The following is a 72,089-nucleotide window of genomic DNA, read 5'->3' as shown; positions in this document are numbered from 1 at the left end:
TGAGTATGTATTCGATTGTCCCACGCATAATAATAAACCAAAGGGTATAATTGTCAATTGCCGTGCTAATGGAATGCTCAACGCTGGTGTTACCGATGTTTACTCATTTTATTTTATCGTTATTTTTTTGTTTCTGCTTTCGTTATTACCGCTGCGGTTATGATGATGTTATCCAATCCATATCCCCAACGGAATATCTCATTTACATACCAAGTAACCTAACTGTTGTTTTGGCTTTAAAATGTGCCCACACTGGAATTGCCTTCCTAACGGTCTTCGCCGCCTTTTCACAAAGTTTCTTCACTCTTCACAAAGGCTAAGCAACGAAACAAAACACCAGCGTCGCATAGTTGAAGTCCATTGTAAGAGAGTGTAGGAATTTGCTTTAAAAATATTATACATTTATACAGGCGTAAGCAAGTGGTAAACTACGCGCTTAAAGAAATGCGCCGAAGATACTGCCACAACGCTAAGAAGGCCAAACAAAAAGCCAGGCTAAAAGCCTAAACCAAAGATTCCAGTTTGCGATTGTGTTGAACGCGTAGCCGCGAAAGGGTTTTGTTTCCTCAGAAATCATAAAAATAAAAGTCTGACGTATGTACATACATAGTTAAGATAAAAAAAAGAAGAGTGACAACAACAAAGCATTAACCAAATCAACGAAGGCTGGTAACCTGATTGTGCGCGCACAATTGCGCGCCTGAGCACCTTTTGAGTATCAAAGCTTAGTCGGCTCTGGGTCGCTCATAAAAGCTTCGGCGATCAGGTGTCAGGCGCTGCCTGTCATCGATCGTTTGTCGCACTTCTCGTACGTATGTAGTATTCATACTGGCTGATTGCGCTGGGAACGTGGTTTTGTTTATGCTTATTTTTAGCTTTCAATTTTTTGGCTCGCCCAGCCATTATCAGCAACAACAAATTGTCAGCGATTGTTATTGTCATAAATTGTGTGGTAAGCAAAGGCTTGCGCGCATAAGCTTCGAGCCGGTGGCTTCTTTTGTTGAAGTTCTGTGCTTTTGTAAGTAAGAAGGTGTCGCATCTTGAAATTTTATACCTCTAATGGAATTTAGCATTGAGTTAGGTTTACCTGGTATTTTTTGTTAAGAGTTACATGAAAACAGCAAAAAATGTTTCAAGACATTTAAAGTACAGCTAGATTAGGCTGGACGCAGGCATACAAAGACCTCCGTGATCCTATTTCGATAAAAGTCGTTATAGAGATTCTTTACATTGGAGCAGATACTAGCATGAGCTGGACTCAGTTACTCAAGAAAGTAGTGACAAAGCGAATGTCGGCAAGCCTTCGGTCCTCTTTCGGGTTTGCACTCATACTTCTTCTTCCTTATTAGCGCTGTAACCGCCTTCTACACCTGGTGTTTTCAGGGTAGGGAGGCGTTGCTCCTGTTACCAGCATCGCGACCCGCTGGTTGCTAAATGAACGAAGTCGCCTACTTGTTCCAACTTATAATTGTCCCCAGTGACAAGGGTGCCAAGACGCTTATGCTCTGACTGTTTGCGTGATGACAGGAGATACTTCGTTTTATCCTCGTTCACCACCGGACCCTTTCGCTTTGGTTCCCTATCTAATTCCGCGAAGGCAGAACAGACGTAGCCCTTGCTTTTGCCGATAACGTCGATGTAATCGGCTCACGCCAGCAATTGTGCGGCTCTTTTGATCTTCTCCAACATCAGATTCAAGTAATCACCCTGTCTGATACCTCGTCTGGTATCAAACGCCTCGGGAAGATTCATCCCAATTATGACGGAGCTGGTGGTATTGCTCAACGTTATTTTACACAGCCGTATTAGTTTCGGGGGGATACCAATTTCAGACATGGCGGCAACTTCTTTTCTTGATGTCGACAAATAGATGGTGAGTGTCGATCCTCTTTTCGAGAGTCTTTTCCAAGATTTGACTTATAGTGAATACATGGTATATGGTGGATTTACCAGTTCTAAAGCCACACTGTTAAGACAAACAGCTCGTTGACGGTGGGTCTCAGTCTTTCACACAACATGCTTGATACGACCTTGTAACTTATGCTTAGCAGGCTGATCCTGCGGTAGATGGCGCGAATGGCGAGACCGCCTTTCTTGGAGATTGGGCAGAGCACACTTAAATCCCAGTCGTCGGGCATGCGAGCGCTCATACAACATGTATGTATTACCCCTTTTCCGGCTCATTCAGACTATGACGGCCGGGCGTGACTTTAATATTAAATATTGTTCGCAGGTTCTCTGATCACTGTGCGGTTCCTAAATTCATACGCAATGCTCTGCTCAGCAACTGAACGGACCAATTCAGAAATCGATTTGCTTTGCTATGGCTGAATAGATTTGCTTTCTATATCTGCCTTGGACTTCTTCCACCGTAATGCAAACCTTGTCTCGTCGAGCAGCTCAGACTTTTGCTGCTGTAAAATGAACGCCAAGCAAAAAATGTCGAAGAAAGCTTTGTACTTAGATTAAAATACTCAATTAATTTGTCTGGGTTTATAAAGAGCCTCAGGCAAAGTAGATATGTATATATGTACCTCAATTTGGGTCAAACTAGTGTAAGTACAAAGGAGCTTTTATACAGAGGACTCCAAACTTTGCGGGTGAGTCGTAGAAGTAATTTTAGCACTTTAACTGATACTAGACGCATCTATTCGATTTCCCGATCACTGCCGTGTTTATCAAGCGCAGCACAGAGGCTCGCTTAAAGACCTTCCGAGAGAAAGAAGTCTTAGTATCCTCCGACAGTCACGCAGCGCTAAAATCTATAGACTCACACATGGACAATGCAAAGTCTCTCAATGAATTCCATAGATCTTTGAAGTGCTTTGAGACTAGCGGTGGATAAACCGGAGCATTGGTGAAGTGTAAACAAGCCGGGAAAGAAGAGACAATTTGTAACACCTTGTATGTCAGAAAGAGATTTTTAGCATCGAAAGGGAGCGATAACTACTAATTGTACCTCAAAGTATTATATATTTTTCATGTATATTTTTTTAATCGAATCCTCAGTTTTGCTAGGGCTCTAATGAGTAAGATGGTACTGTACTCTCTTTCGAAACAACAGGTGTTTTATTGTTGATGAAAACGGGCTCACATACATAGTATGTATGAATATCATTTGTATGCCTTCAATATGGAACCCTCTTTCAGCCAACAACCTTTTCACGTCATACACATATTCCACAGGTTTTGCCTCCTTCCTATCGCATTGTAGTGTTGTTTCTTTACTGATTGCTTTGTGGGTTTCCCCTTTCCAAATGCAAAACCAATCAGATCCAGCGACTTTGTAATGGCTTGTTTTACAGCCAGGCCAGACAATCTAGACACACAAAAAGCGTGCAAATGAATATGTACAATTGTAGATATGTACATACATATATGTATGTATAGTCATCGAACCATTAAGTCAATCCTGTTGCTCATTGCATCCTGTTGTTAAGTCTAGCGTGAAACAGGATGCCAATGAGCGTATAATAGCTACTTACATTTATGTACTTACTATTGTACATATCTACATATGTATGTATGTATGTCTACAAAGGTGTGTATATACCTGTATATACCACAATAATTGCATTGACCATTTCCAGGAGTAGCGATCGGCAGGCAATACATAGGTACTTGCAGCAATATTTTCCACTTGGCTCACGAAGGGGGTGAATACCAACAAAACAGAGAAATAGTTGTGTGCCTTATTACCTAGCGTAAGTAAATTGCGATCAAAAAATATGAAATATAAAAATCCAATTTCCTCTATACTTACTACATACATACATATGTACATAGTGTATTTACTTGATTGTTTACGATTTTTAATATCCGTTTGGGCAATTTGTGCCCCTGAATTCTTAAAATCACATAGAGCAGTAGGATTTTTAATTAGAAAACAATTTACACCTGGCAATGCAATTTTTTAAGAGGCTAGTAAGGTGTGGAAATGTTGGAAAATGTGTAGCTGTCAAATATGTAATTCTAAATAGGGTTACAACCTGGTTGTCTTCATCAAACTACCGAAGTAAGGTGGGTATTTATTTATGTTTATGGTAGAGATGCCGCTTTTAAATCAATTAAATCGAAGATCGATTAATTGAGCCCTTCCGATTCGATTTTCGATTTTTTTTTAGTTCCGATTCGATCCGTGAATCGAATTAAAAAATTCGAAAATCGACATTTGATTTTTCCTCAATTGATGCATATTGAGCTGCGATTTGTCCCAGAAAATCTATAAAATTGTAAAGAAATTTGAATTTGAGGCTGGTACAAAAAAAAATAACTTGAGAGAGCAAAGACCAAAGAATTTAATGACCTGCCTATCCCTCTCCTCCGACTACAGGGCTTCTCAGGGAAATCTGTTGAAAATAACTACATATAAAATTAAAAAATTCAAGTTCCAAACTTTATGTAAATTTTCATAAAAAAAATTCAATCCTTAATTACTCTTTTTAGAAAAAATTTGAGTGCGTATGCAGTTTTCCATCAAATTTTTAAATGAAAAATTTTTGAAATCGGTACAGTGGGTCCCGCGAGCCTCGATATCCCGGGCCCACCTCTAGTCATATCGCTGTTTTGTTTTGTTTCTTAATAAAAATTAAGTAAGAGACGTTATATAACAAAATATCTGGATGGATTTATTTTTTTACCATTCCTTGCTGCATCGATTATTATTTCGATTCGAATTGACTCAAAAATCTATTTTTTTATTTCAATCTGGCATCTCTAGTCCATAATATAACTATATAGCATCGATACCCCGACTAAATAGAACGCCTTTGGCAGATCCTTGGCTAGATGCACAAAAACTATACTTTATAATTTCTTAAAAGCAAAGTCCTCGTAGGCTATGCATTTTATTCGTATGAACCATCTATCTATTTCGACTTCTTATCGCCTTCTTCTTCTTCGCCAAAGCGATTTTGGCAGCGTTTAAATAAAATACTTATTGTTAGGGCCAAGTGAAGCCAAAGCCTTTTCCACTTTGTATTTCCATCGCAGAAGAGACCTCATTTTTCCTCTGCTACCACTAGCGGTTATCGCAATCGCCTCGAATACTTTTTGGGCTAGAACCGTTCTTGCCTTTCGTACGACGTGATCAGGTCAACGGAGCCGCTGTAGTTTAATTAAAATCTTCCTAACCAATACTCCGAAGACCGTCTCTGCGAATGTTACCTCCATCCTTCTACGCCGTGCACTGGGACGGGTACAATAGAAGGCCTATGGAGTTTGTTATTTCAGGTACGACGAAAAAGAACTTTACGTATCAATTAAGAACAGGCATTCCCTGTTGAATTTTAAGCTTAAAGTTTACTTGATGACAGGAGATCGTTCGTCTTGTACTCGCTCAGCTCCAAGCCTACTCCCTTTGCCTGCGTAGCCAGCTTTGGAAAGGCAAATCAGACAAATACTCTTTTCCCGCATCGGATTAAAGAAACCTCGTTTAGTATCGAACACCTCAGATTAAGTTGAACACAATACGCAGGAAATGTTCAGAATGCTGTGTGTGGGCACAATACACCTAAATTCCACAGAAATAAGAAGAAGAACTTCTCAACATTTATTACTGCAGAAGAGGTTATTGATTCCGTAAATGGCGTTAAAGACTGAAAATTTGAAAACCGAATGCTCAAACATACCACGATGGCGAAGCTGTGTTTCCTGATATATGGAAATAGTGGCGATTAGTCTTTCTACCAAAGCTTTGCAAAGGCAGGAAAACCAAAAGAAAGATCCTTTACTCGAACTTTGGTTTCCATAAGGGCTTATTAGCAGTTTAAGCGGTTATACTAGTTAAACAGCTGACAAAGGAGGCGATCAGTGGGAAGGGATGGAAAGATGGTAATTTAGACCCGCAAGCTCATATTCGAAGGGTTTGTCTTTCTGATCTGTCTAAAATGGGCAACGCGCTACACAGAGGTGCTAAGGACTAATCATCAACTTTAATAAAACCAAAGTTCTGAATATCGTAGCGCAGGCTTGTGGTGTCATGACAGTCCCCGAACTGAGGATAGCACCGACGAAGTCTTACATGGTGTTTACATTAGGCGATTTTGCAGGCAGCTTTTAGTTGCAAGCAACAATTGCCGACAATTCAACGACGTTGGGCATGCAGCCAACATTTTTTTTTAAATTACTTGTCTATAAAACTGCCTGTAAAATCGCTTCATGTCATAATACTCCAAATATTTTGGCCTAATTTTGGAGTTGCTTAGAAAAGCTAACTTGGAGTCCCGTGAACATCTGGATCCGGAAACAGAAATGGTAGTGGATAGGGCACACCCTGCGGAATGAAAACGGCAGTATTGCAAAGAAGGCCATGCAATGGAACCCTTTAATCGCCAGAGGCTGCCCCCCTGGTAAACTACGCAACTCGGGTTAAGCTTGGAGGACATCACAGCGCCAGAAACCGAGCCAGATAGCAAGCAAGCATAGTGGTTGGGCTATGTCCATCTTAGGATTAAAGGCGTAGAAGAAGAAGCAGCTTGAGGCCTATGGCTTATTAGAAGAAATGTTGGTGGTTCGAGGCGAATACTTGAACTCGGACTCTGGCCTACGGACCACGGAGTGGTAATACACACCTCTAAACACTCAGGCGCAGCGGCTGCCGATCAATAGCTTCACCATAAAAACAACAATATCGCAGTCCTTTTGGTAAGCTTGAACAACTTCTTGTAATCTCACCTTTTTTCGTGGTTGTTACGATCTCCGGGAGAACGCCCTTCTAGGCGTGTCTGCCGACCTCCTCATTGCCAGTGACGCCAGTGTAACCCGGAACTCATTGCAAGTGTATCGGTGTATTGTTCTTTAACGCAGCCTGGTTGTCAATATATATAGTACTTGGATAGTCCATTTATCCAAGTACTTCTCTATAGCTCCACCGTTAAAACTTGCGTCTTATACGATTTGTTAGTTTAAAGTTCCGTTTCCATCTTTGTAAACATGCTCCAAATCAGCTATCCGCATACCTCCCGCACGGCTTCGGCCTCAATAGTGACCCTGACATTCATCTGGAAGTAAAAATTCTGGATCTAGTAGACTATCCGCCCGGAAGGAATTTGTTACGGAATAGAACCAGTCACAAAAATTTGTTTTTGGAAATCGAATAGCCTACTTTTTATCCTGCTAATCTGATAACGCTGCGATCATAAAAATTTCGTGGAACCCCATTCTTTCTATTGTCAAGTTTTTTTTTTTTAGGATTTATATGTGCACATCGAAAGTACTCTCTGCGACCGTTACAAACCAGCCAAAAGCAAAACCACTACGCTTCGTTGCACGAAAGGAAATTCGTCCTCGGTTAGTTTCGCAAAAGACGTTACAAGAAAGCACGGAGTCCTGCAGGAATACCAAGATGGTTTAGACGCTAAATGTTTCTAATTAGGGGACCAAGATAATGAGCACGGCTTTGCGACAAGTGCCACACCCACATAAGAGCTAAGACAGTCGTTGTACACGCACAGAAGATCGGCAAAGGAATACATTACTGTTGCAGCGGAAGCAACCCTCTTTAACGGCTTCCTGTTTAAGATGCGTCCACCCTGGAAAAGATGTGTGTCGTACAAGAAAATGCAGACCTACTAACGGTCAATTTGTAGTTTCGTTGGACGGTTTATATGTAAATAAAAATCACCCTACAACACAATTAAATATTCAAATATATTTCATGCGCTCAAATTCCTTTCAAATTACCACCAGTCTGTGTACATATGTATGTAAATTCCGCTGATCATCACCGCGACGTCACGTGGCTGTGATTCCACCCTGTTGCTTCTTTTCATGCTTTTCATTCGTTGCTTCACGCTTGCCTGCTTCGGCCACCCCATTCCCTAGGCTCCTTGACGTTTCGTCGTCGCTGGTGACGCGGCCGTTTTTGACACCTGTGTGTTGCGTCTTCTTGGCTTCGCGTTTGCTTTCATCCCTGTTTGCCGTGACTTCTGACCTTTAGCTGGTATTCATAGCACTTTGTCGGGGTTGTTGACTTTATGTAATTGCCGTTTAGATGTTACTTTTCTTCCGTTCATCTTTTCTTTGCACCACCAACTCCGTGCATATGTATGTATGTGCTAGAATAAACGCTTGAGTCGGTATTGTTCTCTTGAAGCCTGTTGTGCGCACAGGTGGCGCACCTGTTATTTCAACGCACCCTGTTCATCTTCGCAATTCGTCCTTTGAAAAATATGGCTGCAAGTATAATTTTAATGAAATTATGCATTCATATCGCGCATTTGATCTTTCAGCTGGAGGTTTTGTAGTCATCAGAGTTTTTCTTTAAAGTTGATGTATTTCAATATAATTGGAAGTGGTTTGGATTAGGCGATGGAAATATTTTAGGCAGAAGCTTTTCTAAAGTTGTATGGTTATAAAGGATAGTATTCGAATAAAATTATCTTTTCAAGTAAGCCTTTTTTATGCTCTGATAGAACTAACTGAATTGACTCAAAGTGGTAAGTCAGTAAGTTTTTGAAATTCCCGCAGGGTATGTATGTGTGCAACTTTAAAGCAGGAACAAGCAAAATGTCTAACCAAAAGCACCACTTTTTAAAACTTTCTGAAAGTTTTATATGATCGCTCATATGATGAAAGCACCCGCTGATCGTCGCTACATTCAATGCAACACTGCTTCTGTTGTCAGTAAATAGAGTGTAGTCAAAATTTTGAATGCATTTTTCCATTTAAACCCCATTGAAGGCAGACAACCTCGACTAAAATACTTAAAATCTTAGTTAAACAATAGCTCAAAAAAAGATCTACCGCGATTTTTGTTTTTACGATTTTTTAACCTCCAAATACTCTGAATTGAGCACCATTTTTATATATAAAAACCATTTTTATATATAAAACTGCTTGAAGCTCAATGTGCGCCCTCTTCCACCATTCATTATCGAAGATGAGGAAAGAGATTGGTTGTCGTTAAGAATTTTTAATCAAGCCCACTGTTGAATTGAGCGCTACACCTTCTATGGTATGTTAAAATTTCATAGTTGTACCGATTACCAGTAGCTGACTAGAACAAAATATGTATTAATATTTCTTAATTCCAAACCTTAAATCAAATTTTCCTCGAATTTTAGGTTTTTTGAGTTATGACAGTATTGAAGTAAATTAGCATTATGTTATTTTCGCGATATCTAAAATAATATTTTAACATTGGCCACAATGTTTATTGGGTAATTTTTAAAGATTTTTCAACATTATTGAAAATGCTAAATTTTTATATGATTTTTTTTATTTTGTTTTACTTAAAAAGTTCTTAACATGTCGATACTTTTTGGTAATCGCGATACTTACTCAGTACTTGTTAAAAAGTATCGAATTCTCGATACTACTCAGTACTCATGAAAAATATCGATATTCTGTACATGGTACTCATATGGTTCTATCACTAGCCACACCTGTGAAAATCCGAAATATATAGCCAAACTATTTTGGGCTTCTATATAACAGTTTTATTAGCAATCCGTTTATTTTAAATATTTTCATATTTGGTATATCTTTAATATCATTTTAACATCCTGTCAAGTAAAATATCCGCCATCGATCAATAGACTTAATTTACAAAATTTCTACCAGTCTAAACTAGAAACTTTTTTCTATTGTATGGGAACCGACCCGACCTGATATGTTGGTACATATTAGGATGTCTCATATAAAAAAAAATGTTTGCTTCTCTAAGCTCACCAAATAATTTGCCAACCATAAGACTACCACCAAATATTTTCCATTATTTTAGTGTCGTTCGTAAATTGGACAGCTGAAAAAATATCGCCAAAACCGCAAAGCGCACCACTGTGAATAAAGTTGGGAAGAGTTTAACATTCCGCTCTTAGATCTGTATGCGAATTTAAGGGAAAAAATAAACACACAAATCAGCCAACAGTTTCAAATTAGTGCACGGAAATTTCGGCAACTTTTTAATGCAGTTCCCATGGCGACTTGAATAAAAGTACCATAAGGTCCCTACAACTTTCCGCTATCATTTTGATTTCCTCCATAATATTTGTGTCCAGCGCGGTTTTAACGTAGCTTTCGTACTCACTTTTTTTCATTGTAGTCGCCTTAGAACTTTGGCCAAAGAGAACTTTTATTTATTTTTTCTGTGGGCCAATACAGAAAATAATGTTTCAATTTTAACTTTTTGTAATATAGACTGTGGCAAATTTCAATGTCCAAAAATATTTTACGTTTCTCTGGGACCAAATTTTTTTTTGCGTGCAGCTTGAGGCGCTCTAATGTACGTACATACGATTGCTTGCGTGCATGCATATGCATACAAGTAAAAGCAATTTCCAAAGAAATGCTAAAATAATTATTTTTGCAAAAATATCATTGCATTTGATTGTATATTTGGACGTAAATATATACGTACATACATACGTAGGTATGTGTAATGAAACGTGGATAGAGGAAAATTAATTTTCACGTCATTTAATGGAAAGAGTTATACTTTATTAACAACAAAAGCAACAACAACAGAAATTAAAATTGTATAAAAACAATTTATACGTTACTAATACGTTTTATTGTTATGTAAAAGTGCAATAAAATGCACTCGCACGCTTATACACACATACACACACACACACACTCGCGGAAACACAGCCGACATGTATGCATACGAGTGTGTCAATGCGAGCACACTTCCAAACGTGCCACACGCAACAAATGGCCATCCATACAAACTGACAGTCAGAGGATAGTAATTTTCGTGCGGGAAAAGTCGTACGGTGTTTCAAAATGTTCAAGCTGGTCAAGAAAAAAGTTTGTCGCGATAACGATTTAATTCCTAAGGTGTTCATTTGGGCTCGCAGCCTGCAATGATCCGTGGCCTAGGTTTGTCTTTGGGCGATTCATACTCCTAGGCTTCGCAAATCTTTTGCAGTTGTAGCTTCCGATATGTTTTTTTGGTTTGCCGTAGCTAGTGGAGCTGAAGATTATGGCCTTGGCCATGTCAATATTTAGCTGTGAACCCGAAATAGGGTTTCTAGCATTTTCTGTTTCCCGGCCTCTTAGCTGCCTAGCTCGATCTGGAACCAGTTCTCAATGGTTGTTCCTGTCATCATGTTACAGGAATTTTTGGGTTCAATTCACCCTGACCCTCGACTTCCCGAGGTCTGCTTGAGATCACAATGGCTTTCTTTTCGGTCTGTTCAATGACTATGTGGTGTGGCCTCAAGTAGAGCATAACTTCTAATTGACGTTTTCATACATTTTTCAATTTATAAACCTTTTATAAAGCTACTTTATTTTTTATGAATACGGCCATAAGACTGTCGAAGTGGGTACTGACCATGAGGTCGGACCATTCCTTCGCTTCATAAGTATATACATCCACAGCGCCATCGTACTGAAGACCAGGTGAACAGACATCTTGCTGTGCCCCAATCTCTACGGTAAGTCTGTACTGGGCATTGTTGTCTCCTGGTAAATGGGTTATCAGAAGAGCAAAAGCCCTTTTCTGGTTGTTCTTTATGTAGCAGCACTATTAAGCCCTACCTAAACTAACGGTAACCCATCGAAACAGGGTAGGGCAAGCAAATGAAGAGCTGGTTGGTGTCCTGTGACACTTCGCAAGTCGGGACTTAAATCAGCTACAATATCCAGACCTCAAGGTTATCTCGAGGCAGCTGAAGCTCTTTGTCTACGATGGGTGGCGGTTGAGCTTCTATTATAATATTTCAGTGGCGAAAGTTTGTGAATTAGACTCTCTATGAATTTCGTTGATGGCTTGTCGGTACATCGTCGAGTCCAGTGGTTGTATTCTGTATGTATGTCTGGATTTCGTCGATGAGTTCATAGAGATGAATTCTGTCGTACATTCTAGGAGACTCTGCTTCAAGCAAGTGTCTGTTCTGTTGCTCCCTACGTTAGAAGCCGGAATCACGGTTGGATCTCGCTATGTACTGATAGTAAGTGCTCAGTCGACATCACAATGCGCCCCATAACCGTCCAGCGTGCGATGTTCTGAGAAGTGTATAGCTTCTTTACTGCGTCCTCGTAATCTTAGGTCACCTAAACAAGTGAAGTAGACCAGTGAGTTTTTAAAGGCAAACTCGAAAATTTTCAGCCGTTTGGAATTAGAGTGAGATCGACATGGACGAGGACTGTAGTTTGACTGCCTTCGTCCAGGTGATAAAAAAATATTCATCATTCATTTCATTTCATTGATTAGGTTCCCCTGGATTAACCCTGAATACTTCAGACTCCAATTACTTTTACTGCATCGCAAACGGAGCTCGGCCCACTGTTTGCGATGAATGTTTTTACTTTCAAGTAATCATAGCAGCAGTAATAGCAGCAACAACAACAATAGAAACATTATTAGCAATAAAACCGCTAAAATGCTATAAGAAAGCCAACAAAAGTGAATCGGCTGTCAGCTGTACAAACAGGGTAACAGCAACAACTACAACGACAGCAACAACAAAAGTGAATAAAAAATAAATAAAAAAAACAATAGCGACCAGCAAAATTACATACCAGTTTCGCTTTCAAACTTGTATACAGCAAAATTTCATTTCATTCGCGACGCAGAGTGCGCTACAGCAGCCAAGCAGGCAGCAAACAGCAAGCAACAGGCTTTAGGCGAATTCGAAAGCAAAGTTTATTAGATAAAATTAGTCCTTAAAAAAAAAAAGAAACATAGTGCAAAGTGCTGGCATAAAAGGAAATTAATTTCCAAAACCAAATTGAAAAAAGCGAAAGTGTTTGTAATTATTTAGAATTTGTTTTCTAACAAGACAACAACAACATCGCTATGAAACCCGCCGATTTGAACGAGCAATATGCACGCTTTCCGGAAATCTCACGCGATGAGATGCAAAAGTTCGTCAATTGGATACGCGCCCAACCGCATATGCAGAATTTGTTGGAAGAGGAGGCCTTACACTTCTTCCACGCCTGCAAGAATAGCATGGAAATGTCCAAACAGGTGCTGGACACCAATCTAACGGTACGCACGCATTGTGATGACTTCTTTGCGAATTTGGACTGTGAACGGCCGGAGCTGCAGCGTGCCATGCGAACAGTGTAAGTCAACTATGGATTTGTGAATGAAAAAAAAAGAAAATTGAATGAAAATGCCGAAGAAAAGTTTTGCGTGATTTTTGAAAAATTCTACACAGAGAAAAATCACTGATAAATTGTATACAAAATATTAACCAATAACAAATTATTTAGCTTTAAAGCTACCTAGATTATTTTATTTAAATGTATCTAATTGTTGAACACTGACACTAAAATATAATCACATAAACAGATAACCCGATCTGCAACCAAACCCGGAGTGCATTCTGAGTTCACAGGGCCCTACTGTGTGATACCCAGAAGAGGGTCTCACCCATACCTACCCCTATATGCCTTCAATCATTCCGATTTTCTTCCGGCTACCTGCTGGCAATCTGAAGGAGTTTTCTCTACGTCGCCTAAGCTCTCCATAAAGTGCTCTAAATCTTCTTCATCTCTACGGGTGAGGTTAGGTAAGCTGGCTAGCCACTGTACCGTTAAGATCCATAGCGTTAGCAGATAAACTACCACCACATTAGACAGCTAATCGCTGATTAGAACATTGCAGTCCTCTTGGCAAACAAAGAGCAAGGCACTCGCAGAAGATATGCTCCTCGCCGCATCTTTCGTTCTGCTTCTCGTTTAAATCTTATCTTTGTCGAGAGCGATGCCAGCAGGCAATGTCCTGTTAGAACACCCCCAGTAGCCTAACGTCCTCCCTCTTGTCATACGCTCTGCACATAATCCTGAACACCTTGCCGTTTTAGTCCACACCTTCTGCGCTTTCCGGACCATGGACAGATGAAGCTCCCATTTGATCTTACTCTTATTTGGCGCTGTATCCGTCTAAGCGATTTTGGCCGTAAATCGCTTGAAGGGAAATTGGCACCTTCTCTATCAGCATAGTTTGCTGTGCGATGGTGGCGCATTTAGCGCAGCCTGACTGTCGATATAGAGATTCATCTGTTTATTGCTAGATCCGCCACCCGCCTTATGGCAAATACTTACTTCCGCCTAGAAAATTTTGCTGTAGTTCGGTAGCTTATAGAATTTGTTGAGACCGAGCTCCTCGCAGACGACTGGCGCCATTATACCTTTCTTCATCTTCGACCCAACTCTTTAGACATTTACCAAGGCAACACTCCTCAAGCCAGACTTCGACCTCAATAATGGCTTCGAAGTTCGTCCCAGAGTGCAGATCATGTAGTCAAGCTATCCGATTAGTGTTGAGGCTATACCGTTGTGTCCATAGGACAAACCTACCCCGTAGCATAGAGCCTGGAGGCTATTTTAGACGATATTTTCTTGGCCGATATGTCCTCCGGCAAGAGACATAGCTTCTACACAAATTTTGCGGCACTACAGTGTGAGAAACGGAACGTTCGCTGTGGGGGCGTTAGCAAACTCCATGTTCTTCGTTCACCGTACAGCGGGCAGAGTGAGCTCGATACAGCGCTCTAGTGCTAATGAGCTGTTGCTAGCTGATCTGTCCATCTCATTAGCTCACTAATCCTATTTGAATGTTAGTAGTTTACAGCTCTAACTGTTAACCCATAAAATAAATTTTCTTTACTTTTTAAAAAATTTAAAGAGATATTTTGTTATGAAGCAAAAGTTTAAAAAGTTTTTCTGGCAAAACCATCTATCATGCCCCTTCATCTAAGAACTATTTATAAAGACAATCTTTAAATTTTTATTAGCCAAATTTGTTTCTGTGTAGCGTGTAAAAAATGCAAATCTTAAGATTCAATTATATTTTTTCCGAAATTCCTGTTTGTTTGTATGTAATATTCGTGTAAATTTTTTTAAAGCAATAAAAACTTGTTTTTTATTTTGGGCATATTTTAATACTAAAATTTACATTAACTAACTATCGTCATCCATTTGTTGGTCAAGAGCGTCAGTATGTGGTTCATAAGCAGAAAGGCAGATATTAGGCTTATTCGACTAACTTAACTATTCTGCCAGTAATGATTGCGCATAAACAAATAGCTTACATAATTAACAATTCCCTCCAAAATTTAAGAAAATTATTCAAGAGTACGCAAACGCTGATCGAAGCCAAACTAGAAACGGAAAACGTTAAACAGTTTACGAGTATGTATGTACATTAGACTGCGCCTTATTTCGCAACTTTGTCCTGCAAAGCAAGACTCCCACTAGAAAGGGCAGTGCCACGCCCATTTTTCAAACATTTTTTATGAACGTATTTCTTGCCAAATATTAAGTGAATAAATTCGCTTCCGTTGACATCTCAATTTTTACTCGTGCTATCGTGTGAACAGACGGACGGACGGACGGACAGACAGACAGTCATGGCTTAATCGATTTCGCTTTTCATTCTGAGCATTTATGTGTGTACATTTATCTATATCGATTCCTTTAGGCTACTACAAACAACCGTTATGTGCACAAGTGCGCTCTTCAGGTTAGAAGGTGTGCGGCGAATTTTTTTTTTTTTTGGCACAGTCTAATGTACATATGTATACATACATACATAGCTCTTATGATTTATTAATGTTTTTTTTTTTATTTCTTAACTGACTTTAAAATATGTATACTACATACTATATATACTACTTATGAATTTTATTTATTACTGTATGTGTAAAAAACTTCTTACAGTTCCATATGCCCTTTGCCACAAACCACATCCGATGGATATCGTGTTATCATTGGAAAGTTAGCGGACACAAATGCCTCGAACTTCAATTTTGTGGATGTCATGAAACTGTAAGTAAATAATTACAATTCTCTGAAAACCCCTAGGTTTTTCCAAGCTTAGTTCCCGATAAATACAAAACGATGTGCACCGGTGTCTTGCAAAAAGTATATATATGTACATACATATATGGGCATATTTCTAAAATTTTTGATTTTGGTGATTATGCATAGTTTCGTAGGTATATGGTCAAAATCGCTTTATATATGTTGGGTATTTTTCAAAAGAAAATATATTATAATATAATAAAAGTTAATGTACAAAAGTTTAAGTGTCAAAAATGTTATATTATATATGCAATTAACATTGCGTGCAAAAAGGAATTGAACTTTGACTTGAAGGTTTTAATTAAATTATATACATATACACTTGTGCGCACACATGCACACTTATGATGGTATATTAATGATACTATTTTTTTTGCTTTAGGTTTAACTTTTTATTATTTAACCCAAGACCCAACACAGTTTCAACTCATTGCTGTTACTAATATGTATGTTAGAGTGCAGCGATACTTGATTAGTAACTTTGCCGCCAATACTCATTTGGCATTGCATTATTATAAGTTAGTGGGGTTATTTTTTAATAACGGGCTAATGTAGATATGTACATATATATGTATGCATGTACATTAGACTGCATCACCAAAAAAAAATTGCGATTTTTCCGCTGGAACCGATTTGCAAATACCTCCAAAATTGCAGTTTTTTATGAATAAAAATAGTTTCGTTAAGAAAATTTTGAAAAAAAAAATTACAATACAGATTAAGTTTAAAAAATCAGCATAAAAATATTTAAAAATCTTATCAACGGAATCGTAATAAAGATATAGACTTATTAGGTATCAATAGAAAGGTATTTTCCCGCCATTTTTATTAATGTGCCAAAAAAAGTCATTCACATCCCAATTTTTTTTTTTTTCAAATGTCAACATATTAACAATTCAACTTGGAATGATGTCCGTTCATCTTATATTTCTCTTTCATCCTTTGAATGAGCTAATTAGAAAAAGAAATAAAAAGGGTGAAAAATACCTTTCCAATGATACCTCACAAGTCTAAATCGTTTAAGGTTCAGTTACGAAATTTTTTCTTATACCAATCTTTGAAAAAATTAAAAATCAGCATAAAAAATTTCATTATTATCATATAAATACCAAAACTCGGAAAATGCAATTTTGTTTGTTTACAAAAATTGCAACCACATGTTTTGTGATCATATGTTTTCGTGTTGGATAATTTTTGCTGACTAAAATTTTGCCAGTACAAAATGAACGCTTGCTCTCTCAAATTTTGTGTGTTGGATAATTTTTTGTCGTTATCGAACGCCATCCAGTAAATATTTGGAAAAACTATTACAAATTTTTGACTTGTCGAACGCACCTAATGGCTAATTGCCTGTTCGTTTACTTTTTTGCTTTTTCATCTCTTTGGGAGAGAATTTTCGCTTACTCTCTTGATTTTGATTGTTGGCTGGTGTTGGCTAATTTTGTTATCGAACGCAACTAATTTTTGCTGACTAAAATTTTGCCAGTACAAAATGAACGCTTCTCTGGCATCAAAATGAACGCTTCTCTTGCATCAAAATGAACGCTTGCTCTCTCAATTTTTGTGTGTTGGATAAGTTTTTGTCGTTATCGAACGCCATCCAGTAAAAATTTGGAAAAACTATCACAAATTTTCGATTTGTCGAACGCACCTTATGTAAATTTGTGCAAATTAAAATGAAATAAAAAAGAAAGCAAGTTTATAAAAACGTGGTAAAAATTAGTACAACGAAGTTCTGGGGTTCAACGATTCGTCAGAGGATGAGAGTTTAGTGAACTGACCAGGAGTAGTAAATGTTTAAGAGAGTTTAAGAGTAGTCTTTACAATATATTTTGACATAAAATATATTTAAGAAATTTGTCTACAGATTTACTAAAAACTTCCGACTGTCTAAAGAGGCGTTTGTGAGCCAAATCTATTTAAAATATTTTAAAACTATCCACAGCTCTATTTTTTGTTCTCAGAGATCGTGCCAACTGAGTATTGGGAATTTCCTTCACAAGTAAAGCAGCCTTTCGAGCTTGTGTTTTGTATTCACGACGTTAAAACTGCATGAAATTGATAAAAAATTGTTTAAAATTAGTGTCTACCCGCCAAAAAGTAAGAAAACAAATGCAAAATCATACATTTTTCACAATTTTCTAACACTTCGCTACCCCATCGAAAGCAAAATTCTGTTCGACAGAAAATTCGATACTCAACGAAAATTTCGACACGGTTGCATAGCTCATAATACGAATTTCACTTTCGATCTTCGATAACCAGCGAAGATCGAAAATCGAATGCAACTCATAATAAGGGCCATAAGTTCTGTTCGTCGAGCAAAAAAAAAATTGTACGAATTTGTACGAATTATCACGATTTTTGCCCAAATCGCGTTCGTACAGATCAAAAAATTATCCAGCGATTTTTTATGAAAAAAGGCAAGTAAATACTTGTTGATATAATTAATTTAGTTAATTCCAATTATTTGAACTGTACTCGGATGAAAAAAAAAAATTTATTTGCAATCGGAATGCAATTGCAACCAGAGTTGATTTAAGAAACCCAATAGCTAAATAGTACGATAAAGAAATTTAAATGTATGTTAAAGAAAGTCAGAACAAGCAGAAATTTACATAGATATCCTGTTTGTGTGCATCTGAAACAATTTCAAAAATTCTATAAAAATTTATTATGTTTGAAATGCAATCGGGGACACCATCTGGCAGGGAAACTTGAAAATTCCTGCAAATTTGCGTTCGTGCAGAAATTTGCAAGTTTCTCAACATGAGAGAGAATTTGAAGAATTTTTTCTTACTGTCTGATATTTTGAGTGTTGGATAATTCTTGCTGGATTTTCGAAGAACAAACCGTTCACATAATTTAACATGCAAAACAAAAACAAATTTGTAAAAATAATAAAAATTTCGCATCTTTGAGTATTAGAATTATATTCAGTTGCTTTAAAAAGGTTTTTTTTTTTAGTGTATTTTAGGGCAGAATTTTTCTAACTCAGCCAAATCATGTGTTGAGGAAAACCAATTTAGCTGACATACTTAAATTCCATTCTCAGTACAAGACTTTCCCATAAAATTGGGCATAAAATCCGAGTTAGTGTCGAATGACAAAATGACAGTCATGGACAAAAGCATTCACTACATCGAATCATTTTTGATAAGTACAGTAATTTATAATTACAACACGTACACATAAATATTACTACAAAAATGAATTTGCCCTCAGACGTGAAAATATGATGAAGCATTCGAAACGAATTGTACTAGAACCTATAATTATGAGCTACTTTTTGACATAACCGGTACGTACGTAATCACACATATCAAAGCAATGTAACTATATATATATATATATATATTTACATGTTTACTCGTAGTATGTACTGTATTTAAATGAAATATTTTACGCTAATCATTCATTAATTTCCAGCTTAAGTGTTTCCTACAGAATAAGCGATCATAATTAACACCCAGCGTTATGATTTATAATAATACGGCCATTACACCGCACACATATCGACGTACTTGATTGGTTTTTAGTACGCGTTTACAGGGTTTAATGTTGATCTAAGGCTATGTGTTTGATCTATTGTGCCCCCTATTTCAACTTCACGGGGAGTTTCCACGGCACCCAACCCGGTTCAGTGAAATTAAGACGAAATTTCCTCAACTAATGGACAAAAAGAAGAAAAACCAACTTCAATAACGAGCAAATAAAAAAACCGAACTAAGCAAAATCAACAAAACAACAACAATCAAATAAACTGATATTGAGATGGTAGTGTAAACAGCTTAGGATTTCAAATTGAAATTGAGTTTTAAATTGCGCAATTTGGGCGGCGCATAGTGGGGCAAAAAAGGTTGCTGTGGACAACTCAATTTGGAGAGCCGAAATATGAACCGATTTCAAGTTTCTTTCTTTTAAATAAGAGATAATTAAATTTCGCGTCGATCTAGCCGTGACGATTTTTTTAAAAAAGCTCTAGTTTTTTATTTATTTATGTAGAAAAGTGAAAGAAAAAAATGTATGTTTGAATGCTTCCAATTGTTTGGAAAATACTTGAAACTAATTTCAAATGCCTGCAGTTATTTAAAAAAACTATTCATAAACATTTTTCCATAGGAAATATTTAATAAAAAAATATTTTTAATTTGCCATCTATGTATTTTGAAAGCCGTTTGTTTCAAAGCGAAAAACTCAAGAACAGCTGTACCGATATTTTTGAAATTTTGGACCGTTCGAGTCCTCGAGTCTCTCCGTTTTTCTTAAAAAACGAAGTTGGAAATTTCGAAAAAAAAACTGTAATTTGTGCTAGCAGGTAATTTAAGCATCTGTAACTGTAACTGCAACTGTAATTTACAGTTAAAACTGTGAATCTGGCAACATTGGTCATCAGGTTTGTTACGATTTGCAAAAGAACCCGGGAGGAATGGGCGAAGTCTGAAATCATAACCCTGTTTATTTTCTGTACGAATGTTTCTAACTCTCGGCTAATCACGTAAAACGAAGACCAAGTGTATACGGCAACTGATATATTTTTAATTAAGTTCACTTGCAAAAATCATTCAATTAAGTTGTCAATCTGTGTGTAAGGAAAAACAAATCCGCTCGTTTCATGACATTTATGAGTTATTACGTAACATAAATTACAGACTAATTAGTTTACTAATTAATAGTAATCGAATGCATATACATATGTACATATGTAAATCTTCAATAGTGAATAAAGCTGTTGTAGTGTTCATACATACATACATACACATACAGCTGATGTCTACAATTAACACGTTACAATTCCCGTTCTGACTCTTGACCGTGCTGCCACTCCCACTAAAGCACTAAAGTGTTGCTTCTTAGAGGAAATGTATAGTCCGTTAATGGCAATTCCCTTTTGACCAAACTTATGTATATAAATCGAGATCAAAGTTTATTAAGGAAGATCTACTGCTGTTCAAAAAGTATCCACAATCTAAATAAAATTATGTGGAACGATTTTTTTTATTATAATTTATTTTAATTTAGAGTTTGTAATATTTTTTTTTTAAGTTCAAAAATACATGTCTTAAAAAACACTGAAATTTTTATAATCTTTCAAGATCGGTGAGAGGTATTGCACAAAAAAAATTTTGCCAACATTTTATATAAGTTTTTGCTTGTATGATTTTTTAAATTTCGAATTTCTGTAATTTTTTAATTTTTTATTTTATGGTAAAAGTAAAGTTTTGACCAAAATTCATCCAAATCAAAAATGGTCGATTCCAACAGACAAATTAGGAAATTCAGAGCATTCCGGTTTTCAATTGAAATGACCATAATTTGGCAACGTTTTTTAAAATAAACCACTCTATATATTGCATTTGTAACTAGGTGGAATTTTTTTCTTCAATACAAATATTAAAAAAAAACTGCATTCAAACTTTTTCAATGAAATCACAATAAAACGTGACCCCTTATGACCCAACGGTCGTCTAGGGTTAAGGTTTTTTTTTTTGCAAAAATGTGTCGGATTCCAATCAATAAAAAATTATGGTTTTGTTAAATAATCTACTTGTTTGGCCATAATTAATTTTGGCGACGAAAATGGGAAAAATTACCCACAGTGCATTGGTCGATTTGACATGAATTGACCCATGTACTTACATTAGGGTACCTCGCCCAAAAAAAAATTGGTTTTTCACTGGAATTATAAAATGCATTATATTTTAAAATACGTTGTTTTATGAACTTATCTTCTTACTCATCTCACTTCCTCCCTCTCTGCTCCTCTGCCCTTGTCTCTTCAGTTACTGCATGATTTTTGATTTATGGATGTATGAGGATGGCATACGTCCGGGTCACATTATAGTGATCGATTTGAAGGGTGTCACTTTGGGTCATGTAGCACGCATTGGCATATTTCAGATGAAGAAGTTCCTCTTCTATTTGCAAGTGAGTATTTTTACTTTACATATTTTATATCTAAAAACTTGTTGGATTTCATATTTGCTTACAAGTACGTTAGGGCGGTCCTTAAAGTACTGGAGATCATGGGGCACCCCATTATTTTGTTCTTAAAATTGCGAAAATTCGACAAAATATTGACTTTAACCAGCTATAACTCAGCAAGTTTATTACTTTATAAATAAGTTTCAATATTGTGCCGAGGTTCTCAGATTTCAGGACAAGGTTTGGTGAAATTTTTGCGATTTAAAAAAAATTAACATTTTAAAATTTTCGTCGGTGGCCATATTTTGTGCTTAGAACAAAACAAAGGGGTGCTGCTTAGATTTTGATCCACCCTAATGCACATACTTAAATGTTAAAAAAAAATTGCTCATTTTTCTAAGTTCAAAAAAAGTTTGTTTTATCATTCAACTAAGTACAGTTGTTATTCTAGAACCTATGTATGTAATTCATGTACGGTATTCTGTTTTTTCACAGGAAGCAGCTGCTATTCGTCTAATAGGATTTCATTTTATCAACATTGTACCATTTATGGATAAAATTTTAGGTCTAATGACACCCTTCATGAAAAAGGAACTAACCAGTATACTGTATGTACATAGTAATTTGGAAGATTTCTTCAAGCATGTACCGCAAAGTATATTGCCCAAGGACTATGGCGGCCAAGAGCCGGAATGCATAGAAATGAGAGGTGAGAAAATACTAACTCATAAGATTTTCATTTAACATTAATTCAGTTTAACTTTAATGCCGGATTCATTCGGAAAGTTTTAATGGTAAAGTTGGGCGTGAATAGGGGAGCTCACGTGGAGTAGCATTTTAGGTGTAAAGTTGCTACATAGCAGGTTCACGCCTAAAATGCTGCGGAAAGTGAGTACGCCTAATGTTTTTAAGGTTAATTTTTTTATAAAAACATTATATAAAATTTAGAGATATTCAACAAATTTCGATCAAAATTTTGAACTTTTTAAGCTGAATTTTTAGAAAATTAAAAAGTTCGAAGTTTTAATGAAGCTTTTGAATTTTTCTACAATTAAAAAAAAAAATTAATTGAAAACCAAAAAATCACCATGCACTCAGTTTTGACCGCCAGTGTGTATGCCAATGTCATTATGTTATAAAGATTAATCAGACATTTTTTGTCATTTCAGTGCCTAGTGGAAATTCGACATAAAACTTTTTTTATGTTTTTCGATACCTTGATTTTTTAGAAAAAAATATACTTGGTGCCGTTTTCTCAAGTATGTTTCAAAATTTATCTGCCCTTCAATGACATTTTTTGAGAACAAAATTTGTGTTTAAAGGGCAAAAAAAATTTTAAAACCTACTTATGAAAGCAGCCCTAAAACTGTAAATGGCGTGGTGACACACTCGATATTTTTTATTTTTATTTTTATTTTTTCAGAAACCTTTCACCGCAAACTCAAAGACAGTCGTGCTGATATGATGGAGTTTGAGAAACGCCACCAAGTCAATGAGAAATTGCGACCGGGAAAAGCGAAAAATGCTTCCGACCTATTCGGCATTCAAGGGAACTTCAAAAAACTAGACATTGATTAAAGTACATTTAAGTGTTTTATAATTATCATTTTGAAATTCCATTGACAAAGTATTGTTTATATGTAATTATGGCATGGTGATAGTCTAAAACTTATCATTAGAAAATGTTTCGAGAATAAAATTAATTGGAAAGGAAACATGAAATATAGGAGGGGGAATGTTTTATGTATGTATATTACCGGATAACTCTGGACCACGGGCACCGTTTTCGATAATTCTTTTTTTTTAGGTTATACTTCAAAGGTGGTCCCATACTAATTTGATTTATGTCATTAACAGTAAATTTTTATATGAGCATTGAGGTCGGTTGTGTTTTTTGCTTAAAAATTATTTGTTGCAATCGCAAGAAAAGTTATGGCTCACAGTCTGCCAAGTTTCCAGTTGAAATTAGGTGATGATGTTGAAAACTTTTATTTGGCGATTTCTTGACCTTAGTCCTTTTAGTGGCCAAAGTATTCAAAGAATGTTTTTTTTTTTAATCCTTCGTCGTCAGCGAACCATTCTGCAACCGAGATTCTGATCAAGTCAAACTATTCGGCGAAAATCTTCACCAAATGCAGGTCATTTAAAAAGCAATATCTTCCAGCTTTTCTTGTGTTGTAAATTTTTTGAACGTTTCTCCAAGATAGTAATAAGACTTATGTCCACGCTTAAGCTCAATTGAGGCCGCCGAACTTTAAGTGATTTTTAACAAGCATCTTTCTGATTTGAAGAACTGAAAAAAAAAATTCAAATTAGTCAAAGGAATTTTATAGTTACATATGTATATTCATAGGATATTACGCATGGTGCCTCACTTCAAAAAACTCCCAAAAAACAGTCAATGCATAGTGTGTCTTCATTTTCAAATCTCATTCCTCATAGCTTCACCCGACCAAGATCGGTTGTAATAATTGCCATACCACGGTATACCGAATCTACCGAGGTGGACCACTCCTTTCGTACTTACTCGTGGGAACAAAATATGAGCGAAAATAAATAAAAATCAGAAAAACGCAGGACTTAAGGAATATCTCGCAAAAATCAGTGTAACTGCGATATTGCTGATAATTGCTGCAGGGAGCACTCCAGCGGCTAAAACGCAAAAAACTAGGTCTTCTAGGATGACGATAAATCAAAGTGTAATCGGGCTACCTTCATGCTTAACCAAATTTCTAAGAACGCAGCGGCCGTTACTGTGCACACCAAAGATGAGAAAGATGGCCGAGAGTGCAGGAAGGAGAAGAAGGAGTATGGGATATAAATGACATCTATTACTGAGTCAGCGACGAGGAGCGTTTAAGAACAACGCTTTCCACCAAGAAGTACCATCGACGATGAGCTCAGACAGGCACACTAAGCCTACTATGAGCTGAACGTTTAGAGCATATCTGCTTGAAAATCCTCACATCCCCTTTTTGGGATTAGATTCCAGTGAGTTTCAAGAGAAGTTATCGGATTTTAAGGGGTGTTGGAGCTAACTATGCAGGTGAGTATTTTAGTTAGTAACAATTCTAAGCTTAAGATCTGTAACAAACACAGTGCTTTTCCAGTTATATGTATGGCTGGGAAGAAATTCTCTGCTACCCGAAGGGTACCTAAAGGTGAAAAACTTGCGAGTCTTCGGCGCGGAGACGCTTTCGAATCCGCGTCCACAGTAATATATTAAGGGCTAGTTTCCTCAGAAGTCCTTCAACTTGCGTAATATTCTAACAGGCTCATAAAAAATGACTCACCTCAAAAATTACGTTAATTCCGGCTCGCTGGCAGCGGTGTGAATTTCCGCTCGCACCTACCACTTTATGCAAAGCTTTCGGTTTCCACTTTCAGCCTTAGCGGTTATTTGTATGGCGCTTAAAAATTGTGTTTGATGTATTCAATAGCAATTATCGTTACTTGGTCCAAGCTGAAACCAGAAATAACACCAGAATTAAGAATGTTTTAAGTTAGTGTGGGAAATTTAGACTTTCTTACCATCACTACGAAGAAATCGTTGACAATTTGTGGCAGACGCCGTAGTGGAGCCTTCCTTGAAACTGGATCCGCATCCCTCCGGGTGCGTCTTTGGCCAACATACTATAACTATCCCCCCCCCCCCCCCCCCCTCACCATTTCTTTATTTCTGGAATAAATATGAGTGACCGCGGTTGCTAATCACGTACCGAAGTCCTGTTCTAACTCTTCGTCATCCAGCGTGTTCACATTACCATCCTCAGGGTGACGTCTTTTGAGTTTCAGGTAGACAGAATCTGTACCCAAAAACATCTTGCCGAAACGTGCGTAGAGCTTATCTTCTGCCTCTTTATTAATTTGAAGAATCAAATCCAGGCCGTTGGCGTCTGGTTCACCTTGGTGAATCACCTTCCAATTCTCTGTTGGTATATCGGTATTTTGCCTTTGAAGTAGTAGTAAAGCGACCTCCGGTTTAATCGTACTAGGTACTCGAACTTTTGCGCGCGGCAAATTTGGAATATCCTCTTTAGCCACTACCGCCAACTGTGCACCGTCCCATAATCCGTCGAGCTCCCGAACGACCTTTGTGATCCATTGCATAGTGTACTCATCATTGCATTTAAGAATCTTTACACCCTTACACCATCCCGATCCATCAAACGAGGGCGTGGGTTCTTCTGGTTCAGCCTTAACCCACATAACGATTGTCTCTAGTATTTTGGCGTCTACTTGTTTCCACTGTTCCGCCGTGATCTCTCCACCCGGATGGCTGCGGTCGATCAGTGCCACGATAAAATCTTGTTTGGCCACCTCGGGGTCTTTGACCGCCTTCTTGGAACAGGTTGGTCGGTCGTCTGTAGTGACAAGTGTTTGTGGACGAGCACGCTTATGCACCACATGCCTTTCTTTTCCTACGTACTGCTGTGGTTTTCTTTTTTTAAAACGCATCGTAGTGGTTTCTTCGAAAATCTTCAATTGTTTCTCACTACCATTTTGTTCGATATCATTTAAAAGGCTCTCACTGAAGCGTTTTGTAACGTTTTCTTCAATACAGTTAACGAAATTGGGGTCTTCTGGTTCAAACCTTGGGTTTTTTGAAAAGTATTCTCTACTTTTCGCAATTGCCTCTCGCTCCTTCCTCGTAAGAGTGTGATTACCACCGTGAAGCAATGTTTTCCTGATTGCTGCCTTATATTTAGCGAGAGCTCTACGTCCTTGCCTGGTGGGTCCTTGCTGCACCCTGTACTCGCTAGCAGGATCTTTGCTTGAGCTTGTAGTTACTGGGAACTTTGTAGGCGCTTTCCCAGCTTTTGGACCTCTATCTAAGCTTTCAAAGTCTATGGGCGAGTCAACCGAAGAATCATCGTTACTTGCTTGCATTTCGGTGTCATTGACAGTCGCATTACAACTGTCAGAGCCTGCATCCACCCTGACAGAGGCGTGACCGCTGGCGACACGCTGCGGAGAATTAGGTACTCCTACTGCGCGCCCGCCGGTGGTAGCAATCACATCTCCCACCGACGTTTGGGTTGATATCCCAACCCGATCTTCTACTTGTCGTTGTACTTCCATTTTGGTTTTTTTTTTTTAATTCAGGGAACCCACCCTTAGCGTTTTTTGCCTGCCGCCAGACACCTCTGACCATAGCTGTAGCCACTCATACATCCCCAGCTTCAGCTGTGACACGAAAGCAAGACATGTATGCTTGTACGACAGCCTCTGCTAGCCTTCTACAAAGCTCTCTTCTCAGCACTTGTCGTGCGATGCTCGCACGCTCCGACAAGTCACCGGTTAGAGAAGAGTTGTACAAGGCCATTGCCCAGGCGGCACCCTCTCGGAGGGTTCAGCCAGAGGATTTTCGCCGCCCTCATCCTAACAACTACGTAATGAAAAGATGGGCCCAAATTTTACCTTTTTTTATGGTACTAATATTACGCATAAGCAGTGAAGAGAACTTTGGAGAGTATTTGGAAGTCGTTGTATAGAATATCAAAAAATGTGTTTGGATTCATGGCGAAATTTCCTTACTTAAAGAAAAACTTTTATTTTAAATAATTTATTTGGAAAGAAACCGAGAAAAGCTAACTGTTTGGCCGCGTCGGTCCAGAGGAGAGGGGAGCTAGTTGAGTTAGATTCCGGGGCCGTATAAAGAGGTGGTTGGCGTCGTGAGGACAACCTTCATATGCCGGACATGCGTTGGGTATGTCGAGGTCTAGTCTGGGAGTTTCATCTACTGCAATATCCAGACAGCGATTGAGACAGAGTTATGCGGGCCTCCCTCGGCAATTGAAGCTCACTTTCTCCTACAGACGATGATTATACTTCTATGACGGCATTCACAAGACCGCAGTTAGTGAAGGTGTTGGCAGTATACCTCTGAAGGCCTATACAGTTCCGGGTACAGTTGGAACTCATTCTTTAGTTCGTAGAGATGCCTTCTGACGTGTCTTGGTGGCGGGTCCACCTCGAGCAAGTGCCTGTCCGGATACTCACTTCAGTCGTAAGTTTTCTCAATGCTTCCGTAGAAGTACCTCCAGTTAACTTTCTTGGTTCTCCTAAATTTTTTCTTATATGAGGATAATACAGATTTGTACTCTGTCCAACACTTTACACAGACGACCCGTTTTGTCAGCTTTAAGGCATCCCTATTGCTACTATTAAGTACATCAGACAAGATCTATTGTGCTAATCACTCCAACCTCAGGTTGTTTGAAAAATTAAGCAAATTGGAGGGAGTAAAATACCAAATTTTCGAGCAACAAGATTATCGTTTTCCAAGGTCACACCAGCCCACAAAACCTAAAGTCTATCTTTGCAGAAAGCCCTATTTTATTCAAATGATAGCTTAACTTGCACTGGCCTATCATGTAACCCGTAAGTTCGTCCTGAAAGGAGTTAGGAATCTTTTTGATTGTCTCATTCCCTTTAGACTTTGGGCCAGTTGACAGCAATCTGGGATTCTACCCAGCGCCTAAGTAGCTCTACAGTAAGTCCTTTAGATGTCCCGCAGAAATGCAAGCGCATTGAGGCTCTACGTTTTACGAGACATTCAGCCCTTTTGTTCACTTCAAATCCTTCATGTATCGGGACACAACACACGAGTTTTTCAACTGTTCACAAGCCTTGATGCCGTTCTAAAAGAGTCTAAGGCGTTTAATGCTGCCTGCCTCACTATCCGACATAATATTTATTCCGGCTCCATTTGTCCTTCTACGAAGACGTTCTCTTACACACGACTTTGATTGCGAAAGCTTCCGCCAGAAATATGGTTAGGTTTGTGCACATTGGCATACTCTTCTGGAATCTTGGTTCAAGTACGACTCCTTTCGTCCATTGTCGATCCATCGGTATACCATACTTGGGTCCCTATGACCACTCCGACCTTGTAGAGCTTTTCGAATGACTAAAAAAAACATATAGAAATAACTATTTTAATAACAAAATTAATCAAATAACCTTTATAGGTTTTCAATTTTACCCTTTTTTGATCTGAAAACATTATTCAATGAAATTTTCAAAAAGTTCTACAAACGCGTTTTTGTGGTACTTCCGTCAAGAAAATCATTTCCATTGTTGCAAGAACAGAACAGCATTTATAGAGTTTTTTTTAATGTTCATCACCTGCTGTCTTTAGGTAAAAAAAGAAAACAAATATTTTGAAGGCCTTTTTGTATATAAAAAATTACCTTGACCTTGAAAACGGAAATCAAAAGTCAAATTATTGATTTTTTTCTTTTTTGGCCAGAAAACAGTATGTAATGGTAAAAATATATGTCAAAAACTTTTTAAAAATTTCCTACTGTTTCAGGTCAAAATGGAAAATATTTAAAAACCTGTTTTTGAAAGTCCCTTTAAAGGTCAAGGTATTCAGCGTATTTGGATAAAATCATATTTGTTGTGCTTTTCATTTTGTGTGAATATTTGTTTTGTTGGTAGGCCCATTAGATTTTGTCAACAAAAAAGTAAATTTTCCACACTGTGGGACGTAGGACCTTTATCTGGCGGCATATCCTCCTATTAGCTATACCTACGTCGTATTGCATAATGTAAATGAGAAGCACTCACCTCTATCAATTAATTCCTTGTTGGCCTATTTGAGATGATGTGAATTCGCGTCTGCACCTATTACCATTTCCAGGCCTCTACTTTGGACCTCTTCCGTAAATGCCACTGCTTGGCTGGATGGGCCATATAACAGGAATCACAATTTCGAGGCTACGACCACAGTTTGCATTAATACTCTACCCGACTGGGAAAAAAGTTTTATATGTAAATCTGAAAAGAAAAAAAAACTGTTTAGTTAAGAAAGAATTTAATTACATATTTCAACCGAAATCTTACCTTGCTTTTGGTAATTCCGATGAATTTGTCTGGTTTCTAAAGTGTTATACGCATCCAGCATCAAGTTTTCCTCCCACCGGAAAATAGGGGCATTAGTCGGGTAAAAACGGAGGGAGTTGAGCTTTTTTCGCCACCCAATTTAGGGTCATTTAATTTTTTTTTTTTTTATAAAATGTACATTTTTTACTTTTACCTTAGTTAACAACAAAATTATGACACTTATGATTTTTTTTTCAATATTTAAAATATTTACCATTTTATTTTACTTGAATATTGTAGAAATTTGTGGAATTCAAAATCATTTTGAGTCCAGTTCTGTTCAGTTGCTTGAGCATAATACATACATATATTATTTAAAAAAAAAAAAGTAAATATGGTTGTTATTAAACTAACGGGTAAAATTTCGGAAATAACAATTCATGAAAGATGCCAAAAATTACATACAAAATCTAAAAAGAAGACAAAAAATAGTTGATACTAAGTGCTAAAAAGTAGACGGCATATTCACACGTTTGAGCCTGTAATTGTCTACACAAATGTATTTAGATGAAGTAATTGCTTAGGCGGTTACAGCGCCTAATAAGAAAAAATTAAGAGAAAGAACTAATTTTTTAATAGTTAACTCAAAACATATCTCATTACGGTTTCATATTTTCATACGATTATTTTATGTAATTTTATTTGTGTAGCAACTATTCCATTTTACAAGTTCAACTTCATTGCTGGGATATTGTTTTCCTTTTTGTTTTTTTTTTTTAACTAATTCGATACATCTGTATTTATAACTACAAGCTAATCACGGTAATTCGTAATATTATTTGTGAATATTTAAGTTCTAGTACTTATGTAGATACACTTACGACTAGTCGTAATTATAGCAAATTGTATTTAATGCAAGAAATACAGCTACCAGAAGAATATGAAAAGTTTTAGGGATAAAGAACGCATGCAATACTTGTATGCGTGTATGCATGTTCCTATTTATGCGGTCAATTACAAATGTGTATGTATGATCGATCTTACATTTATATTTATTTTCGTGTTGTTTTGCTAGGCTTCTAAGATTTCATGAGTAACTTAAATAGAGTAGACTTATTAAAATACATCGATATATTTCATGTTTGAATAAATATATAATTTCCATTACGTTTTAAGGTAGCAGAATACTTTTAAAATACTTAAAACTAAGTTTTATTATTATTTTTTTTTTTTTTTTATACATTTCATTATGTAAATTTTGTAGTTATGTATGTACAAATATATGTAAATGTGCATGTTTTGCACATGCGCTTACGCAGTACTTCGAGAAGAGTAGATTGGTTTACTTACATATGTATACATATGTATGGACATATCAATTTATGTGTAATACGCGATTGCTATTAAATTACTTTAGTTACTCAATTCTAAGCGTTTCTATTTACAAATCCTTAAATTAGTAAATAAAAAAGCTAAAGCTAAAATGTCAACTTTAACAAATAAAATATCTCTATTCGTGTGCACAGCACTTCGTTGTTGCTGCTTTTATTTCATTTATTTACAAGTAAGTTTGCAGTCTCGACCTTTCACTTCCTCACCAGCGAGATCGAAAGCGGGCAACCATCGCCCAACGCTGTTGGCGCACGCTTTGTTGTAGCTACTGCTTCCGCTGCAGCTGCTGGCATTGGCATCATTGTCTGCGCTACTGTTGCCACTGTTGCTTTTGTTGTGATTGAGATTCCTTCTCTTCCACCTCCTCCGCCTCTTCTATTGCCGCTCGCATGCGTCACATTTTGTGTGCACCCTAACGCTTGTTCATTGCTGCTCCCCACAGCTGTGCAAGCAATCGCTGCTGCGCATCATCACATCTGCGTCGGTCGTAGCACGCCACAAGACAACGATGATGCTGCTCCACTTCCTCCTCCACCACTTGACGCATTATGCATTGTTGCCATTGTTTGTTGCATAGCTTGTGCTGCCGCAGCTGCACGACTTCGAGAATTGCCTCTGGACATTGTCATGGTGGATGATACACCACCACTACTGGCAACACTGCTCATCATACGCTGTTGTTGTTGTTGTTGCTGTTGCTGTTGTTGGGGTGTTAACTGTGTCATCGTTGCAGGCGTTACATTCGATGGCGGTGCAGTTATGGTGGCCATATTGGTTGCGCCAGCGTTGTTGGTGGGCGCAGCACTGGTCAGTTCCCAGCTATTGCCACGTTGCACCAGTGCGGTAATGGGCAACTGTATGGTAGGAAAGCGGAAAAATAAACGAGGGTAATTATGTAGGAAAAATAAAATATTTTCTAAACAGAAAATTTTGCCTCATTTATGTATCTTATGAATATATTTGTCTATTTACTTTATCTATATGTATGTACATACATATATGGGACAAAGCACCTCATGTGTACCCGGCCTAAAAACTTCATCGTTTCGATTTTGATAAAATTTGATGAAGATGCTCTACTAAGTATGTATGTACATACGTTTGTAGTAGCATAATTTGTGCAAGAGGGTGGGAAATTTTGAATGATTGCCGAGATACAGAACACTAGGTTGTGGTTCGCCATTTGCTGGCCAAGAGTCGCGAAGCAACCAAATTGATGTGAAACTTGGTGTTTGGGGGTTTTCGAGGTCGCTGATTTCAAATCTGATGTCAGATTTTTGGAATTCAAAATTGGAATTCGGATCCATGTGGCGTTATCGCTGTGGTGTAGTGGTAAGCAGTGCATCCACTCCGCAGGGCCTGGGTCAAGCCCTGGTCAAAGCAAAATCGCCAAAAATTGAGAAAAAAGGTTTTTCCTTAACAGCGGTCGCCCCTCGGCAGGCAATGGCAAACCTCCGAGTGTATTTCTGCCATGAAAAACAGCTGTTCATAAAACTACAATCGCCGTTCGGAGTCGGCGTAAAACTGTAGGTCCCTCCCATTTGTGTGACAACATTAGGGTGCACGCAACAAATCGGAGGGGAAGCTCGGCTAAACGCTATGTATGTATAAGCGCCAATCTGTTCCCTACAAGACCCTACAAGACAGTTGAGTATCATATGAGTGCTCATATTATCATTGTCACTAATTACAAAAGTGCTTATCAAATAATTCATTTTTGTTCAGACCATGGGAAAAAATTTAATACTTTCCCCTCAATGCCGTCATCAGAAAGTCGTCAGTACTAATAGTCAAACTATTCATTTATGCCATACTACGAAAACAAAAGCTTAAATGTGTTAGAACTTTCGCGTGAAGTGGTCAGCAATGTCCCCTACAAGACAAAAATTAATATTTTGATAAGCACTTTTGTAATTTGTGATAATGATAGGTGCAATCCCGTATTCCTCGGACTCGGACTGGTAAAACTGTCAAAAAATAAAAATTCACTCAGAACGAGAGACTAACATTGAAAAGTACGGGATCGCTTTCTAGTAAAAAATGGTAACTTCTGTCAACTTCAACATAACCTCCACATTTTGGTTGTAAATTTTTGCTTATTTTGTATGTAAACACTCTTCAGCTCACACATCTAAATAACCAAAAACACTTTCAAATTCATTAGACTCCACTTAAACAAGTAATTAAATACTTTTCAACATGAATTAGCAGAGTGCACTTTTCTCTTGTTTACAGTTTGGTTGCCAAACACACTACAGCTGATCGTTTGACACATTTACCAGAATTTACCAGCGAAAAATTCTCGGACTAAAACTGGTAACTTCTGACAGAGAGAGAACCGTATTTACTCTCTTTTTTGTCCTCTCAATAGTCAGAGAACCGAGTACGGGATCGATTTCCAGTAAAATCTGACTNCAAATCTGAACAAAAAATGCAAAAATTCATTTTTCACCTACATATCATTCTTTCCTTTATGTATGTAGGTGTTATATTCTTCGGGGAGCATCCCCTTAATAATATATTACAGCAAAAAGTTTAAAACAGCGGTTTCTTTGCATCTTTGTGGACTGCTTCTTTTCAAACATCGAAAGCACGACAAAACACACGTACAAGTTTTTTAAGGAAAAGCCCATTATTTATTCAAAAAGTACAAGAAAGTGCAACAGCCCACAATTTCTAAGTTAAACGTTTGTATTGCTCACAAAGCTTGAAGACAATGAAATGAAAACAATTGTTTATTGCTCTACTTAAAGTGGAATATTATTACTCAAATTAGAGTCCTTTTTGAAAACGAATTTGATTTTATTTAGCGAGCTGTATGCTGGTTTCCAAATTTTGTTAATCATACAAATATTACCTTCTTTTCTGTAAAGTATACTCATCACTCGAAGATTTATACCAATGCTAGGGACCAATAATATCCATAGCGTTAGCAGATAAACTACGAACACTTTAGACTGCTAATCACTGCGTACCAGGAGCAATGTTGAAGAACATCGCAGTGCTCTTGGCAAACTGGAAGAACTTGTTAAACCCTACCCTGGCGGCGGCTTCCAGATTAGGAAGAAAACCTGATGCCAATAGACTCACCCGCAGTGTGCCAAGGGCAGGACACTCGCAGAGGATATTCTCCACTGTCTCCTCCTGCGTTCTGCATCTTCTATAGATCTTATCGTTAGTCAGAGCCAGTTTATAGGCGTGCGAACCAGCAGACTATGTCCGGTAAGAACATACACCAGTTGCCTAGCGTGCTCCCTCTAGATGGAAAGGAGAAACTTGGTTAGCTTTATGCCATATGCTCTGCACATGATCCTGGGCACCTTGCAGCCTTGCGTTTTATTCAACGCCAGTTCTTGATGCTTTCTTCTTGGCCGAGAGGTCCGTCGGCAAGAGATGCAACCAGGTGTAAAGTGCTGCCGTGGGTGTGGTCCTGAGTGCTGCTGTCATGCCGATCAATGATAGCCTGTATACACTTTCTATTCTCTTGAGAAATGTTTTCTTCTCCATTGTTGTCCATCAAACCAGTACCCCAGGGAACAGTATCGGTCTAACTATCGCCGTGAGGATCCAGTGAGAGAGAGAACGCGATAAGTCCCAGGTGCAGCCCAGCATCCTTTTGCATGCACAGAATGCCACTGAGGCCTCCTTGCTATCTAGTATTATTCCGAAATACTTGGTGCTATGCTTCAGCTGGAGGGTCACCCCATCTAGCATAGGCTTGGACCAGTTCGAAACCTTGGTATTTCCTGGTGAAGAGTATTTCAATTCTAACTACGAAAAAAAATTTAACTTTTGAAGAAATGTCAGCTTTAACAGCTGATATCTCAACGGGAAAACTCTTTAAGAAAATAAGGAGTATGCATTTTTTTACTCTGGAGAATTAGTTTAGTGAAGGGAGAAAAAAATTAATGTATCGATACTTTACAAAAAGGGGCTTTTGGCCAGCAAATAGTAGCTGTTAGACCATAGTGCAGAGGTTCAAAGCTTGAATTTTTTGTGAAGGCGTTTTTCTTTCAATTGTGTGTCAAATAATTATCATTTCAAGAGAAAACAAAATAAATATTTTCTATAGGATTTTGTCCGAACTTTCCGTCTCTTCTGAAAAGATACCTAACCTTTTATGTAAGCATACATATACCGTGTGAATAATTGAAGACACTTTTGTGAAACCATCCCACACCGACATTGTTTAGACTTACAGGTCTATTTATTACTAGTTTGAGTGGATTCTAATGAATTTGTAGGTATTTTTGGTTATTTATAAGTGTGAGCTGAAAAGTGTTTACATACAAAATAAGCAAAATTTTACAAACAATATTTTTATATATTTTGAGGTTATGTTGAAGTTGTCAGAAGTTACCATTTTTTTACTAGAAAGCGATGCTGTACTTTTTAGGGCTACTCTCTAGCTCTGAGCGAATTTATATCTTTTTCCCAGTTTTACTAGTTTTAGTCCGAAAAATACGGGATCGGACCTTATATAAATTTTTTAAATCAAAATCCCTAACGTATGTATATTTCAAAAAAATTCCACTTTCATTTTTATGCTTATAAAAAAATTACTGAACTGAAAATTTGATTGAAAATGCTAATATGCGCACAAAACAGTCACAAAAGGTCACAAGTGTTCAATCAGGAGAATAAATTTATATTTTTTATTTGTGATGCAAAATTTTTATAAGTTTATACAAATTCGCCGAAAATCACGTCCAATGGCAACACTTGATTGATTAAACGTGGCAATGCAAGTGCTTTTCCTACGCATTTTGCTGTCAAAATGCGCAAACGAAAGTCTACTTTCCAGTGTTAACAGCTAGAAAGTCCTTTTTGCAGATTTGCAGTAATCACTTTCGGAAATAAAAATTGCAAGCTGTAACTGCAACTGAAATGACGCAAATCGCTTTCGAGAAATAATTTCAACTTGCTCCTGCTGTCAAACCAATCGAGTGTTGCCCTGTGACGCGTTTTTTGCAAATTTGTAGAACATTAACAAAAAGGTTGAAAAAAAATATAAACAAATACGTGTAATTAATTAAGTCTACTGATATGGAGTGTTTAAGTATTAATAAATTAGGCATTTTGTGACTGTTTTGTGCGCATTTAAGCAGGTTTAGCAAAAGTAAAAAAGTTTGGTAATATAGTTAAAAGTGGACTTGTCTGCATTCACCGTGTAAAGAGACAGATAGTATTAGAAAGTTTGATTTTCAGAAATAAAAACTACTTTCGAAAGCCACTTTACATGCAAGGTAATCTCTTTTGGAAACTCCTGAGTTTGACAGACTTTTGAAAATGACTTGCACTTGCCACGACTAACAGCATTTTTAGTGCTGCACGATTAATTTAAAAATAATTTCTCGAAAAAATATATATACATACATACATATAAATTATATTCAACCACTTACCGGTATATTGACACGCTGCACAGAGTACGTCGAGCCACGCAAATTTCCACCACTACTATTATTTGTTCCAGCATTGCCGCACTGCGGCACAGTGCGTAGGTAAGTATTGGAGGGCAATTTCAGCAGCTCTGTCGCTGCTCCTGCTGGTACTGATATACCGCTGGCATTGGCAGCGGCAATTGTTGCCATCGAGTTGCTACCGACATTACCAGCACTGCTAACCGCATTTGCTACCGACTGCTGATGACTCATTTTTGATGCGCCGTGTTTATCCTTCTTGTTGCTCATTGCTTTATTGTAGTGTGAGGCCTGTTGATGAGCCATTGAAGTTGTTGTGGTGACAGTCATTATATTGCTACTAGAAGCTTTACTCCCACCACCACCAACGCCAAGTAACTGCTGCTGCTGTTGTTGTTGTTGTTGTTGCCCAACAGCCGAAACAGTCGTCGTCATAGTGCTACTTGCCGTTTTGGCCAAACTATCGCAGACATTAGCATTTGTCGGTCGCGTCTGTGCGCAGGTTGCCGAATGACGTGACCAATGCATTTGCTGACATGGATAATCACAGTAGGATGTATTCCAACAGCAATAGAACTGCGCCTCACGTCCACAATTCGAACACCACTGCTTCTTTTTAGTCTCCTCTATGGAACGCAGACGTTCCTGCTCGCATTGTTTGCGTATCTCGTTAGCGATGCGTGTCTTTTCGTTCTCCATGCTTTTGCGCATTTCGCAGAGCATCAGATCGGAGGTGCGTTTCAGTTCAGCGATTTCTTGCTCATATGCCTGCTTGGTGCGTTCGAGTTCCATTTTGAGTAGTGTTATTTTGGCTTGCAATACGGGCTCTTCGCCAACAGACATCTCCAGCATGGTATCTTCCATGACAGATATAAAAAAGTCCGTCAACTAAAAATGCAAGGGAAAAAATTAAATTTAAAATGAGAAGAAATAATGTTAAAATAATATATTTAACCTACCTTGTGTGCATTTTCCACCAACGTCTGACATACCGGACCCGCCTGCGAAGGGAACATGTTCGCGCCATCAGATTGCAAAGGACCATTCGGCCGTTGTACCATCTTGGGTGGACCACGACAAATCGCATCGGTCACCATAGCTGCCAGACTAGGTGTAACAAAATCTCCATTGGATGTGCTCGGCACTCCACTTGCGCTGACCGCAGCGCTAACCGTCTGCTGTGTAGGCAGTTCGACAGCCGATGATATGGATATGCTGCCGCCAACATTACTGCTGCTGTTGACCACAATTGGTAAGTTTCCAGTCACAGAGGCGATAGCTGTGGGCGCTAATAAATTAGTTGACGGAGAGGACAATGACGACGACAGGCCCGCCAATGGCGGTGGCGCCGACATCGTCAGCGGCGTAAGCATCGCCGGGCCGCTGGATCCCATACCGCCACCATTACAGCTGATAAACGGCGTGGCTATTGGAGTGCTGTTAATGGTGGCATTGGCATTGGAATTGGAGCTGTTGTTGTTGTTCGCATTAGCAGCATTGTTATTGTCGCCTAACACCGCCCCGACCGCAGGCGTTTTAGAAACAGCAGTCAGCGGCGGCACAGGAATCGAATGATTGCTGGTGTTGCTGCTGCTAGTGCCAACGGCGGCATTTCGCTGTACCTCATGCGGGGACCACGCTTGTCGTGGTATGGACACCATGCTATTCTTTAGCAGCGTGCGTTTCAAATCGTTGCTGGTTGCCAAAGGCGAAGTAGAGGGCGGCGGTAGACCAGGCGATGGTAGCGGCGCAGCTGGAAAATTGCTACGCGCAGGACTAATATCGGTTGTGCCCCGGTTGGGGAACGATTTGCGAGCACGCTGCTGCGGTGGCAGTTGCATCGGTTGTGGTTGTGGTTGTGGTTGCGTTTGGGCTTGCACTTGCACTTGCACTTGCAATTGAGCTGGTGACTGCGATTGTGGCAGTTGTTGTTGTTGCGGTGGCTGTTGCTGCTGCTGCAGCGATGCACGGTTTGTTGCATTGCTAGCTACAACAACGCTCTTTTGTGACTGCTGCGGGGGTTGAGCGACAACCGAGGCCGGCAAGGGACCGTATGGTACGCCGCGCGCATTCAAGCGCCTGTTGGGCGGACTTGCGTGCATAGCTGCCGCAACCGCCGTAGCTGCATCCATTGCAGCGGCTGCCTCTTGTGCAACCTGCGCTGGTGATTTCAGTGGCACTAAAGTGGCCTGTGGATTACGCACGTTTTTCGCATTCACGCGCTGTATCATTGTGTCGCCAACACGTACCGCATCGGGCAGCGGATTTGGGGCAGATGATGTGGGCTGCATGTCGATCGCCTTCTCGCCAGCAGCCGCGACAGAGCCGAGCGCCGGCTGTGTGGAAGCGGTACAAACAACGTTGCTAGCGACATTGATCTTCGTTGACGTCTCCTCATCGTCGGACATAACTTCCTGCTTGACTAGTGACAAGTTTGGCGTAGTGACTGCTGGTAATGGGACTTGAGCAGCAGTAGCGCAGCTTATCTGTGCTGACGGCACAGCGGTCGATGTAGCCGCACCTGTTTTCTCATTGGCGGGTACCTTTGCAGATGTCTGCTTTTTGTCCTGCCTACCCACATTGGCGGGCGTTTGTGAATCTGCTTCATCATCTGAAGTAAATTCTCTTTTTATCTCTACAAACGGCACCAAGTCCTTTAGTATATGCGTGTCAGCTGCGGATTTGGCCGCACCTTTTTTGTTCTCTTCCGTTTTGGGCTTATCACTGCCGCTACCATTTTCGGTTTTACTACCGCTACCGCTTTTACTGTCGCTGGTGTGGGATGCAGCAGTACTCTGCAATTGCGTTTCGCTAACGACAGCTGTAGCAGAAAGTGCGTCCTTCCCTACGAGCTGTGTGACAGCTTGTGTCTCGTCTGGCGTTGCATTTGCCGACACCGTCAACTTCGTTGATTCAGTTGAAGCCTTCTTGGCTACCTCTTTTGATATTTTCTTAATCGTCACACCATGCTTTTTTTTAACTAAATTCTCCATTACCGTTTGAGCATTATTTGTGGGTGGCGTTAGTGCTATTGCCTTTGCCACCGCAGCTACTTCTTCCTTGACACACACAGTCGCGGTCTTCACTTCCGCGTTCAATGTGGATGTTGCACTGGTGTTTGGATTCGTAGCGACAGGTTTTGCATCACCGTCCGAGGCCACTGTTAAAGTATTTCCATTTGCGTTTGTTTTGATGGTAAGCAGTGGTACACGCGGCTCATTTTTGGCATGCTTCGTACGATGACGCTCAGGTTCGACCGCACTACCACCGCTAGTGTTTGCGCTCCCGCCACTATTATCGGTACCATGCTTGCGTTTACCCACTGCGTTATCTCCGGTGTTAACAGCGCAGCCGCTTGTAGGCTTAGCAGTGCTACCACTCGCAAGCAGTTTGTGCTCATCCTCCTCTTCATCGAATTTTATCATCTTCGGCATTGGCAAATCCAGATCTTCGCTAGCCTCCTTCTTGTGTTCGCTACTCGGCTTTCTTTTTAAAATTACTGCAGTCACCTTTGATGAATTGCTATCATCAGAGCTCGCTTTGCTCACCACCTCATACTTGGGTGCAATTTGGGATGTCTTTATATCGCCAACACTCGCCCCAAGTCCATTACCACTGCCCGAGGACACGCTACAGCTGGATTTCTTGTTTGGGCTACCAGAATGATCTGAATCATTGCCCGATTCTGTGGCACTCGCTTTTTTTATAATCGACAAATGATTATCCGCCGTCTTCACAATTTTATATTGCAACGAGGGCTTCGGCACCAACGATTGTTGCCGCTTCATATACTCCGTCACGCCGGGCATCATCATTTCTAATTGCTGCAATTCCTCCGCCGGTTCGTAAGGTGTTTTAATTTTGGCATACTTAAAAGCGCCCACTTTAACTTTTATCTTCTCAATATGCAACTCCACCTCTTTAATGCAATCGGCCAATTCACGCGCTGAACGCTTACCAGTTTGTGTATTCGGATCCTGCTCGGAGTATAGGAAACAATCTTTGACCGGCACAAACGCGCGATCATGTTCACCGAAAAAGCGCACATTCACATGGGAGAGACCCTGTCCTGGTCCCATGGCTTTTGCCGGCCAATAGGGAAACCCCTTCAATTTTGCCCAAAGCAAAAGATGTGGCTGGGAGCAAACATCAACAAACCAATCGGGGCGCGTGTTTGCATTCAAATAACATTCGCCACAGGTGTCAATCTCATTGGCCTCCTGACGGCACACCTTCAATATGGATTTGGCAGTGAACACCTCTTTGCTAGAGGCTGAAAGAGAAGTTGGGAGTTGTAAAGTGTGTGATTTTGTGAAATCAGTTTCTGATGGGTACTCACTGCCACTGTTTAAAATGAGTGCATTGTGTAGTATCCATTTTGTTTCATTAAGAAACTCCTCTGAGCAACGGAATGCCCGTTTCTCGACCTTTTCCTGCAACGTTGTGAACGTAACTGGATTTACAATGTACTTCGAGTAGTGTAAAAGATCCTCGTCGCTGTAGAGGAACTTTGGGTACTGCAAAAGGAAAGCGAAAAGTAGGAGCATAAGAATGTAAGAAACATAAACAATTTCAAATAAAGCGTGTTAATGTAGGGCACATAGAAACATTTATTTTTAAAGTTCTGGTAAAGGAAGCACCACGGAAGCGAGTCCTCATTCTTTGGTCGGAACAATTGAAATGAAGGAATACGTCCTAGTAAGGCTCCCCTACATAGCAGGGGGTTTAATAACATACCTCCCACACCTCAGCTTTGTCCGGACCGTATATGTATGGCTTATTTATTTATATTTGAAAATGGCTAGACATTTTTGATCAGCAATTGTCCTCCGCGTGAAGATGGAATATCCAATCATTAAAGTTTTGTTACAAGAAATCCTCAGCTTTTATAATTTATTCTAACATTTTTAAACATACAACAAAATTTCTAATATCTTTACACTCCCAACGCCAGCAAGTGCATTGAACAAAAAAAGTGATTCGCATAAAAATAGGTCAGCCATGTATTTAAATTTGTATCATTACCCTGCAATTATATATACATATGTATGTACATGGATATGTAAAAATTTAAGTGGCATATAGAAGCAAAGCAATACGAACTATCTCAATCAAAGCAGTTGGTTTTCATCACAGTATAGTTTTCATTAAACCTATTAATATTAAAAAAAAAAAACGAACGGAAAGAAAACAACGTCACATAAATGTGAATGCTTAAGGAGAAGGTAAACAGACAGAAAACAAAACACGCGCAACACAAAAAAACGCTCTTAATCAGCATGATNGATCATGCTTAATCAGCATTTCGCCGCATTCAGCAAAGAGATGTACAAGCCGTAAGAATGAGAGGAGGGCGCATACACATGTACACATATGAAAAGAGCAAATGAATGTAATGCAGACATTTAAAGAGCAATAAGTAAGTACTATGCAGCTTGAATAGCACGATGTATCATTCTTGCTTGAAGAATAGGATGAATGGGTGTAGGTAAAACAAGTTTGTCACACAAACACCCAGATATAAATGTTGGAATTAGTAATGCTAAGTGCATATGTAAATATTAAATACCGCAAGTGGAGGTATCTAACCTGCACTTTTTAGTATGTATCTATTTTCATAAATATATGCAACTACATACATATGTATGTATGCATTTATATCTACATACATATATAAGCATACATTCATACATGCATTTATTTTTTGTCTGGAACATTACAATATTCGAGGTTTGACGTGTGTATGTTCGAGGGATGTTAATTTTTCAGCTTTTTCCGATCCCGGGATTTTCGGCATGACCTTATCACAATCCCTGGGATCCCGGGATTAGCCCCGGGATTAGCCCCGGGATTTAGATATTCATTACTTTTCAACAACTTAAATAGAAAAAATGCTTCTGTATTGTTTGAGAAGCTCTCCTTATCATAACATATATAAATAATAAATAAATGGGTTTGAAACCTACTATTTTATTTTAAGTGGCATTTTTATTTTTTCTCTCTGACGTCAGGATTTATTTTAAAGGACTTAGTAATTTTAAAGATATGATTAATTCCAAAAACTATTTAAAAAATTCAATGCAATGTAGAATATAAATATGGCTACCAAATGCAAGAGGAAATTTCTTTAGAATTAAAAAAAATATATAGGTATATATTTCTTGGATTCACATAGACGAATAGGTAATTTTTTGAGTTGATAAAGTTAGAAGGACGAAATTCGAGGTTGTTATCGAGTTTATATAAGCCCTTACTATTTAATTTTTTCAAAAACAAATATTGCAGAATTTCAAGGATAAAATTTTAAAAGGGCATTTTCAATACTTTCCAGTCCTTATGCACCAAAAATTGAATATGTTTAAATTCTACAGAATTTCCTCTTTAATTTGATAACCATACTCGCACTGAATTTTTTAAATCATTTTTGAATTAGTGACGTCAGAGTGAAAAACTAAAAACGCACCTTTACTATATTTGGCCCATGGCTTCGCGAATATATTGATATTTGTGTTTAAAATTTACTATCGCGCTGGGTGATATGTATAATAAGCTAGACATTGATAAAAAAAAACGTTAAATATTAAATAAAAAAAGAAATATAGCAAATACTGGCCAAGGAGCTGTTAAACTAGCAGTTAACGTGATCCAAGTTTAAATTGGTGCTTACTATGAGAGTAAAGCTTTTTTATTTGATGTCCGACTTCCATGAATGATACACCGTTTCCAAGGTGTTTACAAAGCCGGCAATAGTATATATTAGAACAATTATAATATCTCAACAATTTTCCAAGTGCATTTTTAAGCTTCTTTTTATTGATTATAGGGTGCCGTTATCAGAAAAAAATTAAAGCTCTCTATAGAAAAGTACGAAGAATTTGTTAATATTTTCACAACGGTTAATCATTTATAGAAATTGGACAGATTTTACGTCGGTGGGTGGTTAAGCAACTTCATTTTCGATGACTTTTTCACGCTATTTAGGCAGTAACTGCCATAAAATTTGCGTATCTTTCTCAAAACTGTGTCATTGTTCACATAAAATGGGTATTTCGCATAGCCCACAATTGTAAAAAGCGAAGAAGGAAGATAGTTTAACGAAAGGTATTGAAGGCGGTAAAGGAAGAAAAAGAAAGTCTTACGCTTCGACCTTCCAAGTACCGATTCTTGGCGAACGAGGTCATTTTCTTAGGACACAATACGTCTAAAGCAGGTAAAGCTCCGGGGAAAAAACGAAGGCGATCTGTGTTGAGGAGTTACAACGAAAGCAACAACAACACTTCTTAGACGTATTGACAAATGGTGGCTGAAATTAGAAGAATTCGATTTAAAATTGTTCATCGACAAGACTAAAAGATGCAGCATGTGGCAGGATTACTAAGTCTACAAAGGACGGTTATATCGCAAAGTCAAGGGCGAGCGGCGGTTGGAATTCCTCAAGCAGTAACCTGGCGTATTACGAAAACTTCCCATGACGATTCAGGTCACTTTGCTGTTAAGAAGACACTCCAGCGACTTCAACGTAATTTTTGGTTACATCGAATGTGACGCTACGCTAACTAACATGGGCCGGTCCATGAAAGTCAAGAGAGGCCGAACTGTAAATGCCAATCAGGCTCGATCAGTCGTCAATTTAATTATTATAGACTTATTTTTTTAATAGATCAGTTTACTTTTATTACTGTTACTGAGCTTTGTACTTCGATTATGTTTATTAGGAAAAATGGAAAAAGCAACGAAGTCTAAGCGGTGGAAGTAATAGCTGCCGAACCCGCATCATCGATGTGCAAAGTCAGAAGCGCTAACCACTGAGCTATGCACACCCCGTAAACTCTTGTTGCTAGTTCATTTCCTTAATCAACCTACTAATATCAAGTGCAGCTGATTTGCCGCTATTTAAACATGACAGGGTGGTTGTTATTGCTATTGCGGTTTTGCAATTGGTCGATGGGCGATCGACGAAATTTCAAATGGCCTTTACTTTCCCAGCCTCAAAGGGTCTTTTGTTTCCAGTAAAAGTAAATTTTTAAAAATAAATGTAACGCACACATATTTACTTCCCTTTAACAGGATTATTATAATATTAATATTAAATTCAAATGATTCTAACACCCCATTCTCAAAATCGCCACGCCTTAAATTCGAGCTTTTTCTTTTTTGGCACTACAGCTTTTCAGCTGAGACCAAAAAACTTTGCATCTCCTCCTAAATGTAGACAGATGTTTCCGAATATAGTCCTTCCCTACATTTGTGAGCGCTCTTCCTTTCATTCTACACCCAAATCGCGCCTACTCCTCCAAAAGGCCTTCCGAAGAAGCCCTTCAATTTGTGCCACTCCATACAAAAAAGAAAGGAGAGTGTAGAGTGGAAGGCCTTTCGGAAGGGCTTTTCAATCCTGAAATTATCTACATTCATATTCTAAAAGAGTCTCGGATGACCTATTACTACGAAACTGCAAAAGAGTGGAACTGACGACTCTTCTACGATCATGTTGAGATGTTTTTAAATAATGTATGTATTTATTTACAATGATGGTCTCATAATTAAAGACATACTTCTTTATAGGTTTGACCTTTTGTTTTTATATTGTATTTTATACAAAAATCAGTTTATACTACAACGAAAGCTATGCAACTGAAAGCTTCAAACCTTGTAAGAGATTAAAACAAAATCGTCAAATTTCAAAAAATGGTCATCAAAATTTAAATTTTTTTAATCAGGATTTAAAAAAATTAGGTTCAAGTTTAAAGCGGCTTAGGATTCGCGTTTGTGCTTAAGGCCTATTACGCATTTTCGCATTTTTTTCGATACAAACTTGTACGAAATTTGTTTACATTAAACTTGAAAAATATTATATAAAATTTAAGGGGCTATAATATTGCACACGATTTTTTAGAATTGCTGATTAAAAAAATTTAAATTTTGATAACCATTTTTAGAAATTTGGTGATTTTTTATAAATCTTGAACAACGTTTGAAACTTCGAGTTGCATGGTTTTCGTTGTGGTATAAGCCACATTTTTTGTAAAAAAAAATAAAATTAAAATAAAGATAAAGATAAAGATAAAGATAAAGATAAAGATAAAGATAAAGATAAAGATAAAGATAAAGATAAAGATAAAGATAAAGATAAAGATAAAATAGATGACCATAGCTTGTACAGAAGTAGTTTTCCTAATTATGTGGCCACCACTGTATACATATGTAGTTGCTAAGCAAAGTAGTTTGAAGTGAAACTCAATAAGTATTCACTTTTTTTTTTTTTAATGAGGGGAAGGACCTACAATTTTACGCCGCATATAAACGACATATATATGTGTGTTTCCATTGCTTGAAAAAAATAGGTGCGATGAAAAGGAGGTGGTAAGGTCGTAAGGATGGTCGTAACGGACGTGACAAAAACAGAAGTGGTTGCAAGGTACATGAAAAAATAAGCAAAACTGTGAATTCTGTGAGGTTTTCCTTTCTTAGACATTCTTTAAATAAAGTCAAATTGCGGACCATTGCAACCAATTCATTTTTAATCAGAAGCAATTCGTTGTTAGATTAATTTTTTGAATTAAAACGTGACATATCGGACGTAACAGATTTTCCCCCATACAATTTTTTATTTAATTTTTTCAGTTATTCTCCCCACCGTCTTGCGTTTTCATAACCTTTTTTTCCCATCTGACTACGAAATTTAAAGTTATAAAGCTATTTGAACTCATTTACTTTCATTTTCGGTCTACAATAGGTTTGTTGCATACGATCCCGCGGGTACCCGCGGGTGCCCAAAACAGCCCAGAAAGCGTTCCTCACGCTAGAAAAATGGGTTATAGAGATGTCTTCTTCTTCGTGCCCGAAACAGCCCGGACTTTTTTCCGGGCCGAAATGTGCAAGAAGCCAATTTGAAATAACAGCCGTCGCTTGTTTACATCCGATAGCAAATTTTGTGAAATACAAAATGGAAAATAGCACTAAAGGTTAAGAAATGTAGTTATTTGCCAATTTTATTAGCTACATAAGATAAATACACATAAAATCATTGTTTAGAACTGATTTGTTGATTCCGGGCACGAAGAGTGGTTTTTTGCGTTCACGCTCTGGGCACGTTTGACACATTTTTGACACGTGTGAGAGAGTAACTTATTTTTACGCTCTAATTACCGAAACAGCTCGGAAAGCGTGTGGAACAAACCTATTGTTATGGAAACACCGATATGGTTTTAATGACATGCTTTTATTATGGTAGAAATACACTCGGAGGTTTACCATTGCCTGACACGACCAGTGTTGCCACAAAGATTTTTAATTTTTTACCAAACCTCTAAAAAAAAATTACCAAACTCAGAAAAAAGTTACCAAATTTTTATGAGCATAATATTCTAAACAAATTGGAAATTATTTTTCGACGTATGTAGATAATACACCACGTCTGAGATTGTGGCCAGCTTAGATCTATTTATATTTTTCGACCGAAAAATGAGTTCTTCCCATTCTTTTATGACAAACTCATAAAAATGCATGATGTCGCTGCCGCGTTCAAAAAATTCATACCACCATCGACTGAGCGTTTAGATAACGAAGACGAACAATTTACAGCTGTGGTTGTCCTTTTCAATGTGTTCCGACTATAACAATTCACAAATATTTTTAATGGCCGGTTGTTCAATGTATTTAACCGGAGCTTCTACCTCCGATTTGTACTAATCAGACATTGAACAATCGGCCCTAAAACATAAAAGAAAAAAATCGCTCATAGATTTATAAACATTTAAAAGGTGTTTAATAGTTCATTTCTACTGCAGTTTATGCCTATTGGAAAAAAGCAGATTACAACTCGAAGGAGGTAGTTGCTCATATTAGGTACAAGCAAATGAAAGGAAAATAACAAAAACGAATAAATAAACATTGCAGATCACCTCTTGTTGAAAATATCTAAACTCTTAACTGTAGTTAAGCGTTTGGTGGAAATGGACTGTAACATACAGTCTTTTACATAATTTATTTTACATAACTTAAAACCAAAACATGAAACCAGCAAATGTATCGTTAAACGGTAGATAAAATTTACTTTTACTATTTTATAAGTGGGTCACATTCGTACTTAATCGCAAACTTTTAATTAGTCCCGTGAAATTATTTTCTTTCACCATTGTGATCGAGCCGCCATATTGGGAAAAATGGGTGGTTTCCTGCTATATTGCAAACTCATACTAAAAGTTCTGAGTTCTCAAGGCAAATTGTTACATTAAAGAGCCCTTTCAATTTTTGGCTCTCTTAAGGTGTAGATACATACATATGTAAGTACATATGCAAATTTTTTTGTTTTGTGCAATTGTCAGAAGGTTCAAAGTTATAAATTTTTATATGTAATAAGTTAGTATTAAAAACTTAAAAGAAAAGACTTACGTTAAATAAAATTACCAAATTGAGAAAAAAATTGCCAAATTACCAAACTCCTCCTAAAAAGAAAAAAATTACGTTTTGGTAAAAAATTACCAAAGCGGCAACGCTGGCCACGACTGCTGTTAACACAAAAAAAAACTTCTAATTTAGATGTTGCTCGGACCAGGGAGGTGTACTATGTACCTCTAACCACTCTACCACTTACTTAGCTCAAAAAATACGATATAGAATTTCAGATGGTGTAAACTATAAAACTACTCTTAAGATGAGAACCAGTAAGAGCAAAAATATGCGCAAATGTACATATGTACATTTATGTAAATATATATACATATGGATTCGAAATACGTTGGAAACACAATGCAGTAATGAAATGAAACACCATCGAAATGGCTACCTACTAAAACAGCAATAGCAACCAACTTTAAAAGTATAGGTTCGGATATTTATGTATGTATTCATATCTATATACATTACATATTCAGTACATACTACATATTGAAACTTAAAACAGCGATTAGTTGTTGCTGCCTCAGTTGTTTTTGTCTCTGCTTTATAAAAGCTACCAGAAACTTCTGTGAATCTAGTATGCATACACATGTATATATGTATATATATATATATATATTTTTTTTTTTTATTTAGATGTTCATATGTAGAGATAATGTTCGTGAAGTGCACGATGAATGATGACAAAGCCGACGAGCCGAGCACAAACCCCAAAAACAAAACAAAAAAAAAACGACTGCGATAGCAAATGCGTCGAGGCATCATGTGATGTCGATGAAATGAAATACAATGGGTTCATTTGTACATGCATATGTACATAAATATGCCTTTGGTTTTGTGGGTATAGTAAATGAAACAAGAGCAGAAAATATTTGCCATTTTGAATATTTTGAAAATACGGAATTCATAAGGAAATTTAATTTTGTTGCCGCATAACCGGGACAATTATTTCCTTATACAAATTAAATCAAAATGTTATGGCATTTTCGTTTTTACAAAAAATGTTGCTTCCTCATTGCCCTCATATTAATGTTTGTGCGAAGAGGTTAACAAGAGGGTAATATTTGTGGGTGGAAGTGAAACGCCAATAATGCCAGTCATTTTACCAGGCCATGCATCTGCAACTCAAAGCATCTACTTTAAAAAATTTTGTCATAAATATTACAGCATTCAGAATATATTCATAAAAGCTAATGGAAATGGTTGATGTTGTAACAGCATTCATATTCCCCAACAAATTTTTGGGAGTTGTTGGAGTGACAGTCCTTGGCAAGAAATAAATCTGGGTCGTGACCTACCTTTGTGAATTAGGCTATCGATTTAAAAGTATACATGCATGTCGCACATTTGCTGAAAGAACGTCAGAAAAAAAACCGACAAAAACGCATTTAAAGTTTTTTATCCAGAGTTTCCCTTTGAATCAAAACAAATGGGAAAAAGCTGGCATCAAACCAAGGCGAATTGATATATAATTTCGTCTTACATCCATCTTGAATTGTATGGGTTGACGAGAATACATTTCTGTATACTTAACTCTAAAAAAAAAACAATTGTTTGAATTATGACTTTCTCTCAGCAAACGACCGAAATGTATTATAGGCATTTCAAAGTGTACTCACCCCTTTCACCATCTTCATGCGTTTGAGCGCAAACGAAAGCAGCTGGCTTAGCAAATCCAAGGATACCTCACCGCGACGTGAGCTGCTAAGAGACGGAAATTTATCGATTAGTAGTTGTGAAATTTATAACTTCGATTGAATAACGAACTTAAATGCAATTGCAATATGTATAATTGAAAACTTTTGGATTGGATAAAATAACTGTTAGAGCAAAACCTTTAGGAAATATTTATTGCTTATATCAGGTCTTGTAATAAGATTTTTAGAAGGGAGACTCACAATGTTATATTGGAACCAAAAAATTAATTTAAAACGCTTGCTTAACAAGATGTAGATTAATTAAATTCACTTAAAGATATCTTTAAATAAAAATTTACTCTTATTACCATGATAAAAACATAGCAAGGTATAACCGTTCTCTCAATTTGTCGGCCAAGATTTTTTTTTGAAGTTTGCCAACATTTTAAAATCATATAAAAGTGAAAATAAAAAATTGAAATTGTTCGAAATTGTTGTTGCTTGAGATTGAAAATGAAAATGTGTGTGTGAGTTTGTGAGTAAATTTAAAAATTAAATTGTTTGGAAACGTCAAGAATCTTAAAAGTGACTCTCAGCGGTTCTACCTTACTATATTTTTATCATGCTTATTACTATTAAAAAAGTAAACTTTTAAATTAAATAACTGACAATCAAAAGCCCCATTTCAATGAAATAGGTATTGTCATTATATGTGCACCATAAAATATGCCACAGAATTCTAATTCTAAAAGAGGTATACATACAATATTAAAAAAATGCGTCTCTTTACAATGCCTTAACCTTTGAATTGGGAAAGTCGTTCCGAAATACATCGTAGTAATATACATACATATCGAGGTTGTGAGAGCAGAAATGGACTAACCTTTTTTTTGTACTTATTATTTAATAAAAATTTACGACATTTGAAACTATTTTACGCCATACATACAGTTTTCGATAAATTTCAATTAAATGAAAAAAAAATGTTCTGTTTAAAACACTTTTCCTCAACGCATAAAATTCCATTATATTTACCGTTTGGGTCCATTTAATACATTCTCCACGCTCACGCATTCGGGACATACCCACGAGTCGTCTAGTTTTGTGGATGCTGTAACCTTAATGCAAGTGCAATGAAAGCCACGCACACACTTAGAGCAGGGAAATAGATCGACACACTCGCGGCACTTCCAGCAAAAGCTATCCCAGCCGCGCTACAGAAATGCATAAAGGATTTTGTTATTTGTAATTGAATATTTTCAAACTTCTCACAAGTGGTTCACTTACCTTCGGCGGGGGCGCCCAATAGGCCATCAATCGCGCCTCTATGCTATCTACATTTACCGGCATACAATTTTTTCCACCAACTTCCAATGAAGCGTCCAGCAATGAACTTGTGCTGCCCACCAGTCCAGGAGCCGACACATTGCTATCGTTCATTGTATTGTGTTCCATTGGTAAATGCATTTCTTCCTCGTCGCCACCATTAACAAGGCTACGCTCGCCATCCTCTGCCTCCGATGACACTTCGCCCTCATCGTGCTTCACACGATTCAAAAACTCAATTTGCTTTTGCACGAACTCTGAATTTTGTGAACGCATATTTGTACGCTTGAGCAACTTCTCATCGGAAGGCCAGCGCTTCAGCTTGCCACCGGCTGCATCCAAACCATCAATGCTTTTGCGATTGACACTCTTGCTGCGCGAACGCCGTGGTATAGTGCTCGAAGTGGAGCTCGCGTTATCATCCTTGAGTGGTGCAAACTTGCCAGGCTTACGTGGCTTTTCCCCATGTGCATGATAATGATGGTGATGATGATGATGTTGTGATGTTGCTGGTTCATTGGCATCTTTAGGTGCGCTCTTTTGCCGCTTTCGCACCGCATCGGTGACAAATTCACTCAATACTTTCGATTCATTCACCGAACGTTGGAGTGCGAGGAACTCACGTGAAAGCGGTGTGCTGCTGCGTGCTAGAAAGCGTGAGCTGTGTTGTTGGTTTTGTTGTTGTTGTGATAAATTAGGCGATTTGTCTTGATTTGGCGAATGAGTTTTGCCAGCAGAATCTGAGACCTCCGTTTCGGTGGCAATCGGGTCATTTGCGAGTGGGTCGGTCAATGTGCTTTTAACAGAAGCATTTTTGCCATCTACTGCCTGCTCATTCAACATCTGTACCATTATTACCTTATTGTTTTTCGATTGCATGGACAGCAGCTTAGGCGGCACCGTCAAAGCTGAGACGATTTGTACCGGTATTGGGCAGTCGCCAGCATCGGCTGAAGATGACTCAATCCGCATAGTTGTTACCTTATCGGTAACAATCGTTTCCAAAACCGGTTTGGATACCGGCTCCACAATTGTTGTCACAGCAGACGTGATCGTAGAGCTACTGATGTTATCGTTTATTTGCTCGGTAGCAGCGGCAGCGGCAACTGCAGCGCCTTCCAATGCGTCCAGCTCTTTCTGCACTAAATTGCTTTCATTTTCCTTATAATCATCCCGTCCTCTATAATCATGTTCCATGATACTTTCTTCTTCAGCTTGACCTATCCTCTGTTCATCATCTGGCTCTTCGGTATCCATATCCATATCATCATCATCATCTCCATCGATATCAGTGCCTTCTTCATCTTCCATTTCCGCTCCTTCTTCCACGGCTAATATTACACTGTTTGCGTGCCGGTTGTCGACTTTAGCGCCGTACGTTAATATGGGCGTGGCACCGACAATACGTTCATACGCTGGACCCGGTATCGAGTCAACGCTATCCTCAGTAGCCAAAGCGTTTTGCTCCATTACAACACTGATGATATCATATGAATGCTGATATGGTCACAGAGTCAAAGCTAAAATGCGTAAGCGAAGAAATGGATATTAAAGAAGATAGGTTAATAAGTTTATTTTTTAAACTAATTTAATTAATTATGTAAAGAAAAAAAAAAAACAAAAAAAAACTGAAAACAAAGTGCACAAATACCAGGAACGACAATCAAGAAAACAGTGAAAACGCATTTACGGCACACGGCAGCTGAGACGAATAGAAAATGACGACGTTGCTGATCAGTTCATGTGGCGCTGTACATCGTTTTCAGCGCCGCTAGTGCCGGCTATCTTCGTCCGCACGACAACGATGACGATGACGAACGCCAGACACGCGAGAATAAATTGCATACACACAACCGAGTAGGCTCTGGTATTCGTCGTACATTTATGCCATCACAAAACGCCTACAAATTGTAGATGCCAACGAATGCCGAAATGAGCTGACATTCCCCCAACCACTCTACTCCCATTCACTCCCGCAAAGCAAGCGCATCCCATCAACTGTTAACAGGTATGAAAAGAAGTGTCCATACAATCAGCATACCTATTTTTACAATGCAATATCTGCTTGTAATTGTGTGTGTGTGTGTGGTGAGTACATATGTATGTATATGGTGAGTATATACATACATACATATTTATGTACATAGCGTTAGCTTAATATAGAAAGGCCCTATCTCACATCGCCGGTGAAATAGAAGAAAGCCTGAACTACAATTTTTTGTTGCATAAAACGAAGTGGGGATTTATTATAATTCGATGAAATGCATCATAATCAATCAACATGTGAATTTTGGATTTTTAGTTAGTTACGACTTTTTGTATTACAACGACGATGCGAGATAGGGTACTTCTATATTAAGGCAACGATATATACTTGTGCAGTCGGAGCGACTAACGATAAGCATTTCTCGATTTACGATATGATATAACGGCTTTTCTTGTTTTGTCATCATTACTCAATAAATAATTGTTACATCAATAAAATTTAAATGGGTCCACTGTGGAGCGACGAGTAGATAATCTCCTACTTTTTCGAAGCCAGTTAAAAATATGCATAAATAGTATGAAATATGTACATACATATGTATGTTCGAATGTACAAATATGTTACGAAAGTACAAGCTGACATGCATACATACCTTATGTATACATATGACATGTAACCACATAACGGTACATGATTAAGCCGTGGTCACCAAGGTGCGTCAAAGTCGCTTACTAAGCTGTGTATTATCGTTAAATACGCAAACTCAAAGGGTGGGAGTTGAAAAGACATGGCGAGCAATACTAACTAGCCTCTCAAATGCAGTCACAAAATATTGGTCCGACAAAAGCAAACAAATGTCAATTTGCAATAATTTAACATGAGCAAGTAAAGAAGTCCGGAGTTCGGGTGAAACCGAACTTTGTATACGCGACGTGTGTCTAATGTGTACTACATACATACTTGCTTGGCATACATGTACGTATGTGTGTACATACAAACATATATATCTATATATATAAAAATGAATGCCATTTTTCGTTGTGACTTTATAACTCAAGAACGGGCTCACCTATCCAAACCAAATTTTTAGGCTTTGTTTGGACTATTCAGTAGATGGTTTGTGTTTTGAAATTTTAAGAATCGGATACCAGGGTCTCGAGAAATAGGCCAAAACGTGGACCCGGGTAACCCTAGGATGTGTTTGTACAATATGGGTAGCAAATGGAAGCTGTTGATGATTTCTATAGTATAGAGTATTTTTGATGCCGCTCCGTGACTAGGGTCTCGAGATATCGGCCAAAATGTGGACCCCGATAACTTAAGGATGTGTTTGTACAATATGGGTAGCAAATGGGAGCTGTTGATGATTGCTATAGTATAGAGTATTTTTAATGCCCCTCCGTAACTAGGGTCTCGAGATATAGACCAAAACGTGGACCTGGATAACCCTCTTTTCCAATACCGCCATATATGAAATAGAGGCGCCACGCCTCCTTTTCCGAATTCAAGCAAACTTCACATAAACCATCTGCATGATAGCCCGAATGTGCCGCAAAAATTTGGTTGAATTCGGTGAAGCCGTTCTCAAGTTATATGGTCACGCCAAAAACGTTCACTTATTTTTATATATAAGATGTATGTGTATTGGTTATGTAAAGAGAAACGTACTAAAACTGTTTTATTTTTTTTCGGGTAGGTGGACCAGGGACCGGTCTATTCGAAAAAATCTTATTATGATCCGATTTGCTTAAAATTTAGTACGTAAGTAGCTTTTTAGCATATATTAGCATATATGACCCATTTTTTCCGGGAAGTGGTCCAGGGACCGATCTATTCCAAAAAATCGCATTTAAGGTCCGATTTGCTTAAAATTCGGTACGTAAGTAGTTTTTTAGCATATATTAGGATATATGGTCCATTTTTCCGAGAAGTGGACCAGGGACCGATCTGTTCGAATGAATCGTATTTATAGTCCGATTTGCTTAAAATTCGGTACGGCTTTTTGCCTGGATAGGCTTATAGATTCCTGTTTTCCAATTTTCATGCAATTTCGAATGTAAATAGCTTTAAGTAACGACCATATCAAGGGGCGAATTCGGCACTAGGCGAGATTTTTTTTGCGCCAATCAGAAACAACGGATACTGTCAAAATATAATTATAATATATAATATATCTCAACTAATATATATTTAGGAAGCCGTTTGTTAGTTTTCGCAAGGCTCGAGAGCGGCTGAACCGATTTTTTTGAAACTGCCACCTGCCGCACGTGTCCCAAGGATGGTTTTAGGCTGAAAAAATCTATATGTAAAGGGGGCGTGGCACTTCCCATACAAACCGAATTTCTCATGCTACATATCTCTGAAAGTGTGCATGGTAGAGTTTTGGAAATTGGTATGGAGATAAACGAAATCAATCGCATACCCTTGTAGAAAAATTTTAGCTATAGTAAAAAGGGGTGTGACATCTCCCATACAAACCGAATTTTTCATACTGCTTATCTCTGGAAATTTTTTGGTAGAGTTCTAGAGTTTTGTATGGAGATTTACGAAATAAATCGCATACTCTTGAAGAAAAATTGGAACTATTGGAAAAGGGGGCGTGGCATCTTCCATACAAACCGAATTTTTCATACTGCCTATCTTTGGAAGTGTTCTTGGTAGAGTTCTGGAACTTAGTATGGAGATATACGAAATCAATCGCATACTCATGAAGAAAGAGGGCAGCTGTTGGAAAGGGGGCGTGGCTCCTCCCATATAAATCGAATTTTTATACTGCATATCTCCGAAAGTATTCACAGTACTGGAACTTCGTATGGAGATATGTATATAGTTGAAATCAAGCCCATACTCATGGAGAAAATTTGGGCTATTTGAAAAGGGGTGTGAGGCCTACAAACGTACCGACCTTTAGCTATCTTTGAATGAATTTTTTTTATTCTTCTGTAGGTGTGTTTGTGAGTGAAATCCTCCTAGATGGTTGTACGGATTTTAACGAAACTTTTTGTGTATTTGAGTGGGTCTCTGGATGGTTTAGTTTCACAATTTAATCCGACAGTTGGCGCTGTAGTAGAGTTATTACTACAAATCTTATTTATGATCCGATTTGGCTAATGTTTTAAATATGTATGCAATACTATTGCAAAAACGTGCTGCCAAGTGGTGCTGAAGTCGAGCTATTACTAAAAATAGCCAAGTGAGAAAAGGGGCCGTGAAGGTCAGTTTAAATCGACCTGTTGCACCATTGAGTATATCGAACGCTCCTGCGTTGCAATTGGCCCAATGGATGTGATTTTCCAATATTATTATACGTTCAAACTTTTAAGGTATTTCGTCTAAAATAAGTATATGTATATTGCATTTCTGTAGAATAATGATTCGCACTCATTTTGAAGTTGCCACCTACTATACTGTAAAGCTTCTAGGACATTCACTATAGAACCGGATCATTCTTGCCGCCAGGGAGTGAAGAGGAAAAAATTTATTTCGCTTTGCGAATAACCGTGCTATGAAATTCCGCACAACTGGAGAATTTCAAGAACTTCTTCACGGATATAACACTTTCCTTAGGTTATTTAAAGCGGCAAATGACCACCAAACCTTAATCTTAGCAGACAAAAAATTTGCCAATGAAAATCGTAAACGTGAATTGTTGGTGAAAATGTTGGACCAAAAAGTTTCAATAAAATATATAAAAATTTTGGGCGGGACGAAGTTCGCCGGGTCTGCTAGTAGATATATATATACATATCGCACACCGTCTTCAACAGAGTCACAACTCAAAATTTGGCATTTTTGAGATTATGTGCTAAAAATGCGCACAGAACTTTTATTTACCTTTCAGCAAAAGCTTTTTTTTCAATTTGTTAAAATAAAACCTAGGGTAAGGTCGCCCTAGCCTATATAATTATCATGTGCTAGGAAATAGTATTTCGCATTTTCTTACAAACGTATGTATTATGTATGAGTTGTGACTCTTTTGCAGACGGTGTGCGATATATACATACTTACCCAGTGGGAATAGTAGTCACGAATTACATGATAAATAATGTAATGCATTTCTTATGTGATTTAGATTCTATTACTTTTTAATGTGTAATCATCATACAAATGTAACAAAAAAGTCCAAAAAAAATCATATTAAATCAGGGCTGCAAACCACTGCGAATATCGGTGCGGTTCGGTTCAGTGGTTCGAACCACTTAGAAAAAGCTTGTACCGGTACAAGAACCGGTTCATTAGTATCCCTGAACTGCGATCGGTTCGGTTCAAATGGTTCAATTTTTTTTATGCCAAAGGATATAAATATTGCTAAAATATGACAAATGTATAATATAACAAGTAGTTTTTAGCAAAAAAAAACCGACTTCAACTCCCATATACAAAAAAATATATATATATATATATCTCATGATCCACTGATCGGATCTTAACCAGATTAGTATGGGACCACCTCTGAGACACTACCTTTCCGATGCAAAAAGAATTATCGAAATCGGTTGACGTGGTCCAAAGTTATGCGGTAACATAAAAAAAAAAAAAAGATTCCGACGAACTGATAACCTCCTCCTTTTTTGGAAGTCGGTTAAAACTAAAAGGTTTTGTTACTGAGATCAAATTCAAATACCCACATGCATAGTAATGGCAAAATTAATGGGGAGGCTACATTTGAGCAAGTTTTGGCAATTGTTCACGGAATTTTCTTTTTTTTTATGGCACAAAATGTCTAATACCCTGAACAAAAAAAAAATTATTTAAAATCAACGCGATCAAGGGAAAATTCGAAAAATTTTAATAAATTTGTTTAAGATTTGGAGAAGTGGTAAGCCTAATCGTGTAGGCCAGTTGTTGTTGTTGTTGTTGTAGCAGCATACAAATTCCCCAAAAACTTTTTGGGGAGTGTTGCTGGAGTGACAGTCCTTGGCCAGATATAAATCTGGGTCGTTCCGGTCATGCCCATCGCTGGCAGAACTCCATAAGCAAGTGCCCTACGCTGGCAGAATTCCATATTCAAGTGCCCTGACTAGTGTAGACAAAACCGCATACTCCAGCTTTTGAATTGACACTCGAAATATTGGCTTACTGTTGAGCTGGTTTGGCGCTTACACTGGGCCTTAACTACAGTTGCCATCAAACAAAAAATAATGCTTGCAATTTTACCATACGTGTTACATTTTTAAACAAAGTGATGCTATAGCGGATTTTCATTTTTTGGAGTGGTCTTCGGTTCGGTTTGGTATTTAAAAATAAAAACTGTTCGGTTCGAAAACCGGTTCGGTTCGAAAACCGGTTTGCAGCCCTGTATTAAATCATATACATTCCTCGTTTACTAGGTAATACAAAATTTAATGAATTACATTTTTAAGACATCGCCATGGAGAAAAAAAATGCATTTTCGACTATGAAAACGGCTGTTTTACTGATTAATTTTTCAATTACCATACATTGCATTTTCAGACTGGGTATAACCAGCGCGCGGATTTTAATAACCAAAAAACCAGCAAACTATTACGCTAAAACTGACCAAATGCGCTTGAGGTTCCTAAAAATCACCTAAAACAAAAAAAAATGCCCCGCAAAAGATTAAATTTAAGGGAATTTTTATAGTCATCCCAGAAGCCTGCGTATACTTTTCCGAATGTTTTCAATGAGCTGAATCCAAATCTATCCGCAGTATTGCTCTATAACGTCAGGATTTAAAGATATCCTAACCTAAAACTGTGACATTGGCCGTTTTTGCTAAATTTCAACCACTTACATATACATATAATCGGGATTTATGTTTTTCGAATACTCGCTCAAATTTTAACTAATGTTCACTCGCTGCGATATAAACTTTTAAAGTATGCGATGGATATTTGAGACATTCTTTTTCATATCGGACACCGAATTTGGTGTGGTGTCACGCTTTTTCGATCGGCTTCAAATTTTTTTATGGGTTCTATACATTAAATAAGCTAACACGTATTCGAGGATTGTTTTTAATTTATTTTTTCTTCCGAGATATGATCTGTCAAAGTTTGCATTCTGACTAATCATGTACTTCTTCAAATCGTTATATCTCGCGGATTCTGCTCATCGTAGAGACTTCATCTTAACGTCGTTTTTTAGGCGACATACACAGTGCGTCTAAGTCGCGAGTCGGTTTGGATGCGTTTGTGAAAATAAATATGCGTTAGTTACACCAACATGACTCCCGTCATGACTCTGAATGATTCAACTGTGTGTAGTCGAAGGCGAGTCAACACGTACACAAATGACTCGCGGGTCAGACGCAACGTGTATGCCGCGTATTACGCTTTTTTAGTAAAAGTGTCAGTAGATAATCGGATTTTTTCGATAAAAATGTTAAGTTAACTTTTGACTTTTATTTTTTCACTAAAATTTTCCACTTAGGCTGTGTATCAATAGGTAACTTTTTGTCCGTGGTGAGACGAGGAGGAAATATTTACTTTGGTGTACAATTAAATTGAATTTTGCAGTGCCAAATGCAAAGTAAAATTTTGTCAGTTGAAAAACCAAACAAATGCCCGTGCGAAAGCTCTATTTTTGTGTGTTGCTAAAATTGTTAAAATTTACATTTATTTTATAACTTGCAAGTAGCGTACGCTTTTTTATGATTTATTCAGCTTTCATTTTGTTTAATGGATGAAATCTACTTTGTATGAAATTTAAGCCGTTAGGAAATATTTCGCGAGTGGTTTGGCTGAAAAAATCCCGGCCAGGATATTTTTAATTATTTATTACCAAAAATTATTTTTTTTTTTTGCACTCATTTTTTAATGAACAAATTACAAATATACCAATCGAAAGCATAAAGCCTATAGAATGTATTAAACCTTTTTATATTTTCAATATAAAGGCTATCCGATGACCTAAACATTCTGTTTTGAGTTCAATGAGAAAGGTGGTGCACAGAGATACTTCATTACCAGTATAAAAAAATTTGAAAATTCCTTGCGACTATGCTTCCACCAGTTTTTAGGGCTACTGTTTGCATATTTGTACAACGATTTTGGGTTGCTGTGCCCAAACGCGTAGTTCAAATCACACTTTATTACAAAAATAAAATTTACAATATCTGTGCATTAATTTATTAATAATGTCGGTTGGAAATATGGTATTTTTCGCAAATTTCCGAGCTGAGCTGTCAAACAAAAGATGTCCACGAAATATCTCTGCAAAAGGTGTTCAGCCCCTTTTCTTCGGCATCACAGAAAAGATAATTCTACTTAGTGAGGGTTATAATCCCTAAGTTTGGCCCGATGCATGGAAATGTACATCGATATTTTTCGATACATCGAGGGGCCATTCATCGATGCATCGAATTGCATAGGATTTTTCAGATTACGTTTAACAGCCAAATATGTTATTAGCAAAATTGTACAAAATTTTAAATAAATTACTGCAACTCAACTAATTATGTTTCTAACGGAAATTTTTAGAGCCATTTAAATTAAAAAAAAAAGCATCGATGTAGAAAATTTTCGATACATCGAAGCAAAACATTGTCTAGCATGGTGCATAGATAGCATAAATAGCATTATTGGATAAGTTTGTTGCTTCATGTGTTCAAACAACAACACAATTTCCCCACGTCTCCATTATCTGCTAAATGTGTCTTAAAATCTGTCAAATTTATGTTTTCACTTTGTCCCGTTTTATCATGTGGGCAACTTGTTGTCTTAACATATCACTTTAAAATGGCATCATATCAGTCAGATCGATCTTTACCGCTGAATTCCATAGGCCAACACCGATGGTCTAACAATTCATTTTGACGAGCAATATGATTGCAAGTTTTTGTGTGTGGGCACTTTGATGTCTTGAAAATAAGCATTTGCCGCATGACACCACCAGGCAAGCTTCTCTGAATTTCGGTGTTTAAAGACATTTAAAACTTAAAAAACTTGCTGAATAATTTTCTAAAACATAACCATAAATAATAAAACAGATCCTTATTTTGATTTAATATCAAAATTTCATTGATGTTACCATCAACACGCTTTCTTTCAAATGAAAATATGGCTGTCAAACTATCAAATTGTCTACAATAGATGACCAGCAATAAGCGCTGACATATATTGCAGCCCATGAGAAATAGGCGGTCTCCATTGGAAATATATTTTGTGACATAGTTATCACATCAGTGTAAAAAAAATTAAAACTGAGTTGTCAATCTACGAAATTGCAGCTGATGTTAAGAGCGATGGTAAGAAATTCGGCAAGAAAGAATAGTTTACGAGTGGAAATTTGCGGTATCCACCTGACATTTCTGTCCTTAACACAGCTTTTTTAACAGAATCTGTAGAAGGTGGAGACGTGGGGTTAGCCAAATATGCTATTTATGCTACCTATGCACCATGCTAGACAGTATGCAACGGATCCAGAATACCCCTATTGATATTTTCGATGCATCGATGTTTTCCCGACATCCCTAGTTAGGTATTTATTCTTTTTTGATCAAGTAGGCCGCGCAGATGACAATTTATTACCCGCATATTTGTATATCTAACCAGCTGCAAAAAATTACGCAAGTCGCTTAAACATCATCAAACAAGCTCTAAAAAAAACGATTTTCCCTTGAGGAGCGCTATATAAACATATGTACATTTATAGTTGCCATGATTAACATTATCAATGAACAGAACGAATGAGAAAAATACGACGTAGATACATAATATGTACATACATATATACCAACTTTGTATGTACATACCTCAAGGAGCATACAGATGTACAAATACGTATAAACATACATATGCATATGCATATGAAATATGTACGTCGAGTTGTATTTTAATAACACTGGAATGACTATAAGCACTTATGTATAAACTTTTAAATCATTTCCTAATTGTATTTAAGTACACAAATCTTATTTTGTAAGAAAATGGTAAGATGCACGAATTTTTTCATTTCAAGTTCGCAATAAATTTACCTTCTGGTATTAGCACCAAATTTATTCTTATCTTAAACCTTTGAAATATGAATGAGTAATTTTTTCCATATTCAGACACACCAAAGACTAGCAAACAGCCTAAAATCTTAGTCGTGATTTTAGTTAGAATTGGGCCATATAAACTCCAATGGATAACAAATTTATGAACATTCAAAATATTAGCTTTCAATACCTTTGGGATATATCTAAAAAACTTTCCAGATAAATGCAGTACGGTTCTCCAGTGTAACTAGCAACAAAAAACTACATACATACGTACGTTTCGGATTGCATTTGGGAAAACATAACCTCTTTTAACCCCTCCAATAAACGCACTACAAACACAGCTTTTCAGTCGTTTGGGTTTAATCTTTTTTACTATTTTCCTTCGTACTATTAAAGCTGCACCTGGGGTCGTTCTGCGCTATCATGAAGTGAAAATCAAAAATTCATACCGAAATACTAAGGGCCGGTTACTCAATGGTGCAGCGTGAAAGTGTTATTTTTATCACTTCACAATAACGCATAACTAGATTTGACCCCCTGCTCACCAGCGAATTGGAGAATTGAAAAAATTTTACAAATATTCATACACCAATCATACAAAATACCAAAAAACATGTACCAATCATTGCTCCCCTTCAAAAGAAACGGGACTCGCTTTACAACGCCATGTGGTGGTAGTGCACACTTGTCAAGTACCATTAGTTGGATACATGCCGCTAAGTTGCAGAGGAGTCCAACCGCATCGGTACACTCTGACAAATGCAGGCGTGCAAAAGACGAGGTTAAGATGTCAACATGTTCCAAAAAATATTCAAACAAAAAATTATGAAACCTTTTTCTCAAAAACAAGTAATCGGAACAATACTTACGATGTGTGCTTTGGTGTGTGAGCTATCGTGATCTTGTTGCTGCCGCCGTTGCTCTTACTTATTGTGCTACTCTTTCCGCCTTGTCGTGAACCGCTGCTTTTCGTACGGGTTTTACACTCGTGGCCATGGAGTGGCTACTAGCACTACCTTCCTTTCTACCGCTGCACCTTTTCTTGCTTACTGTGTTCACAGTAGGTACGTATGTATGTTTGTAGCTAGTTGTTGAAATGGCTGCCGATGTAATGACCAGGACTTTTGCACTGTATGTATTGATTTCTCCAACGCGCCAGTTACTCAGTAAAGCAATTTTCGCAAATCAACGAATATATTATTGCATAAATAATGTGATTGCTTAGCGATATGAGATATTCGGTCGGCTAATGTTATTTGCCAACATTTCATTTATACAAATCTATTCCCGATGTTGTACATATTAATCTCACCCGGAATTCCTTACCACACAGCTTTTATTATAGTCCACTGTTCGCTTTCTTCCAATGCGGTAAATTCTTTTTAACTATTCTTGCGGAATAAAGTTCATACAAATTTGTATTTTTTACTTCTCAATACTAGAAATTGCTTTTCTTCATCGACTTTGTCGCCATCGCATTTCGCAAATCAAATCGGTCACTTATTTGTATGTATGTGCGAATGTGCACACGCATGTAAATACATACAAATGTATACTTGACGTTTTGGTTTTTGTAGTTTGCTTTCTAGCCAATGCCTCAGCAATTGTATCTAATAACTTATTCAAGAGTTAAATTTCTAGCCATGCAATACACAAATTGTATTTACACATTCTTACCAAACTTTAAAAGACAAATTAATTTGCTGATTTTCCATTGAAAAAAATGTATTCCAAATACAAATTTATGGCGTTTACGTCGTCGCTCGCGCGGCTGCTGCTCACTGTGCTGTTGTCTGCTAAAGTCTCCCTGGCTATTTGACTTCGTCGATGTTGTTCACAATACTTCGTCACTATTCTGCACTTCGTCGCATTCGCAACGCCGATGAATTTGTTTTTGTTCGCTTGCTTGGTATTTGTGTGGATTTTCTCTTCCACATTTTCGTTTGTGCCCGTTCACGTCGGAAAACGTATTCGGCTTTTAAATTGTTGTTGGAATTGGACAAAACAGAATTTGTCGGAAATCGTGTTGGAAAGGTGGAGGAAAAAGAAGTGAAAATTCAAGCTCAGCTGCTTCTTCTTCTACGTGGCGTACAAAATATACGAATTGTATACGAATGCGCCCACGACAAATTACCAACAAGCGACAGAACGGCAGCAGAAGTTTTGTTCGCCGCTATTCGAGGTCTTTCGCCCGTTTTGTCGCCTAGCGACTCTCTTTAGTACTTGTAGCTTTTAAAATGTCTTAAGTGCTCTTAAATTTGAGAAAATTGTAAGCGGATATTTTTTTGGGGTTTTTTTTTCAGACAATCGGTCTCTCGAAAATATTTGTTTTATAAGTTTTGGTCCAAAAAGACGTAAGCGACACCTTTTTCAAAATTTTATTTTTCCTAGAGCATTTAAGGAATATTTCTGCATGAAAAATGAAATTTGAAAAAAAAATGTCGATTACGTCATTTTGGACCAAAAATTATAAAACAAATATTTTAGAGACCAATTGTAACAAACTAAAAATCCAAAATTCACTTTTTGATTGAATATGATGCAATTCTTCGAATTATAAGTTCACATCGTTTTATGCATTAAACTATTTTAGTTAGCTGTGGTTTTATTGCATTCCAGTGACGATGTGAGACACGCCCATTCCATACTACACTAACGATATGTGTGTATGTACATTAGAGTGGTCCCAGTTTTGTATGATGGAAAGGAAAAGTCATCGTAAAAAACGGGACACCCCTAAGTTTTTCCTTATGGTATTTACAATCAGGGCTATCCACTGAATCCGTCGTAGTCCGAATTTTCGCGAAATCTACGAAGATGCTATCACCGTGCATACGTTCGTGGCAATTCGGATTCAGTGATCGCGTTTTCGTACAGTTTACGAAGATCGGACTACGATAGCCCAGATTATCTATCCCAACTTTCAATTTTCTACTGTAACCAATAGAGGGTGCTTGAAACGCGCTACTGTATCTCTTTGAAGCTGACAAAAATATTGGTGACATTAGGTTTATTCGTGTATTTATAGTTCCTGTTCGCGTACACAAAAATCCAGCAAAGTAGCGGAAATTGAGAGACCAAATTTACATTTCATTCTGATGAAAAGCTGCTAGTTTCTGCTGGAACAATTTTTGCCAGCAGCCATTTGCCAGTTAGAAAAACAGCTGATCAAAGTCACCTGTTTTCAATTTATGAAAATATGGAAATTTATTTTAGATTTAGATTTATTATTATGATTTTTAAGTTTGAAGTAACTAATTAGAATTGCAAATGTATCGGAAGAAAGCAAATACTCATATACTCATGTTTTATTAGCAACTTTTAATTTATATACCTTTCATGTTTTCTCTTTTATGCTTTTCTATGTAAACAGAATTTCGATCATCCGTACTAAAAACTTGCAAATTTTTGCTGGTTTTGCGTTCGTGTACTTTTGCTAGCATTTCTCTCTTTGAGGGAAATCAGATAAAAATTCATTAGAATTTTGCTGCTGAGAGTTTTCTGCTGGAAGAATACGCGAATAGACCTTTTATAAAAAGCTACTGTTGCCATAACAACTGAAGCTTGTACTATTTTTTTCAGTTAATTTAAATTTGAAATGTTCTTAGGTTGCTTAACCAATTGTTTGGTTAATATATGTATGTATGTAATATATATGTAGTAATATCAAGGTGTATTAAACAAGGTGTGATTGACAACTCAGGTAGGCTCTCTTTTAAGGTACTATTATGCCAAAAAATATAAACAATCGCTTCAAAATTCATACAAATTTTTTTCAATTTGACTTTATAGGATGGTTCTTCTGAGAGCAATGTCAAATTCAATCACACTTTGTTGAATACATTTTGAGTAATATATAAATATTTCATGAGGATTTTGTAAATTTATGTTGGCAACCTTAAAAAAGTAAATTTGGGAAAAAAAAGGTTTGACCACCTTAGTGTACATACATACATACACCCGCGTTCAACTAATTAGCAACGAAATTCAAAATGATATTGTTTGCAACTTATGTCTATTTATTTATTTTTAATAATTTTAATTTAATATATAATTCAACCAACAACAGAAACCACGTAAAGAAAAGTTTCAAAGCTTGCACAAATTTCATGCGCAGTTTCTTCCATGTAACACATGTTCAAAATCTACTTTAAAATGAAAAAATATTCGCAACACCCTACACAACAAAATTCTAAAATATCAACGGTACATTTTAGCGACTTGAAACTTGCACTTTATTGGACTAAAATTGAATGGGTTACAAGATTGCATAGCCAAAAATGTTCTAAATATTCTGATTAAAAATTTGGAAATTTTGATAACTTTTTTTTTTAACTTTCGCAAGCTTCGAAACTTTTATTTATGTGACTTCTGTTATAGATTTAATTACACATCATTACCTTAATATAGATAGGCCCTATCTCACATTTTTGTTTCTTTACAGAGTAGTTATAAAGCTATATAAAGAATAAAGTTCTTCGGTTGCAAATTCCTTCAAAACGTTGGTTTTTAATACACACTGAAACAAATTCATTGATCTAGTTGTTGTTTTTAAATTCTATTAGGTCCTTACTGAACAGTTTGCCAACTTTTGTACAAAGCTGAGTTTCGAAAGAAAAGGAGGTAGAACCTTTCTATATTAAGGTAACGATATGTATATTTTAAATGAAAATTATTAAAAATAAATAAATAGTAGGGCATGCGAAAAGGTGTACGGTGGTGTTGTGTGGAGTGGTTCCGCATGCTGGGCAGGTGACGCCGAGTTCCGGGTCTAATCTGGTTCTGTATAAGATCAGGCGACTGCACCTGTCAGGTCTGAGTTGAACCAGTGTGGTTCTGGTATCGCGTGCGAGTTGCAATTCGCTCATATCGAGCGGCCGGCTATCGAGGAGTTTTCGTGTTGCGAATATGACAATTTTGATGCAGCACGGGTCGTTTAAAGAGCTGAACTGCATCGAATTGGAGTTATCGGAAAAATGCTGACTTATTACCTTTGGTAATTAACCGACTCATATGTTCATAGATCCAAAATTTAGCAAAGGTTTAAAAATATACTAGTCGGAGCTTATTTTCGACACAAAACATGTTTATTAGCTTAACTTGTTAAGAAGCAAAAACGAATAAAAACGAATTTTTTTTCGCTATGTGCATACCATATTAGCTGTAATATCTTTATTTTGCTTTTCTATCTCAGTCTAAAGTATCGCGACAATATATCCAATCCAAATAAATGCAGCAATTTCATGAATCACTCAACAGCTTCAACGGTGTTGACATGAGGCGATCTTCCAGGCAATTTTAGAGGCGATTAGTTGAATCAAAAGTTGGATGCCCCCCAACTTCATTGGAAGCGATGAGTTGAAAGGCCGTTCACACCAGGCGATTGTTGCTTTCACATAAACGTTGCCTGTAGAATCGCCTCATGTAAACACCGTATTGGAAAGAATTCAGTTATTGATGTAGGAGCAAGGGGAGTGGGGAGTGCTAAGCTTTTGAAAAACCTAACTGAAGGCGTTCATGTAGGCTCGATCGTAGTACAAATGACGGAATTAACCCCTTTTTAGTTTTCGTATGTAAAAGGATTTGCTAGCTAAGAGATCTTCCGGAAGCGAAATGTATCGATTTCGTATAGGAATCTAAAAAACAAAAAGTTATATACATACATGAATTGAAAAAAATGTATCCATCTATAAATTAAGCAAAAGCGTTTTACCTGTTCAGTGCATAGAAACTCCCCGCCAAAAGTCGATTGCGGGTCCAAGCGATATCCAAAAAATGTTTTTTTTTTCTAATACGATTGCCGCTCATCAGGCAATTGCAAACCTCCGAACGTGTTTCTGCATGCCATAAATGTCATCTGCACTTAAAATTATAGGTACTCCTCCGGGCTTTTAATAACTTGTAGACCTTGTACTCAGGGGATAGGGATTTAACCCAGGTATTGTTCTATTTTTTTTTACGAATCATTTTTGTTAAACTGCTCCTTTCGTTATAGTAAACTCAAATTCAGCTCAAATTTATTAATAGTCTCATTTATTGAATTATTTTTCAACATATTTCGCTAGTATAGACTCAACGTTAAGGCGTTTAATTCCTCTTTTATTAACTTATCTAACTAATTTATAAAACGAATGAAGCAAAGCAAAGGGTCGGTAGAAGTTAATGGTAAATCCAAATGAAAGATTTGGTACTCAAAACATTAAGACGATTTTACTTTAGCACTATTTTCCATGTATACGCTTAAATATTTACTAATAGTATATTAACTAACAAACCGTGTTTCTAAAATAACTACATTTTGAAATGGGTGCTTCTTTAAGTATTTTTCTAGCAATATTTATACAATAAATACAAACATGTTTGCTCTTCTTTCATCGGTTACAGTTTTAAGTACATTTTTAGTTCGAAAAATAACACTCTAGATGTATTTTAATATATTCTAAAATAATTTAAGCACGTGGAGTTAGAAAGAATTTTGTTTGCAGATCGACGATGCTAGATTAAAATTATAATTCTTATTATTTGCGAGGGCTTAGTGTTAGTTCAAGGGAGGTTAAGTTTATGCAAAACGTTGAAGAATTGAGACATATGTATGTATGTATTTTTTTTTATGTATTAGTTGCCAACTTAACCTCTTGTTATTATTTAACCTAAATGTTTATTATGGTATTACTACCAAAATGAAATTAAAAGAATCGAATTTTGTATGGCATTTCGAATTAATATTTTGAGAATAAATGGAGAAAAAATCGAGAGAACTTGATTTTTACCCAAGTGCCATATTTTTTGTAGAATGGCTAGGTATATTTTTAAAAAAAGGGTTAAGTTGACGAAAAACTTTAGACATTATTGAAATTTAATAACAGATTCACAAGTGAACCTCAAGTCGTTGTCCTACCCAAATGGTTATTGCTTATATATCTGCGACAACGTCAAGTCTATTTAACAATGAGTTTTTAAGTGTAACTCCACTTGAATTCTTCTCTTCTTGAATCTTCAGAGTACCATTACGCTGCCAAATATACAAAGTTCCAAGCTTTTGTTTGTTTTTGTTGTTGCAAGTTTTTGAAATTCCGTATGTAAGTATAATAATATTAATAAAGTGAGTTGTAATATTTTTCTCTTCAGATTAAAATTTGCAATACTTCTCGGTAGAACGGCACTAATGGCGACATTATGGACATTTTTCATAGAAAAAATATATTTTTTATACCCAAATATTGTTCTTCTATTGGTATCCCTTCATGCAAAAAAAAAATATAAAAAACGCTTCTTATTTAGTGGTTACAGTGGCATTACCCCTTAAGTGTTAACTCATTTGATGATATTTTTGTGTTATACTTAATTCTACCAAACAGATGTTAATTTTCCGCAAATGGTGTTTTTTTTTCTTTCGTCAGCGAAAGCTTAAACTCCAATCAAGTTATATTTTTTGTTTTTAATTTCTTTTTGCATTTAGATATTTCTATACATTTACAGCTATAGTGTTTATTTGTGCCTACACTAATTTGTTCGGCGGTTCCATTCCAGTCAAACGCATTAGATATTTTAATAGCTCAATAATTGTTCAGTCATATTTAAATTCAGTCGAAACCTATACATATGTACCTACGAAGTATTGAGAAATACGATTAGAGCTCCACATTATTGAGATTCGAACCCGAGGATGAGGGCAGATCAACATCGCTAGGTGGTACAAAGGTGCCCATTGATTGTACTGATTTGTTCTTTTCAGCCAATTTCAGCATTTCTGCCTTTAGCTTGTCAAGAATGGCATAATTTGGCTGATTTATAGCAGCTTTGCTCTGCAGTACAGTGATTTCCTGCTCCTCCAGCTTCTTTTCCTTGAAAGTTTTAATTGAGTTATTGCCATATAAGCGTAACAGAGAACCCCAAGTCTTGATGTGTGGATGCAAAATCTGTGAAAAATGTTATTTTTTAGCAAAGTAGTACTAGAGTTAAAAGTTATTGTATTTCTTTTTTCTCAATAAGCAATTGCAGTGCACCTGTAATATCGCCTGTGAAGCCAATTGCTTGCCCTCGCGCTTATTTTTACACAGCACTTTGGCTGTATGTTTGCCCACAGTCATGGTGAATTCATTTTTCTTATTTTTCGTGCGATTAATTTCATAATTTATTTGCACATCGCCCAGACCGAAGTTACGTTGCAGACAGGTGAGCAAAATGGCATGCGGCGATGGCTCTGTTGTTTTGTTGCAAAATTCAGCAACACGTGGATCTTGAATTTTGATATCATCAAAAACCTAAGAAAAAAAAATGAAAGCAACATTAATATTTAGCGAAAAAGGTTCGGAAGAAACTGTAGCTTAACGCACTGATAGATCTTTGTGGTTGGTTTTTGGTGTGCTTTTATCCTGCTTAATACCCGTGATTTTGTCCTTCATTTCGGGTATCAATATCTCTAATGTCTCACGAGCAGCATCTGATTTCGCCTGCTTCTTACTGGTGCCATAACCTGTGCCATATTTTAAATCATTGATAGATACAGTGGCCGAGTAGGGTGTTGCAGCATTTTCCAGCTCTTTAAATTCGTATGTAGGCTGTTTCTTCAGCGCATGCTGCACATACTCATGCAATATACACACATAACTCTTGCCATTTGGGTTCATAATCCACTCTTTGCGACCGCGAGAATTCGCATTCGCATCGCCGCTAGGCGCCAAAATTGGAAATTTAATCAGCTTCGTGCCATCGGGGAGTGTGGGACGTTGTAAGTTTTTAATGTGTTTGCGATTCTTTGTGAATTTCCGTCGCGCATTCCACGAGCGAAAACGCAAAACGCGTATTACCTTGAATTTGAACAATTTGGTGCAGTATTTATTCAATTGTTCTGGCGTCAACGACTCTTTTTGCGTATTTTCGGTAACGGTAACGATTTTTGCAGGCGGTACTAGGCTCTTCAAAGCCGCAACATTAGCAGCCAAGTCCTCTGGATTCGCAGTGGTTGCTATGACGCCTGCGAGGGTTGATGCTGAATTTTTGGAAAGTAATGACGCAGGCACTATAGTAGCTGTAGGCTCACTTGTGTCCATGGCTTCGCCATTTTCTGCAATGCCATTAGTCGAAGACGAAACTTGTGTTGATTGGCTAGTCTCCGTAACGGGACTCACGCTGCTGCTGACGCCAGTAAATGGACATTTGCCCACATTATTCTCATTGGTCTCGTTGGTATCCTGGGGCATATCCCCTTCTTCTTCTTTTGCCGATTCTTGTTTTTGGCGGTCCGCCTCCTCTTCTTCAAGCGCGCGTCGATAATTCAGGCATGGAATAGCGCCTAATGGTATGGCATGTTTCTGAAGGTAAACAATCATTTAATGAATATGAAGATCTATGTAAATCTTCATAAATATAAAAAAAAATACTACGGTTTTTTTCAATTTCCAAATATACGTTTTAGAGATGCTGAACATATTCACTCAACTACGAACTTGCCAAAAAACTCTAAAAGCTAGCAGCAACTTACTCGCACACTGCCATGACCAAGAAAATATGGTCTCGACGCTGAAACGACACGCGTTTGTTTATGCAGAAATAGTGGCATGCCGCTGTTGTGAGTCACCTGAACCCAACCCTCTGGTAAAACTTCAAAATGGTTATGTCCTTTCTCTGAAAATTCGCAACAAGCATATAATTTTAAAGATTTTTCCAATGAAAGCGATATTCTACAAACCTTCCAGGACAGTTTTAAAGCGTTCCTCATATTTCGGTTTCTTCGGTTCCTTTAAGTCATCAGGCAAATTCTCGTTGAGCAGATTCTCAATCTCATTGTCGTCAATATCCAAATCAGAGGATTCATAACCATCACCGTGATCATGATTTTTATCGCCATTTTCGCTGCCGATGTCTGATAAATGAAATAAGTTCATGATTTGTAACAGTTGAGAGGATGAAATAATATATAAGTAGAAACGCACAAATATACCAAGCAGCACACGAATTCCTTTCTTTTTTCAGATTTGTATCGTTGCATGAGACAATAATGGAAATATGAACCACGCTTAGCTATACATGTACATGTATATTCATACACATAAACATATTTCCTGTTTACTTGTGAGAACCAATGTTTACAGAGTTGGGGTCTTGTTTAAATATACTCGTAGACAAAATCTTAATATGTAACAGATAATGCATAAACTTATTAGATATCTTAATATTTGTACGTATGTGTATGTACATACATATATGTATGTATTAAGTGAATTTAAATTAAAGGCTAATTTTTTATATAATATGCCTACATACATATTTATGTAGGTACATGTGTATATGACGTGGAATTTATTTACAGCTTACCTTTCTTATATTGAACTTCACTGGAGATCTCCAAACGTACAATCGGTATCATACGCATGTTTATATGATTTTCATTTTTTTTTAATTATAAGATTTTGTGCTGTATTAATCTATTAGCGCGCTCTTTTCCATTTTGTAGCGTATCC

General features: G+C 37.4%; 4 protein-coding genes across 10 annotated transcripts in view; 1 reads left to right on the top strand and 3 right to left on the bottom strand.

Moving 5' to 3' along the window:
- Positions 1 to 10,190: 10,190 nt before the first annotated feature.
- Positions 10,191 to 23,890, top strand: LOC108361091 (alpha-tocopherol transfer protein-like). 2 transcript variants are annotated; one of them, XM_017613626.1, is made up of 6 exons: positions 10,191 to 11,911; positions 11,999 to 13,020; positions 15,622 to 15,729; positions 21,549 to 21,693; positions 22,186 to 22,399; positions 23,114 to 23,373. In XM_017613626.1, the coding sequence occupies exons 2-6, from the start codon at positions 12,749 to 12,751 to the stop codon at positions 23,266 to 23,268; spliced, it is 894 nt and encodes a 297-aa protein (XP_017469115.1). In that variant the 5' UTR covers positions 10,191 to 11,911; positions 11,999 to 12,748; the 3' UTR covers positions 23,269 to 23,373. The 2 variants fall into 2 exon arrangements, with proteins under 2 accessions (XP_017469115.1, XP_017469113.1); XM_017613624.1 differs by having other exon boundaries at positions 10,191 to 13,020; positions 23,114 to 23,890.
- Positions 23,706 to 27,090, bottom strand: LOC108361090 (uncharacterized). Its single transcript, XM_017613623.1, has 3 exons — positions 25,222 to 27,090; positions 24,984 to 25,153; positions 23,706 to 23,983 (listed from the first exon to the last, which is right to left on the bottom strand). Exon 1 carries the CDS (start codon positions 26,770 to 26,772, stop codon positions 25,402 to 25,404), a length of 1,371 nt encoding a protein of 456 aa, XP_017469112.1. The 5' UTR covers positions 26,773 to 27,090; the 3' UTR covers positions 23,706 to 23,983; positions 24,984 to 25,153; positions 25,222 to 25,401.
- Positions 27,091 to 29,897: 2,807 nt separating this feature from the next.
- On the bottom strand, positions 29,898 to 63,720 carry Zmynd8 (Zinc finger MYND-type containing 8). 6 transcript variants are annotated; one of them, XM_017613622.1, is made up of 8 exons: positions 62,496 to 63,719; positions 50,657 to 52,215; positions 50,405 to 50,583; positions 49,352 to 49,433; positions 40,675 to 40,852; positions 37,295 to 40,608; positions 36,318 to 37,223; positions 29,898 to 31,766 (listed from the first exon to the last, which is right to left on the bottom strand). In XM_017613622.1, the coding sequence occupies exons 2-8, from the start codon at positions 52,163 to 52,165 to the stop codon at positions 31,383 to 31,385; spliced, it is 6,552 nt and encodes a 2,183-aa protein (XP_017469111.1). In that variant the 5' UTR covers positions 52,166 to 52,215; positions 62,496 to 63,719; the 3' UTR covers positions 29,898 to 31,382. The 6 variants fall into 6 exon arrangements, with proteins under 6 accessions (XP_017469111.1, XP_017469106.1, XP_017469107.1 ...); XM_017613617.1 differs by having other exon boundaries at positions 37,295 to 40,852; positions 49,352 to 49,436; positions 62,496 to 63,243; positions 63,304 to 63,719; XM_017613621.1 differs by having other exon boundaries at positions 31,383 to 31,766; positions 49,352 to 49,436; positions 62,496 to 63,720.
- A 5,132-nt stretch (positions 63,721 to 68,852) lies between these two features.
- Positions 68,853 to 72,089, bottom strand: part of pasha (microprocessor complex subunit partner of drosha) — a 4,275-nt gene continuing 1,038 nt past the window's right edge. The window contains exons 2-6 of the mRNA XM_017613615.1: positions 71,318 to 71,491; positions 71,111 to 71,253; positions 69,963 to 70,940; positions 69,633 to 69,890; positions 68,853 to 69,545 (exon numbers count right to left, since the gene is read on the bottom strand). Coding sequence (XP_017469104.1) covers positions 69,258 to 69,545; positions 69,633 to 69,890; positions 69,963 to 70,940; positions 71,111 to 71,253; positions 71,318 to 71,491 — 1,841 coding nt within the window. The 3' untranslated portion in view covers positions 68,853 to 69,257. The remainder of the gene's footprint in view (positions 69,546 to 69,632; positions 69,891 to 69,962; positions 70,941 to 71,110; positions 71,254 to 71,317; positions 71,492 to 72,089) is intronic.

This window comes from Rhagoletis zephyria, unplaced genomic scaffold, assembly GCF_001687245.7.
Source record: "Rhagoletis zephyria isolate East Lansing unplaced genomic scaffold, Rhagoletis_zephyria_1.1 Rzeph_scaffold_00696, whole genome shotgun sequence".
NCBI lineage: Eukaryota > Metazoa > Arthropoda > Insecta > Diptera > Tephritidae > Rhagoletis > Rhagoletis zephyria.
This window is presented reverse-complemented; position numbering and strand designations above follow the sequence as displayed.

What these genes read in the sequence shown, in the direction of transcription:
- LOC108361091 (XM_017613624.1), top strand. Translation starts at nt 12,749, where the DNA reads ATGAAACCCGCCGATTTGAACGAGCAATATGCACGCTTTCCGGAAATC. An exon ending in CAGCGTGCCATGCGAACAGT is followed by an intron (nt 13,021 to 15,621) that starts GTAAGTCAACTA and finishes AACTTCTTACAG; the next exon opens with TTCCATATGCCCTTTGCCAC. An exon ending in TTTGTGGATGTCATGAAACT is followed by an intron (nt 15,730 to 21,548) that starts GTAAGTAAATAA and finishes TTGTCTCTTCAG; the next exon opens with TTACTGCATGATTTTTGATT.
- LOC108361090 (XM_017613623.1), bottom strand. Translation starts at nt 26,772, where the DNA reads ATGGAAGTACAACGACAAGTAGAAGATCGGGTTGGGATATCAACCCAA.
- Zmynd8 (XM_017613618.1), bottom strand. Translation starts at nt 52,165, where the DNA reads ATGGAGCAAAACGCTTTGGCTACTGAGGATAGCGTTGACTCGATACCG. An exon ending in GCATGAAGATGGTGAAAGGG is followed by an intron (nt 40,853 to 49,351) that starts GTGAGTACACTT and finishes TTCCTTTTGCAG; the next exon opens with TACCCAAAGTTCCTCTACAG. An exon ending in TGCAGCGTGTCAATATACCG is followed by an intron (nt 31,767 to 36,317) that starts GTAAGTGGTTGA and finishes CCTACCATACAG; the next exon opens with TTGCCCATTACCGCACTGGT.